At 46.8% G+C, this 72,089-nt stretch overlaps 1 protein-coding gene and 1 long non-coding RNA gene across 2 annotated transcripts; one reads left to right on the top strand and one right to left on the bottom strand.

The window, feature by feature from the left end:
* The first annotated feature begins 28,935 nt into the window (after nt 1-28,935).
* Nucleotides 28,936-64,868, top strand: LOC142584726 (uncharacterized). Its single transcript, XM_075694953.1, has 2 exons — nt 28,936-31,049; nt 55,914-64,868. Exons 1-2 carry the CDS (start codon nt 29,430-29,432, stop codon nt 56,235-56,237), a joined length of 1,944 nt encoding a protein of 647 aa, XP_075551068.1. The 5' UTR covers nt 28,936-29,429; the 3' UTR covers nt 56,238-64,868.
* Nucleotides 44,037-45,676, bottom strand: LOC142584727 (uncharacterized). Its single transcript, XR_012828909.1, has 3 exons — nt 45,142-45,676; nt 44,480-45,080; nt 44,037-44,170 (listed from the first exon to the last, which is right to left on the bottom strand). It is a non-coding gene; the product is annotated as an uncharacterized LOC142584727 (long non-coding RNA).
* Nucleotides 64,869-72,089: the final 7,221 nt, after the last annotated feature.

Raw genomic sequence — 72,089 nt, 5'->3', positions numbered from 1 at the left:
GTCTGGCGTGATGAAGGCGGTCTTTTCGCGATCTCTCTCGACAACTTCTATTTGTCATTAGCCAAACTTGAGATCCATCGACTAAATTTAGCGTTGTAGAGCCGATCCAATGCGTCATCTACCCGTGGGAGCGAGCATACGTCCTTCGCGATCTTGTTCAGTCAACGATAATCGACGGAGAAATGTAGGGCCCGGTCCCTTTTCTTTACTAAGACTACAGGAGATGCCCACGGGCTTTTCGAAGGCTGGATGATGTCGTCGCGCAGCATTTCGTCAAATTGTTGCCTCATAGCTTCACGTTCTCGCGTCGAAGCTCGTTAAGGGTGCTGGCGGAGTGGTCGAGTGCACTCCTTGGTTATTATGCGATGCTTTGTAACTGGTGTTTGTCTAATCCTCGATGACGTCGAAAAGAAGTCATTGTATTACCGGAGGAGACTTCTGAGCTGTTCCTGCTTACTCACGCGGAGACATGTATTTATGTCAAAGTCTGATTAGGGAACTAAGGTCGTCGAAATAGATGCCACAGAATCCTAAAGGACAAACGTATTGCCGGTTTCCAGAATTTCCTCTATGTATGCGATCGTAGTGCTCCTCAACTCCTGGCTGAAGTTTGGCAGCATCACTTTCGCTTTCCCTCCCTGCAGTCAAGTGATCCCTCTTGCGACGCAAATTTCACGATCGAGCTGTATTCGTTGGTAGCCCTCGATGACGCTTTCTACGTCTGCGGGTGTTTCGCTGCCGACGGAAATGAAAATGCTGGAGCGAGGCGGGATGCTGACTTGCTCCGCAAGTACACTCAAGGCAGGCTGACTAGAAGGCCTCTCCATCGGTATCGCTTAGTCTGTGGACAGCGATATCGACTTCGACCTCCGGTCGATAATGGCGCCGTGTTGGATTGGAAGTCCATGCCGAGAATGGCGTCTCGCGAGCACTGTTGGAGGGCAACGAGCGTTGTAGGGTAGGTCCGGTCATGAACTGTAATTCCTGCCGTGCATGTTCCCGCCAGCATTATGAGGTGTGCTCCAGCTCTCCGAATTTGAGGGCCTTCGAACGTTCAAACGTCCAATCATCGAAATCTGATCAGCGAGTCAAGCGCGTCGGCTTTTATACATCAGTCATCGAACGTTCCAGAGTAATTGCTGGTGCATACATGTCTTCCAGAACGTTCTAGACCATTCACGTCGCGCATACATGAAATGAAACCATGAAATCATACATAGGTACAGCGGGTAGATCCATCGATAACATTCGAGAAACTTCCGATACATGCAGGCGCGTCCTGCTCGGTGCGACAAGCTTTGTTAGGCGGTGAAAAGCAGTCACCTGAAAAAGATAAAGAAGTCCACGTGTAAATATGAACAGAGGTCGACAATATTGCCGGAATTCTGGGAAAGGTGAAACCGCTGAAAATTTCAGGACCAGCACTAACTTAAATATAAAATATCACTTAAAAATAAAAAAGTCACAACGTTGACAGGGTGCAGCGCTGGATTATGTTGGGGGTGAAGGGGGCTGCAGCCCAGGGCCTCACCTCGGAAAGTAGGAGAAGGGGGCCCATTTATTCTAACCTGCTTAGTATATGGAACTATGGGCAACAGAACTTCAAGCGGCATGTATGAAGCGAGAAAAATAGAACGAGCAGGTGGGGCCCCTCCGCCTAATGTAGCAGCATGCGTTTAGCCTGATCATTTGAGGAGAGCTTGTCGAGCTGTAAAATCAGGAATCTCCCCCCCCCCCCGGCGGGCCCCTCTTTCTTACGAAGTGAGGTACGTTTGGTTGGAAGCGTTTTCGTGGTTTCCTGTCAGTCCGTCTGTCCAGTGCTGTCTGGAGAGGAGGGGCAAGGGGGAAACACCTATAACATCAAATGTGGGATGAGGACCTAAATCTGCCTTGCGCCTCGTCACCACCACGCCACCCTCCACCTCTTAAATAGTTCCGCCACTGTCCTTCTCATAGAAAGGATGTGCTGCAGTGCCCAACAGTGCCTCCCATTCGACTTTTCTTTACCGTGATGGTAATTTGGGCGGGGGAGGATGAGTCCAATAGCAGGTGATGATGAGTCGGATGGCAGAGTCTAGGCAGGAAAGGAAATAATACGTCACGTGGTGCTTTTGTCCGCTTGCCGTGGGGCATGGAAAGTTCACCGTTCGGGGTAGGGTTTTGGAAGAGTGAAGGGGGAAGTTGGAGAGCTGGCCACAAAGGCCTGTCTCCAGGGCCCATTCCTGCCTAGTGGCTGCGCACCCTCGCGCGCGCTCGACGGAAAAAGTAGGGGAGACTGGCGGCCGAACTTTTCAGAAAGAATTAGAAAATGATGACTCAGAGGCGACGGAGGGCGCGTAACTTCGCCCGCGCTAGGAGTCGCCCTCTCCCCTTCATTCTCGCGCTCGGCGTCGACGGGGTGAGAAAGAAAATCGAGAACCTCCCGGAACGGACGATTGCTCCTAGCCAATAGGAAGACGAGACCGGAACGGGAGAAGGAGTAAGTTTGTACGGAGAAGGACGGAATTTGTACAATGAACTCTATGCGTATGTGAACGCCTGCTTTGGCTCTAGTAACAGAAAGACGCGGCGCGCCTCTATGAAAGGAAGTTGATCGCGGGCTGCGATTCAGCCCCGAGCCGCCGGTTAAGCTTGCATAAGCCCGCCCGCTCGCTGAGGTGCTCCCGGGGGTCGCACCACTCTCGGCCAGCCACGGACCATCCACGCAGCGTGCGCCAGTCATCGTGACGGCCACCGTTGGACACCTGCGGTCGCGTCGTACTGACGAAGTGCCCGGCGAACAATCGGTATTCATTCATGCGAAAATGCTCGGTCGGAAGCATCAAAGTGGTGCGTCTAAACGAAAGGCGAAGTTGGAAAGAGAAGAGCGTGAAAAGAAGCTACCAAAGATGACAAGGTACCTACTGCAGGCAGCTTCCGCGGAGCAGTATGATCGCTCTACCCGGAATCCGCGTCAAACTCCCAGTAGTACGGACTGTGCTTTTGTGGAGGACTTGCCAACTCCATCACCACGGTTTCCTGTCAAGAAGCAAGGTTTGACTCAGCTTGGTTGTCTGGATCCTGTGAAAACGATGCCAACCTCGGTCGTCCATATTTCTGAGCAACCGACGCTAACCGAGCCCTGTCCTGTTCCTGAGCCAGCAACGTCTATGCTACTCGGTCGGGCCACTGCCACAGAGCTCCAGGTGTCCGGTCCGCCACGCCCAATTTCTACTACTGCTGATCAACAGGTGCCAAACCTCCCCGATGAGCCTCCTTCTAGTGACGAGCGCCAGGAAACAACACTCCAAGAACCGACTCACTTGTTTCCGGTTAGTTTGGCTTCAAATAATCACGTTCTCGCCCACAAAGTGTACCTCGAGAGGACGAACGAGACGACTTCTCGTTGCGGCAACACAGCAGTACAGACACCCCCGCAGCAAGAGGTACGTTGCGAGATTCTCCGAAGTGACCCTGCTAAGTGGCCGGACATTATTACTGACAGCTTTCGGAGTGTATGCCTTGACAAAGGGCCATTGCATTTTCAAAATCAGGCTGAAAATTTTACGAGGAGATTTTTGGTTCACCGAGAAATGCCAGTTATATGGGAGTGCTTGAGTTCGTTGCCAAGGTTAATCCCTTTCTAGAGGAGCACATCAAACACTACGGGAAAAAAAAGAAAATGTCACCCATCGAATCCGTCAAAAACCATTTGTGATGAATTTATCGAGCATATGGCAAAGGCTGTCAAGGAACGTCTCGTTGACGAAGTGAATCGCGCAAAATACTCCTTTTTAATTGTTGATTCGACTCCAGACTTTACTCACGTTGATCAGCTGTTAGTTTTTTACGATACTCTTTAAATGGGAAAGTGTACGAACGCTTTCTTGGATTTGTTCCAATTGAATCGCATACCGGCTTGTATCTTTTCGATACCGGGATGTCCCTCTTGACCGATGGCATCTCAGTTGATGATTGTAGGGGCCAAGCTTTTGATAATCCGAGTAATATGTCAGGAAAATACAAAGGACTGCAAGCTGAAATTAAACACCTGAACGAATTTGCAGTCTACGTCCCGCGTGCTTGTCATTCACTGAACTTTGTTGGCGCGTGTAGCGTTGACAGTTGCCTTGAGGCAGTCAAATTTTTCACTGTACTTAAGAGACTGTGTGTGTTATTTGCTACCTCACCTAAGCGAGGGAAGTATCTTTTGAACAGCATGGGCAGAACTGGCCAGCAGCTTGGTTTGAAAAGTTTCCCTGAGACCAGCTGGTCAAGACACGCTCAATAATGTAAGGCCATTCTGAAAAATTTCAATGCAGTCTTGCGTTGCCTTGAAGCTATATCAAAGAACGAGGAAGAAAACGGTGACACTAGGAACGAAGCGCACTCTCTCTTGAAGAAAATGACAAAACTAGAGACTGCATTCATGGCGATTTTCTGGAGAGAAATCTTGGAGTGCTTTGACAAAATGAGCGTAGCACTTCAGGAACCAGGCCTAGACATTTCAACTACTGTAGACCTGCTGAGCTCTCTGGAAGGCTTCGTTAATTCTTTGCGACCTCTCCTTGATACCCTTGAAGATAGAGCACGCACGCTAAGTACCAATCAGTGTTATCAGGATGAGAGCAAGCGCGTGGTTTTAAGTAAGCACCCGGACGGAAAAAGCGATAGTGCGTTACAAGGTAGAAAAAAGCTTATCGTAGAGACCTACAATGTTGTAGTTGACAGTCTAGGCTCTGCTTTGCAAGCGCGAACGGCTGCATACGCTGAACTCTGCGAAAGGTTCGGATTCTTAAAATTGCTGACAGAAGTTGGGAGCGAGGCCTCTCTGGCACAGCAGGCTGAGAAGCTGGTGAAAACCTACAAAAAGGATTTGGAGCCAGCATTTTCCTCTGAAATCGCTCACTTTGCGAACTTTCTGCACAACTCTGTGTGCCAGGACGAGTCCCCTGGGAATACTGAAGTAGCTGCACGAGAGAAAGCTTATTGATGTGCTTCCGAGCCTTTCTATTGCTCTGCGAATGTACTTAAGCATACCCGTGGCAAACTGTGAGACCGAACAATCGTTTTCCAAGTTGTCGCTGATAAAAAATCGCCTTCGTTCGAGCCCCCTTGACGACAAGGCGAACTCGCTTGCTATCATGTCCATTGAAAGTGACCTCCTCCGCGATCTATCCTTCGAACAGACTATATCTGATTTCGCCAAAGCGAAGGCGCGAAAGATGCCATTTTAAAAGAGGACTGTTTGCGCTATACATGAATAGTTCCAATAAGTTCGTTGTGTCGCCTCCCAGCCTCCACGTTTCCAATGAAACACTGAGCAGTGTAATTCAATATATGCAAATCTTCCTTGTTCGTCTCTTGTTTGTTCTTCTTATGATATTTAGCGTGCTTATAAAGAACTGTATTTTTATTGTTTTTGATAGTGCCACGTTTATTTGGTGTCGTCCTTGCTTGGGGGTCTTACCTTTAACGAAAATATTTTCAAATAATGTTTTGTAATTACAGTTCGTAATTTTCATCTGTATTCTAGTGCATTTTTATGGTGTTTGTATTGCATTAAGTATTGTATATATCTATTACGTATCTGTAGAGCAGCATGCATAACGATTACTGCGTCTGATGCTTGAATTTTAATAAAGAATGTTTTGGATACAACCAGGCATCTCCTCACGGGATTAAACTTAGTGATGCAAACAAAGCCTAGCTTCAGAAGGATCGACATCTGAGCCGTGTTGTCTTTTCTACGCTCTTGTTCGTCTTGAGTGCACTAAACTTTTCCTTAAAGCCTAGCTTTTGCTGAAAACAGAATGCAGATTAATCACAAAGTGAACATATGTGTTGGTGTTTACAACAGCACGCGTTTCATGCAAGTTTTGTTGTTTTCCTTATAATAATAACAATGATAATAATCCCCTTGATCGCTCTTAGTTCTGTTTAATTTGGTGGAATTAAAATGAAACATGGCATATTTTCAGTAGCGTAGCAAGCGACGGGGGGGGGGGGGGGGTCAGTATAGGGAAAGGGGGCCTGCATGCGCATTAGCCCAGGGCCCCCATTTTTCTTAAACCGGCCCTGACAGGGTAGCTAAGTTCTGGAACGAAAAAAATTAGCTGTTAAAGGAGTTCAGCTGAAATCCGATTGCACGAAACAAGGCGAGAATGTATACGCTAGTGTTGCAGAAAGGTCAAGTAGGTCCTGTGCCCTACGCCCGGCGACTGTTAGGCGGCTGCACATATAAGCGAAATTCGTCCCTCGTCAGTCGTCACAGTGGGATTCGGGTCTGAAACTTGGAACGCGGACTCCATCACATTAAATACAATGTACTCTACGGTGTCATTCTTCGATGGCTGTTACCGATTCTCGAGCAATGAGCATGAGAACAATTGTCTCACGGGCCCTCTGTCACCTTCGTCGAATTACCAACATTGTTTAATGATGTCCTTGCCAGTCGCATAACTCCTGAGTACAAGTAACTGTCAGGAGTTGTGCGCGACGTCTTTGAGTACGAGGGCAGCGTTTCTTGGCGTTCGGTATCTGCCATTCTACATTGTGTCTATGCTACAAAGGCGGAATGGCAACCTAGTAGACAGTATGGAGAACAAATAAATCCTGCATGTATAACGGCAGGATAGAGCCTGCAAATACAGGCCTTTCTGCAAATAAAGGTCCCGTAGATAACCGGGACAAGACACTGCGAACTAACTGCAAGTGCTATATATATCATACCCATAGGTGTGCCTGGCCTAGCGGCCAGTAAATGTCACGTAATATTGCGAGAAGCTTCGGCCATAGCATGCTAACGTACGACGACACAGAGAGAGTTTGCACAGTTCCTGCGCCGTGCCTTTTTCTTCAAGATGCAAAACCAACTTATCCATGTATCCATCTTATACTTAAGAGGAAGCTTTAGCTAGAGGACTCCTACCTAAATACATAGGAAAGAAGAAATTGTTTTTCTCGGAATCCACTGCAACAAATTTGACGTAAAATCTACTGATTGTTGGTAGCAAATTTTCGGTTTAGGCCGGTAATGTTTTAACAAAAATTGCTAGAAATCGCAGATCTTGAGAAAACGAAATTATAATGATTACAACTATATAATTCAGCAATGGAAAACGATATAACAATTATGTAAATTGCATATAATAGTACATCTAAAGCTTCAAAAAATGATCTATTACACATGGCTTTCAGATTTATCACTAATATGTGAGTAGGACTTTTGCAAAACCCTTATAGAAAATGTAATAAATATACGTAAGACATTAATTATCATATCAAATTTGTCCGCTTTGAATGTTCTAATGAATACACTTTACAGAATTGGGATGTCTATTCTAGGTGCAGAGGTACAAATATGTAAACTTCGGGCATCCATTTCTTTGAAACTTACCCATTCTTGAAAATTCCTTTTGTAGCACTTGGGCCTTAAATCGACATTCGGCTTTTAACAATCACTATAATTTGTTTTTCTCTCGCAAATGCAATAAATTTATTTAAAATCGGCCCAGTGGTTATCTCAGAAAAGCGTTTCTGCATTTTGCATCTATTTGAATAGGTGGCATACTGGAGTTGGGGCCCGAGCTAAAGCTTCCTCTTAAGCCCATCTCGATTTGCAGCTGCTGCGGTAGCTTGTGAGTGCGGATAGCAAAATTGGTGGGAAATGATTGGGGGCACCTTAACGAAACCGATAGGTCACAATCAAAAGCCGCCCACGACGGCGTCTCTCGTAGACGCTGTGCGATGTTCGATTACTAAGAATGCCTGCCGATTGAAGAAAAACTACGGCAGAGTTCTTCCGACAATTATCCTAGCTCGTTTACTCCGCAGCTTTAATGAAAAGAAAAAAGAAAAGAAAACGTAGCTGCCTTTCGGGAAGCTATTCAGAAGCCCGGAATCAATCATCGCTCGTCGCGACTAAACGCTCTTAAAATGTTATGTCAGTTCCAGCCAACGAGCGGCTATGCTTTATCAAGAGCACTGATAACGCCGGCGGGACAAGCTTTGTAGTGAAGTTCATTGCGCAGGCATAGCTTTTAATTTTTTTTCTTTTGTTGACGTCATCACTGCGTCACCGCGGGAAGTTTGAAATATTTAAGCTCAATACGCCACTTGGTGGCACTAACACGAATTAAACCCTGATGTCCAGAAAAGCTGACTACGCTAAATACACACATAAATAAAAATATTTCGCTAAGAGTGGATTTTCAACGGGAGAGCTTTTCTCGTAGTGACATTGCTGATTTGAATCCACACAGAATGAGTAAGTGTTGCTTAAGGACCCCAGTTCAGGCTTCTCACTCACATTCCGCCCAACTGCACGTCCACGGAAGCCGTTCTACTTCCATCAGCGAGAACAGATGATTGTTTCACTCATTCATATCAACTGGTGCTCCGAGCGCTCAAACGCACTTGAAATATCGTCGAGTCGTACTTTCTAGCACCTGCAAACGACCGCATATTCACATAACAAATGCATGTGTATATCATGGAAATGTGAACGGCAACGCACGAGCCGTGACCATGACGGCATGTTGACTTCTTCCACCTTAATTTCTTACGGTTCAGATCACGATATATCCTTCAATCAGACAGATTGTTACTTTTTCAGTGTGATAGCGCTTAGGAGCTCGTTTCGCAGAAAATCTGGTGTCGGCGCTGTCGGCGTCTGATGACCGTGAGCGAAAATTCCCGATAACTGCAATAAATAAATAGACAATAAGCTTAAAATAAGATTTCGGCCCGCGGTTTAAACCCAAGGAACTATGGGTTGCGAGACCAGCACGTTAACTCATTCAGCCACTGTCGGTATCTTTCTTGCACGGGAAACAAAACTGAAGATATATTACAGAGTGGAAACGCCTCATCATCAACCTATTTTATGTTCACTGCAGGACGAAGGCATCTCCCTGAGATCCCTGCGATCTCCGATTATCCCTCTTCTGCGCCAACTGATTCCAAATAGCACTCGCGAATTTCCTAATTTCATCGCACCACCTGGTCTTCTGCCGTCCTCTACTGCGTTTTCCTTCTATTGGTACCTATTCTGTAACCCTAATGGTCCAACGGTTATCTAACCTGCTCATTACATGACCTGCCCAGCGCCATTTTTTTCTCTTAATGTCGATTAGAATATCGGCTATACCCGTTTGCTCTCTCATCCAAACCACTCTCTTTCTGTCTCTCAAGGTTACGCCTAGCATTATTCGTTCCATGGCTTTTTGTGTAGTCCTTAACTTGTTCTCAAGCTCCTTTGCAAGCCTCCAAGTCTCGGCCCCATATGTCAGCAGCCGTAAAATGTACTGATCATTCACCTTCCTTTTCAATGATAATGGTAAGCTTCCAGCAAGGAGCTGACAATGTCTGCCGTATGCGAGCCAACCCATTTTTATTCTTCTATGGATTTCCTTGTTATAATCGGGGTTCCCTGTGATTAATTGACCTAGGTAAAAGTACTCCTTCACAGACTCTATAGGTTGACTGGTGATTCTGAACTTAATTCCCTTGCCCGGTTATTCATCATTATCTGTGTATTCTGCATGTTATCTTCAACTCGACCCTTACACTATCTCTGCTAAGGTCCTCAATCATTTGTTGTAACTCGTCTGCCGTGTTGCTGAATAGAACAATGACATCGGCAAACAGGTTTCTGAGGTGTTCGCCGTCGATCGTTACTCTTAAACCTTCCCAGTTTAATAGCTTGAATATTTGTTCCAAGCACGCAGTGCATAGCATTGGAGAGGTTGTGACTTCTTGTCTGACCCCTTTCTTTATAGCTATCTTCCTACTTTTCTTGTGGAGAATTACGGTAGCTGTGGAATCTCTGTAGATATTTTCCAAGTTATTTACGTAAGCGGTCTGTACTCTTTGATTACATAATTCCTCTATGATTGCTAGTATCCCTAGTGAATCAAATGCCTTTTCGCATGCTATGAAAGCCATATATAGAAGCTGATTCTGTCCTGCGGTTTTCTCGATTACCCGATTCTATAGGAGATTATCTTGGTGCATATTTTATATAATACTGGGAGTAAGCTAATGGGCCTATGATTTTTTAATTCTCTAACGTCTCCCTTTTTGTGTATTAGTATAATGTTTGCATTCTTTAAGTTTTCTGGGAACATTGCAGTCGATGGACACTTCGTATAGAGAGCCACCAGTTTTCCAAGCATTATGTCTCCTCCATCTTTGATTAAATCGACTGTTATTCCATCTTCTCCTGCCGCTCTTCCCCTTTTTATGCCTTGCAAGGCCCTTCTGACCTCACCGCTAGTTATAGGAGGAGTTTTTGTATCCTGTTCCTTACTCTTTCGAATGGAGTTATCCTGAGGGCTCTGGGTACTGTACAGGTCAGTATAAAATTATTCCGCGGCATTTACTGTACCTTCGACATTGCTGATGTTATTACCCTACTTATATTTTAGTGCATACATCTTGGTTTGTCCTGTGCCAAGTTTACTTCTCACTTATTTCAGGCTGTGTCCATTTCTTACGGCTTCTTCAGTCTTTCCACGTTATAAGTTCGAATATCACTTATTTTCGCCCCGTTGATCAGTTTTGACAGCTCCGCGAATTCTATCTTATCTCTTGAGTTGGACACTTTCATTCTTTGCCATTTCTTCATTGGGTCATTTGCTACTTGAGAGAGTTTGCCCACTGGTTACCTTGGTGCCTTGCCTCCTACTTCAATTGCTGCCTCTGAAGCCAGCCTAGTGGCGGTTTCACTCATTAACTCTATGTCATCTTCATCTCTCGTTTCTAAGGCTGCATATTTTGTTTGCAAGCACCCGCCTGAATTTATATGCTTTTACCCTTACTGCCTCTAGGTTGACCTGTTTCTTCTTGACCAATTTTACTCTTTCTCTCTTCCAATCGAGGTGAATCATAGCCCTCACTAATATATGATCACTGCACTTTACCCTACCTATCACTTCTACATTCTGCACTATGCTGAGATCGGCAGAAAGTATGAAATCAATTTCATTTCTTGTTTCATCATTAGGGCTTTTCCAGGTCCACTTTCTGTTGCTACGCCTCCTGAAAAAGGTGTTCGTCATTGTCAGCTTCTTCCTTTCTGCGAATTCTACCAGCAGCTCTCCTCTAGCGTTCCTAGAATCAACGCCCTAGTTGCCAATTGATTCTTCACCAGCCTGCTTTTTTCCCATTTTCCATTGAAGTCGCCCATTGCTACAGTATACTGAGTTTGCACTTTTCTCATCGCTAATTCAACATCATCATAAAACTGATCTACTTTATCATCATCGTGAGTGGATGTTGTAGCGTAGGCTTGTAGGCTCTATACTGCCTTTAATCTATACCTCTTATTAATTTTGACTACGACTACTGCTACCCTCTCATTAATGCTATACAATTCGTCAATGTTGTCCGCTATGTACTTATGGATTAGGAATCCTATCCAGTATTGCTTCTTATCTGGGAGACCTCTGTCGCAGTGGACATGGCCGTCAATTAGCACTGTATAAGCCTCACCAGTTCTTCTACACACCTACACACTCAAAACTCTGGCAAACACACACGCGTCCAACAAGTGCATCCAGTCAGGCGGAGGTTCCTGCACAGCGTACACACTTCTCGCATAAGCTGCACCCTCTCGAAAGAAAGGTCTCGTAGATGACGGGCTCTCGGCATGGCAGTCACACAGTCTAGAGCTCTATAGGCTGTTTAAACCAAGTGCTATGAACATGTCACAGGGGGGGCCGCCAGTGACCTTACACGGTAGAAACCGAATTGAGTATAGAGTATGTCCTTTTTAAGCGTCCGTTTGAGTATGTTCCAAAAAATACGGCATCCCTGCAATCTGTGAAAGAGCGACCTATGGTCTCGGCATGTGGACAGAGTCGACAGTTCGTCGATCACGACAAAAAGCAGCCCCTCAAATTTAACCAAATTTTAACAAGGAGTGTTTCCGAATACAGTGTAAATAAAAATGTTTTTGCTCCAGGAGGTATACTCAGTTTACGGACCCGTCTAAGTACATCCTCATAAGGTCTACTTAAATAATATGCACAATACAAAGTATCTGGGAAAATCGAGTCCACCAAAGCCGCAGAAATTGCTTTTCTACTCGCAGTGAACATGTACTCCAGGCTGAATCTAACTTTCAAGAAAAGAAATTAGTCAGCGACCTCCTTGAGAAAGCCCCAAGGAGCCTGTGGGACATCTCCGGCATATGATGACACTACTATAATAGGAAGATAATGAACTAATCGGAGTTCCAACATTTCCCGCAAAAACGGATGGTCACTGTCCCGAAAAAAAAACTGGCCAGAAACAACTTGCCTGACGAACAGGTGGACTAATCCTAGACCACCAGGTTCGAGGGGAAGAACGGATTGTCGCGTCTCATTGATTCACAACTCGAGCTCCGAATAAATGTTGCAAATACGCGATGCAGTGCCTAAATGCGGAGTCTGGAGCAGTGCAGTACTTGCAGCGTATACATAAGACGGGAAACTATGAACACGTTGCACACTTCAGCATGACTGAACTTCGACAAATTCCGCACTCGCCATGAATTCTCTTTAAGTTGAATTTCTCCAACTTCTCCCGACAAATGCGTTCTGCTATTTTTATACTGTGAGAGAGGTACACCTAAATAGCGCAGACCTTTTTTTATTGAATGCCTGCGTAATGTGATGGCATTATGACCCATAGTCCAAACCAAAAACCTGTACTTTCTTCAAAATTAACACTAGCGCCAGAAGGCGCACAAAAATCTTCTGTAATTGCAGGAGCAGCCTTTACACTCTTTTTATCAGTACAAAAAAATTCCACGTCGTCTTCAGCCTAGCATCGGCATTTCAGTTTATTTCACTTCACTTCAGTTTCTTTCCAACACAAAGTTGGGGGTCCTCCAGGCAAAAAAAAGTTGTCATAGACGCCTTGAGGGGACCTGGGGACCATACAGACAGCAGGCAAAGTCATACATTCATGAAACGAAATTTTGAAAGGCTTTATATCGCTCGCTATTTTGAAATAGTGAAAATAATATACAATGCTGGATAAAAACAAATACATTTACGGCAACTACGAACATCTTTTCATGTACATTGAAAATGTAGAAACTTCAAAAATAAAGATGCACTTGTGTTATAAGGGTTCTTCACTCATACAACAACAAAATCTTACTTGCGACTCGAATTTACAAAGTTCCATGTTGAAATTTATTTGTGAAGTCACACGCTTTATCAGTGCGTGTAAATGATAGGCGAGGACAGCCCTTCCATAATTTGTACATGTTCGTGGTGTTGTTATCCGTTCGTCACTCAGCGCATAACGAGCTGACGTTGTGTGTGCTGAATGTAGCAGGTTATGTTCTTGCGTACGTACATGCGTCAGCCGCTTTGTTCCACTCAAAACCAAGCAACGTTGACCTGCCAGAGAGATCATTTACCTTTCTCGCCGCCTTGCTAGACTTAGGCGACAAAGACGCACCGGTGGTACTTTTATAACCGCACTGTTTCAGACTATTAAAGACGAGCTTCGACTAAAGACTAAAGCAGCCAGAGATTTCTCTAAGCCATCAGATTACCTAGTTTGCTAAAATCAAATGCTTAAAGATGTAGGGGTGTGATATCGGCTGGTAAGACAACTTCGTAATACTTCATAATAAACGATGTTTCCACTAATGGTCCTCATATTATTGCAGCTGCTTTCAACTCGTATTTTTAGTCAGTCTTATCTGCAGACAACCTTGAAATCCCTGCTTTCAGTTCAGAAACACGGGTTAATAATAATATTTGGGGTTTTACGTGCCAAAACCACTTTCAGATTATGAGGCACGCCGTAGTGGAGGACTCCGGAAATTTTGACCACCTGGGGTTCTTTAACGTGCACCTAAATCTAAGCACACGGGTGTTTTCGCATTTCGCCCCCATCGAAATGCGGCCGCCGTGGCCGGGATTTGAAACACGGATTGCTATTAATAACTTAAGTGTGTCTATGTCGGGTGTCTTAAACTTAGTTTTAGACATTTAGATACTAAAAAGTGTTGTGCTTTTGATAACATTCACAATACCTTTCTCGTACGGTATGCTCTCTGGTCCAGCAGGTTTCTTGAAGTAATATTTAATAAATACTTGCAAACAAGTACCGTTCCATCATCCTGGAAAGTTCTAACTTTCCAAAAGTCTGGAAGTAAACAAGACCTATCCAACTGCGGACCAATTCCTTTAGCCTCTAGTTTCAGTAACCTTTTAGATCATGTCGTCTACAAACATATTATTGAGTTTCTTGAGGTCAACAATATTTTAACAGCCTTCCAGCATTGATTTCGCAGTGGCCTCAGCATCATTACGCGAACATTCTAATTTGCTCATGACATCTGCCACGCACTTGACCTAGGCCTTCAAATTGATGCCATATTCGTAGGCTTTTCCAAAGCCTTTAATACACGTTGTACATTCCAAACTTGCGCATAAACTAAATACTATTTTAAATAACCCTAGCCTGGTTACGTGGATTTCTAGTTTGCTGTCAGATAGATCGCAATACGTTTGTTTCGACTCTGCAAAATCGCCTACGCTGGCCGTTACCTCTGGTGTTCCGCAGGGTTCAGTTTTAGGCCCGCTTCTCTTCCTCCTGTATACAAACGACCTACCAAAGCATGTGCTAACAACTAAAATTCGTTTGAAAAAATAAACCAGTTGTTAGTCTGCACTCATATTGTGTAAAGCTTCCGCTCGTCTTTCGTCCGGGTGCGCTGCCCACCCATAAGAACATCCGCCTCTGCGCCGATGACTGCGTTATCCATCGCACAATTACCAACGATGAAGATCCCGCCATTCTGAATAATGCATTTTCCAACTTTTGTACCTGGTGTAAGAGTGTCAGATGAAGATCGATTTTCGCAAAACTGTTTCTATGTCCTTCTCGGCACGTACTACGCAATTACGTTTTCCTTAGTGCTTCAATGGTATTCCTCTAGAAAACGTTTCTCAATATAAGTATCTTGGCAGTCTATTCACACACGATTTATCCTGGACCCGCCGTGGTTGCTTAGTGGCTATGGTGTTGGGCTGCTAAGCAAGAAGTCGCTGGATCGAATCCCGGCAACGGCGGCCGCATTTCGATGGGGGCGGAATGCGAAAACACCCGTGTACTTAGATTTATGTGCGCGTTAAAGAACCCCAGGTGGTCAAAAATTTCCGGAGTCCCCCACTACGGCGTGCCTCATAATCAGAAAGTGGTTTTGGCACGTAAATCACGATAATTTAATTTATCCTGGTCCAAACATACTGAAGCGACCTCTTCTAAAGCTCTAGCACGTCTAGGTTACCTAAAGCGTTCTCTGCGCTCAACCACTAAAAAAACAAAATTCTCGCTTCTAAAACCCTAGCGCGGCCCATGCTGGATTACGGGTGTGCCACTGGGAATCCATACCTGAAATCCGACATTAAAAAAACTCGAATCCGTCCAAAAAAGAAAAAAACTATCCGATTTATATGTCGGCGTTACGACAAGGACTTCTCCCCCTCTTCTAACCTTCCCTCCTTGAACCTCTCTTCGCTGGTAGAGCGGCGTAATACCGGAAGTCTTGAACTGCGTTATACCACGGTTAACTCTGAACGTTGCTCATCCTTTGAATACATTAAGTTTGATAAAGCGTCTAACACACGGAAATTCCACCCTCTAAGTATAACAACCCTGTACGCCCGCATTGACAAATTCAAATATAGTCTTTTTTTCTCCCGATCCATTGAATTGTGGAACCAATAACTTCCCCCTAACATACGAAAATTGACATTTGATACTTTTCTTAAGGCAATTGCTGGTTTATGCCCGTGATTCCTAATATCATGTATTATTCAATATGTTTATATGCATATATGTATGTAGTGAGACCCTTTTTTTAACATATTCCTTATACTAGTGCTTTGCTACCTTTGATTTGTGTACCCCATTTTGCTGTGTGTGTGGCACCCTTGATTTTGTAGCCCACTCCCGCGATAACCCTCTTAGATTTGCAGTATGTATAATTAAATAAATCAATATGCAAGGACCCGAATCTCATTAGAGGAAAATTTAAACTCTTGGAAATTTTGTTCTTTCACAATGCTCATTCCTTGCTGGCTCTAAGTAGAAGCAGAACAGAAACGGTGTCAAAGGGCGTCCTGGTCTTGCTGATGATAAAAGCTAATCGGATCGGAGAGAGAACCATTCACCATCAGTCTCGTTGAACCTTTAGCATAACATATTTTGACACAATAGGGCTCAGTGAGGTTAGGAGGACAAAAGAAGCATATACAGTGCTAAAAAGCGGGCATGTACTGTGTTACCGGGGCTTAGCAGAGAGACGAGAACTAGGAGTCGGATTCCTGATTAATAAGGAAATAGCTGGTAACATACAGGAATTCTATAGCATTAACGAGAGGGTGGCAGGTCTTGTTGTGAAACTTAATAAGAGGTACAAATTGAAGGTGGTACAAGTCTATGCCCCTACATGCAGCCATGATGACCAGGAAGTCGAAAGCTTTTATGAAGACGTGGAATCGGCGATGGGTAAAGTCAAAACAAAATACACTATACTGATGGGCGACTTCAATGCCAGGGTAGGCAAGAAGCAGGTTGGAGACAAGTCAGTGGGGGAATATGGCATAGGCTCTAGGAATAGCAGAGGAGAATTATTAGTAGAGTTTGCAGAACAGAATAATATGCGGATAATGAACACCTTTTTCCGCAAGCGGGTTAGTCGAAAGTGGACGTGGAGGAGCCCGAATGGTGAGACTAGAAATGAAATCGACTTCATACTCTGCGCGAACCCTGGCATCATACAAGATGTAGACGTACTCAGCAAGGTACGCTGCAGTGACCATAGGATGGTAAGAACTCGAATTAGCCTAGACTTGAGGAGGGAACGGAATAAACTGGTACACAAGAAGCCAATCAATGAGTTAGCGGTAAGAGGGAAACTAGAGCAATTCCGGATCAAGCTACAGAACAGGTACTCGGCTTTAACTCAGGAAGAGGACCTTAGTGTTGCAGCAATGAACGACAATCTCATGGGCATCATTAAGGAGTGCGCAATAGAAGTCGGTGGTAACGCCGTTAGACAGGAAACCAGTAAGCTATCGCAGGAGACGAAAGATCTGATCAAGAAACGCCAATGTATGAAAGCCTCTAACCCTACAGCTAGAATAGAACTGGCAGAACTTTCTAAGTTAATCAACAAGCGTAAGACAGCGGACATCAGAAACTATAATATGGATAGAATTGAACAGGCTCTCAGGAACGTAGGAAGCCTAAAAACAGTGAAGAAGAAACTAGGAATAGGCAAGAATCAGATGTGTGCGTTAAGAGACAAAGCCGGCAATATCGTTACTAATATGGATGAGATAGTTCAAGCGGCTGAGGAGTTCTATAGAGATTTATACGGTACCAGTGGCACCCACGACGATAGTGGAAGAGAGAATAGCCTAGAGGAATTCGAAATCCCACAGGTAACGCCAGAAGAAGTAAAGAAAGCCTTAGGAGCTATGCAAAGGGGGAAGGCAGCTGGGGAGGATCAGGTAACAGCAGATTTGTTGAAGGATGGTGGTCAGATTGTTCTAGAGAAACTGGCCACCCTGTATACGCAATGCCTCATAACCTCGAGCGTACCGGAATCTTGGAAGAACGCTAACATAATCCTAATCCATAAGAAAGGGGACGCCAAAGACTTGAAAAATTATAGACCGATCAGCTTACTGTCCGTTGCCTACAAAGTATTTACTAAGGTAATCGCAAATAGAATCAGGAACACCTTAGACTTCTGTCAACCAAAGGACCAGGCAGGATTCCGTAAAGGCTACTCAACAATAGACCATATTCACACTGTCAATCAAGTGATAGAGAAATGTGCAGAATATAACCAACCCTTATATATAGCTTTCATTGATTACGAGAAAGCGTTTGATTCAGTCGAAACCTCAGCAGTCATGGAGGCATTACGGAATCAGGGTGTAGATGAGCCATATTTAAAAATACTGGAAGATATCTATAGCGGCTCCACAGCCACCGTAGTCCTCCACAAAGAAAGCAACAAAATCCCAATAAAGAAGGGCGTCAGACAGGGAGATACGATATCTCCAATGCTATTCACAGCATGTTTACAGGAGGTATTCAGCGGCCTGGAGTGGGAAGAATTGGGGATAAAAGTTGATGGAGAATACCTTAGCAACTTGCGATTCGCTGATGATATTGCCTTGCTTAGTAACTCAGGAGACCAATTGCAATGCATGCTCACTGACCTGGAGAGGCAAAGCAGAAGGGTGGGTCTGAAAATTAATCTGCAGAAAACTAAAGTATTGTTTAACAGTCTCGGAAGAGAACAGCAGTTTACGATAGGTAGCGAAGCACTGGAAGTGGTAAGGGAATACATCTACTTAGGGCAGGTAGTGACCACGGATCCGGATCATGAGACTGAAATAACCAGAAGAATAAGAATGGGCTGGGGTGCGTTTGGCAGGCATTCTCAAATCATGAACAGCAGGTTGCCGCTATACCTCAAAAGGAAAGTGTATAACAGCTGTGTGTTACCAGTACTCACATATGGGGCAGAAACCTGGAGGCTTACGAAAAGGGTTCTGCTGAAATTGAGGACGACGCAACGAGCTATGGAAAGAAGAATGATGGGTGTAACGTTAAGGGATAAGAAAAGAGCAGATTGGGTGAGGCAACAAACGCGGGTAAACGACATCTTAGTTGAAATCAAGAAAAATAAATGGGCATGGGCAGGACATGTAATGAGGAGGGAAGATAACCGATGGTCATTAAGGGTTACGGACTGGATTCCAAGGGAAGGGAAGCGTAGCAGGGGGCGGCAGAAAGTTAGGTGGGCGGATGAAATTAAGACGTTTGCAGGGACAACATGGCCACAATTAGTACATGACCGGGGTAGTTGGAGAAGTATGGGAGAGGCCTTTGCCCTGCAGTGGGCGTAACTAGGCTGATGATGATGATGATGATTCTGACACCTCTAACGAGCAGGGATCTGACATTTATATGCTCTAGTACAGTGAACAGGAACGAGTGATTCACCCTGTCGAATGCCTTAGCCAGACCTAGCTGTACCATTGCTACTTGCCCAATCACCTCAGCTACACACTCTAGCACCGATTTCGCTACATGAATGTTGGTCTGAATGAACCGGCTTTGGATGCCACATTTTTAATCACCACCGACCACAGATCTTATCACGAGTTGCAGACGGTTCGCTAATACCTTTGTAAAAATCTCATAACCCACACTGCATAAGGAAATAGGCCGATAACAATCCACTTTTTTGCAATTTAGTCTCATAATTGCTTTTGACTGTAAGGACAGTGTGCCCTTCGTACATTGTGGCAGTTAGGTACCCTACTTCCAACGCCTCACGGTACATCTGAAGTAATAATGATGATAAGAGGGAACGAAAACACTGATGAAATTCGGCAGTAAGGCAATCCGCGCTGGGCACTGTAGTGTCCATGTATAGCACTCTTTGGTATGAAGGAAGGCAACCCGGGGGTTCAAGGGGGCTTCCAAGATGGCTGCAGTTTCGTTGAAATAAATGTGTGCGCGTTCCCAACAGAATCGGCCGTAATCAGTCTCTCAATGCTCGAACTACCATACGTTACAATGGCGGCGAAGATGCGTCTGAACTTCGGGAAGGCTGCCAAGCAACGATTTTAAGCAGAACGAAGATACCAACACACATTGTCGAAACTTCTACTTTGCGGTATGGCGCACAACATGCTTCCATCGTTCCCTTTCTTCGACGCGCGTGCCACTGACGCCAACAATGTCGGCACCGAGTGGTTGAAGTGGGTGAAACGCTTCGAAAACTTCGTCGTCGCCTGCGGTATCACAGCCGATGCCCGCAAGACGGCCGTACTACTACACTACGTGGGGGACGAAGTGTATGACATATACTGTGCACTACCCGATCCTCCCGCAGCCGCAGCTGCGTCTACCGTTTCAAGCACCGTGGCTCCAGTAACGCAACCCCTCTCTACACCGCAGCACGTAGGAAGCTCGATGACTATTTCGCACCCTGAGAGGTTTACCGCTTCCGTCAAGAGAAGCAAATGGAAAACGAGTCGCTCGACGCATTTTACGCCAGGCTACGGCAGCTTGTTAGGCACTGTGCTTTCGCCGATGACGACACCGAAATCAAGAATCAAATATTGCTGTCTACAACGTCGACACGTCTACGCCTGTATTGCATGCAGCATGACCTCGACTTGCAAGGAATTCTCAAACAAGGCAGGTTATTTGAAGAGGTCGAGCACGACATCTCCGTGATCGAGCAAGAAAGCCGGCAGTGTAAGGAAAACTCGGCGTCAGCGTCTACACTTGCAGTAAACTCCGAGCGCACCTCGCGACCTCATCAGCCGAAGCACCATGGGAAAGAGCCGTCACGGACTCGTGAGCCTCCGCGCCATCAACGGGCAAACGCGACATGCTACAACTGCGGAAAACCATGGCCTCACAGTAAGGGACGCTCTAGTTGCCCCGCTCTCGGCAAACGGTGTACTGCGTGTCACAAAACTGGACACTTTGCTAGTGTGTGTCGTTCAGTGCACAAAGCCGTACACGCAGTCGTGCGGGACAGCAGCCCTGACAGTTATGAACACGTTTTCATGACCTCTCACTGTCACGCAGTCACGGGATCTCCACAGGTGGACGTCCAACTTGATGGCGAGGACGTCCGTTTTACAATTGATACTGGCGCTACCGTGTCTGTCGTCGGTTCGAACAGCTTAAAAATCGTTTAAGCAAGGAAACGCTGTCCAAGACATCTAAGAAAGTATTTGCTTATGGGGCAAATTCTTCTTTACCGCTACTTGGAAAGCTTGATGTTGTCATGACCTACAAGGAGAGCAGCAGCCATGAAACTCTCTACGTTGTGTCTGGAGACTGTGCACCACTGCTCAGTTTCTCTGCAGCTTCCCGTCTAGGACTAGTCCAGATCACGTATAGTGTGGGAGAGGTTACCAACAGACTGGATTTGAGGATGGCCTGACCAGACCTTTTCAAGGGAGTGGGCTGTCTAAAGGACTTCCAGGTGCACCTCCATGTTGACCCCAGTGTTCAACCAGTAGCCCAACCTCACAGACGCATTCCCTTCTCTATGCGAAAGCCACTGGAAAAAGAGCTCGAAAGGCTACAGTCCCTTGGCATAATCGAAAAGACTGAAGGTCCAACCCCCTGGTTATCACCAATTGTGGCAGTACCGAAGCCACATGACCCCGAGCACATTCGAATGTGTGTTGACATGCGCTGTGCCAACCAAGCTATCCAGCGTGAGAGACACGTCACACCCACAGTGGACGACATCTTTGTTGCTTTGAACGGCTCCATCTTATTCTCTAAACTAGATCTGAAAAATGGGTACCATCAACTAGAACTTGACGCATCATCCCGTGCGACCACCACTTTCTCCACACATGCTGGGCTCTTCCGATACAAGAGACTCAACTTCGGAATCAACTCAGCAGCCGAAGTATTTCAGGACACCGTCCGTCAGGCTCTAGCATCCCCAACGTGCTCAACGTAAGCGATGACATATTGGTGTCTGGAAAGACTGAGAAAGAGCATGATAAGGCTTTGAAGGCCACACTGGAATGCCTACTTGCAAGTGGTCTCACACTGAACGTCAAGAAATGCAAGTTCTACCAACGGGAACTTACATTTTTCGGGCATGTGTTCTCCAGCAATGGTGTGAACCGGACCCCACTAAGGTGTCTACGATCTTGGGTGCATCACCACCTTCCAGCGCCACTGAAGTGAAGAGTCTCCTCGGGCTCGTTAACTACTGTGGTCGGTTCATACCCAACTTGGCCCACTTCACCCAACCACTCAGGAAACTCACGGCCAAAGGAGAGGACTGGTGTTGGACAGACAAACAGCAAGACGCCCTAGACGAACTGAAGATAAAGCTTTCCGAGGCCGCAACTCTCGCCTACTTCGATCCAGGAAAGAACATCACACTCACTGTAGATGCTGCTCCTCATGGCCTTGGTGCCATTCTCATGCAGACATCCGGAAGCGAAACCAGAGTAGTAGCATATGGGAGTCGTGCTCTTTCTCCTGTGGAGGCACGCTACTCTCAAAGTGAACAGGAAATGTTGGCCGTGGTGTGGGGAATTGAGCATTTTCACATCTACTTGTATGGGACAGCATTCTGCCTACTGACAGACCACAAGCCATTGGTCAGCATTCTCAGCAACCCTCGCTCCCTGCCTTCAGCGCGGCTGGAGCGTTTGGCACTTCGAATTCAACAATACACCTATGAAGTGCAACACACTAGTGGTCCAAGTAACCCATCTTACTACTTGTCCCGACACCCAGTAAACTCCACGTCACCATTTCGGTGCATGGAGTCTGTCGCCGAACAGTATGTGAACTTCATTGTGTCTCATAGCCTGCCTCGTGCCATGACCAGAGAGGAGGTAACCGAAGCAACGCTCGCTGACCCGGTGATGAACTCGCTCAAGAAAGCCCTAAAGCAACCCCAGCAAGGCAAAGATTGGAAGACCACAACTCTGATGCCCTTCTCTCGCGTTGCGACAGAACTGTCAGTTTCCAAAGAAGGCCTTGTGTTGAGAGGCACGCGGATAGTACTGCCAGCACAACTTCACACTAAGGCGGTGCATCTTGCACATCGAGGACACCAAGGCATTGTCAAGACAAAATAGCTGTTGCTTGAGAAAGTGTGGTTTCGAGGGATAGACTCTTTAGTGGACCAGACAGTTGAGTTGCCTGGCATGCCAAGCGAACACACCAGTACACCATCGAGATCCCTTGCCAATCCAGGAGCTGCCTCGAGGCCCTTGGACTGAACTGTCGTTAGATTTTGCTGGCCCTTTCCCTGATGGCAAGTATGCCATGGCAGTGGTGGATGAGTTCTCCAAGTACCCAGTTGTTAGCATCCTACACACTCTCGCAGCACCTACAGTCATCAAGCAACTGCGCACTGTTTTCGCTCAGTTTGGCTGTCCAGAAGTTGTAAAGTCAGACAATGGCTCACCATTTCAGAGTGAGAGTTTTGCAGAGTTCGCCAGCGAGCTAGGGTTCAAGCATCACCGCATCACTCCACGGTGGCCAGAGGCTGATGGGGAAGCCGAAAGATTCATGCGCACCCTCAAGAAGTCTATACTCGCAAGTCGTGTCAGCCACTTGGATTGGACTAATGAGCTTCAGTCGTTCCTGCTGGCTTATAGGTCCACACCCCATAGTTCCACAGGAAAATCTCCGTTTGAACTTCTGTTTGGGAGACCCATGAAGAATCTTCTACCGACACTTGTCGCTGGTACTCACAACTCGGCTCACTATGAGGCCAGACAGAATGACACTAAAAGAAAAAGCATACAAGTGGTACGTCGACACTCGGAGGCATACTAGTAAGAACCAGCTGTGTGTGGGACAAGTCCTCTGTAAACAGGACAGGTCAAACAAGTTTTCGCCTTACTATGACCCACACCCATACACAATCACCAAAGTCAATGGCTTCAGAATCACAGCGTCCAGAGATGGAGTGTCGATTTGTCGCAACTCAAGTTTCTTCAAAGATGCAAGCACAGTTCAAGTGGAACGACATCAGGACCCGACCAACATGCCATATCTGGATGATGAAGCTGTGCCGAGTAACAGTGACCTTCCAACCCCCAGCATAGCTACTCCTAGCCAAGCCATATCAGCAGCTTCCAAGACCGTCTCACAGCGGTACCCCCAACGATCCAGGCAATGACCTAGGCACCTGAAAGACTCCGTGTTTAAGCAACACTGATTTTTCCTTCCCTGAGGGGATGATGTAGTGTCCATGTGTAGCACTCTTTGGAATGAAGGAAGGCAACCCGGGGGTTCAAGGGGGCTTCCAAGATGGCTGCAGTTTCGTTGAGATAAATGTGTGTGCGTTCCCAACAGAATCGGCCGTAATCAGTCTCCAATGCTCGAACTACCATACGTTACAGGCACCTCGCCTTTCGCTAACGAATCTATGCGTGCAGATCATTATTATGAACGTTTTCATTTGTGTAATCATAATCATACGGACCTAACTGGAGCAGCAACGATACAAATTCGCTGGCAGACGCATCTGTATCCAATCGCTTGGGGCCTCAAAGTAATTGTTGATAATGTTCGAAAAACGCTTCAGTTATTAGGGTCAGCTCATTAACAATGATACCACCTTACTATATATCTAGTATTTGTATAGACAGCGCGTGTCGCCGCTCATCACCCAGGGACCTACTGCAATGCTGTTCTTCCAGAAAACACTGTTCTCGCGCCGGCACCTAGCGCACCTCTGTATTTTTCTGTGTACAAAGCTTGTAACTGCGTCTTGGTACTATGAATATCATCAGTATATTGACCTGGATGTAGCTATTCAAGCTCATGCAGTTCACTTAGTAATCTACACAATGCTTTGTAATTATTTTTTTTCGAAGGCCAATCTTGATGATTCTTCGATAGCTGTCATTTTAACTTCCGGTTTGAATAATTTCCGCACAGCAGAGAGGCAAGCCCTTGTAGTCACTGTCCACTGTCGGTCGATGGTGGTCACGCTCTTACTTACGTTTTATATAAAGAAGTTTTCGGACGCGGCTCGTGCGCGTGCCCTCGATCCTGCGTCCACATCCTCTTCAATGAAGTCCGGCCAGCAGCCTGCCATGATTTCTGATGCGAACGCAGCACGTTTGCCCTATCGCGTTCCACTCCTAAAGGAAACCTTAAACGTCCTAAATTTTTGTGCCAGCTGGGATATAGTCACCCACGTTCACTCGCGTCTACTCGCACTCAGTCACTCACCTTCGTACTTGCGTCTACTAATGCTCACAAGCACTCACGCATTCATACCACCATTTACACTCACCGACACACACTCGTATTCAGACTCAGCTCAACTCACAAGCACTCACTCATATTCACACTCACAAGCATCACCACGTTCGCACTCACTCGCACTCACACTCACTGGCACTCGCTTCCACTCACACACAAGCACTCACCAGGTTCGCACTCACCTCCGCTCACACTCGCACCAACTTCACTCACGCTCACTGGCACTCGCACTCGCCTCAACTCACACTCACTTCCACTCGTAAGCACTCACCCCGTTCACACTCACTGACACTCACTCGCACTCACGCCTTTGAAATGAGTGCAAGTGAGTGCACTGATGAGTGAGTGTGCCGACCTATGCCATGTTGTGCCATTACCACCAGCCCGGATTCCGAATCTACAAGATGCAGAATTTATCCTGCGAACGCCCTTCGGACAAACCCGGGGCTGCGCCGAAAGGCACAGCGCCCTAATTCTCCCTTGACAAGTCAAGATGCTGAGCCGTCAGGCAGCGGCGTACCCGGAGAAGCATCGGCAAGCGACATGTCCAAACGTGCAACAAAGTGCTAGACAGCCCGGCGCCGTATTTCCTTTTCCTTGGAGGTTACCGCGCACGGCAACTTGGAAGCGAGTGGCCAGCGCGGTCGCTGGTTTGACCTCTCGGACGACCGTCGAGTGCTGGCTTTGTATTGGGCCGTTTGAGTAACAATCGTTTCTCGGGGCTTTATCAGTCCCGACGCCGCCGCCTGGAAAACCGGATCCACCGACCCACCGGGAGCCCAGTGCCGCTCTCGAGTGGAGTGAGATGTGTCACGCGTTGGAGTCTCAACGGACGTCGCCGAGCGGGAACAGTCGCGTTTGCTGTGAGCTCTCGACCTCCGTGCCGATCCGATCTTGTCCTGTATAATGACCTGTATATAGTGTATAAAATCCCTTTCGTTATTCTTACCGACGCCTGACTCGGAGTCTTCGCTACCAACGCTCTGTCACGAAACGGGTGACGAGCGCTACGGGACCACCTCAAAGTCGTAATAGTGATGGCAGCGGTGCAAAGTCGTAACAGCCACCACTCGACATAGTTGTTTTTACGCCGTTTGTTGCGCGCGTTATCTCCACGGGGTTGAGGGCGCCTTCGTGCGCGTCGTCACGTCCCTTTCCGTTATTTTCTCGCCAGTGCGCGCTATATGTTTGTGGATTCCCGTGTGAGCGTGCGACTTACGCATACTGTCGTTCACACACGCTGCAACGCCGTGATTGAAGCGACTGAAGAGCCCTAACAGAGTTCGCGCCAGGCCGAACTTTTTCGAAAGAGTTTCCCAATCTGAAGCACTCTGCCACTCCGTCGGAAACACGCTGAAGACGACAACGGAAACGACCACTCTCATAAACCATTTGAACCGGAACAAACTTTTCATGCTGAATTTCAAGCTCCGAAGGTGGTTGCCAGCAACCAAGCGTGGCCGATAGGTTGAAAAGAAAAGCGCCGTTGCCTGATTCTAAACAGGAGCTTCTGGACCTGAAGACTGCTAGAATAGAATTGCTCAACTTGCAGCCGTACGCGATTGTCGAAGATCGTGGTTTTGTGGACCTTTCGAATGAGGCAATCTCTGGTTATTGGCCACCATCAAGAACGACCATGTCTCGTACGCTGGTGTCAAATTTCTACGATAACACCAGAGAGCGGGTTCGTCTGGAACTACACAGTGCGTTCAGTGATGGCAGCATTGTTTTTATCTCCGTCCTCACCACACTATCAGCCTGGCCTTTTCCATCGTGTTTGTTCATTGGTCCGATAAAAAAACGAAAAAATGCCTGCGCTGCGTGAAATACTGCTTCCGGTCCTATATTGCATTCGCACCTAGTGGCCGCTTTTTCGTCGAATAAAGATTTTTTTTAAACGATACACCCCTTTTGTCACTGAACGTCTATCGCAGTCACCGACAGCCTGTTCAATCGATCTCTGTGCGAGGAGCAGCCTCTGCTAATACGAAGGCATTGTATAAACTTACATCACAGAACACCTATACTGACATTTGAGGGCACTAAAAGCGCGGCGTGTTAGTTGGCACTCGTGTTAGCTGGCGTTGTATATATATATTTTTAATTTCGCGCACTTTAAAAGAAGGCTGAAAAAAAATTAAGCAGGGCAGTTATCTTAGCATAGATGAAATAATCTGATGTTTCTGGACAAACGCTACAACTTTTGTATAGATTTTTCGCTAAACATACTATTTAAAAAGTTAATTAGGCAATCTTTGTTAATTTCTGAGCTTGGTGGATCGGAAAAGATATGGCGTGCTCGATCCATATGGCTGAGAACAATACTGCGCCAGTTCGACATGCGTAGCAGCCCTATGGTTGTTTTTTTTAATACTTGGACCAAGTTAGCTGAAACACCCTGTGTGTGCCACAGTCATGCTAACAATAAGGATCGAGCGCTCATGAAACCACAGGATACAACAAGGTTACTTCTAATGCTTGTGCACGAGTACGCGCGGTCAGATGACTTCCTATAAAAGGCGCTCGCTGTCTTGAACAACACAAAGCGAGAATGGGAAAACAAACATATCGGTGGGCTCGATGATGGGAGCCAAATTAAACGGTTTGCCGTGAACTGTCCTCGCACAAGTTTTCCCTTGCGAGCGATAGATACAGTGCACCCACAATCGTGGAAGGCCCCGTTGTTTTCGTGAGCACCGGTCCCAGACAACCGGCGCGTGTGCTTTGGAGCGAGATAACATTCTCCCTTGTCGTAGACGGCGCTGTGACAGCTGGACAAACACTCGGCATTGCACTCGGCCACTGCACGCGTCTCTATCGCGCGCGCTGCGCGAGCACACACAGCAAAGCTATATCCACGCAGTGCACTGCCGGTGGACCGTTGATGCTCACTTTTGTATCCTTCCTTTCTTTTTCGCGAAAAAGCTTGCCGACAACAACAGCGGACCTAACGTCAACTTCAAATGGAGCATCGCTTGCATTTTTAAATGTCTTTTGCACGCTCTGCTAATTAACGTACGTTACCCAGTGTCTTAGGTCATATACATAGCCCGAGCTTCAGAATAGCAGATTTATTGTTCCGACACTGAAAGAAGTTGGCCTTCTCGGAAAGCGTTAGAGAACGTTCGCTACACCATATATCGAAAAGCCTAAACCCGCCCGATCGTCTCACCTATGCATATCGTTATCAGCTTCAATCGCGCATTTATTGTTTATTTTCATTATCCTACTTTCCTACTGTCCCCTTAATTCCACCTCGATCCCTATCAAGTACGTACCATATCAGCTATAGTAAACATGCCAGCAAAAAACTCTGCCTTCTAATAAAGAGCTTCTTTCTATCTCCCTCTCTCTCAAAGGTCTTTGGTGTTTCAGAGCCTGCCACATACAAAGCTTTTTTTTCTGACTTGATTGAATAATCTCGTTATGCCAAAACTCCACGTGCTCTACATAAGTTTCAAGGTGAATATGTTTTGGTGCACTATTTTATAATGCTGTCAACGTCCTATGTCGGACACGTGAATCTAATAAAGGACGTTAATTTTTACATGCGCCCAAAACGCACGAGACATATCGTCACAAATATCTTTCAGGGCCAAACTTCTGTAAGGGTCGAGTATTTTGCAATTGGCTCTTCCATCACTTCGAATTACTTCCTACAGACCGAGTTCGGGTTTCTTCCGTTTACTCTCCCATGCAGAGCGCGCCCCGCTGGCCTCAAGACGAGCGCCGACATTCCGCTCTACCAACGACGCGCTGCTTGCTTCAACAACGGATGCTACCAATCTCGGAGGCCATGTAAAAGTGACGCACATGCAGTGTGTTAATATGCTGAGCGCTACGTAAAATATATTGCTTGGATATTAGTTTTCGGGCGTTTTTTCTTGCCGTGACTAATCCATGGCGCTGACGCACAGTCTTTCTTAGATATATTTTTTTTTCTCAATTGTATGTTACAAATCGCAGCGTTCCATTCTGAAGAATCCAACCCTAGAGGAGTACATGGGAGTACAGTGTGTAGTGGATTATACTCACAAGAAAAGCAAGCTTTTTTTTTTTTCGAGTGTGAACTGCGCCATGCGCACTGCCATAACACAACTCACGTGCGAAGCGTGAAGTGGGCGTGAACGCGTGTGGTTTCGTTTGCATAAACCTTTCTGTGGGCCTAGTTGGTGCATGCTTGACAAATTTTTTTAAGGCGCAAAAAAGACACGGCACACAAGGAAGGTCAAACACAGGAAAGGTGCTATCCTGTGTTTGACCTTTCTTTTGTGCAGTGTCTACTGTTCGCCTTTAAAAATCGTTTCATGCCCATCTAGCTACCGCAGTTTTCAGGTTTAGTAGTACGCTAGCCGAGTCAATCCAAGCTAGGGTGCTTGAAAGGTCACGTGGGTTTTGTTTTTTTTCCTTCCCCATATGGTCGCCCACGGTTGAGACTGAGATTCAGACGTACGTCAATGCGGCAAAGTGGAACATTAAGACAAGCAATTTCTGCCAGTGACGGAGTCTTGTACGCCGGTTACGCAGGAAGTCATGATGCACCCGACGACGCTCGCTTGAGGAGAGCACCGCTGCATTAATCAACACCGCGCGGAAAGCGACAGCACAAGTAACGTAAGATGGATGCCATGCAGCAGGACTGCAACTTGGATCATCTGCTGCCGCCTGAGGTATGGATGCGAATACTGAGGTTCGTAGACCCGGAAGACATCCTGGCTATCGCGGACGTGTCGCCCCTTTTGGCGAGTTTTACGAGCGACCGCTCGGTTGTGGGCACGGTCCGTTTCTCGGCGGAAACGCTTTCGGACGACACGCTGAGCCGCTTCCTGCGGGCACCTCGCGCCGCGGCCATTTCCAACCTGGATCTCACCAACTGTGTCCTGCCACAGTCGACCACAATCGAACATGGGCTGGCACGCTGCGTCAACCTCACCACGCTTCGCTGCGTCAACTGTCGCCTGAGCAGTCGTGCGTTGTTCCAGCTCGTGCTGACCAGGCTGGACAAATTGGAGCTTCTCCACTGGTCGTTGCTGGGCTGCCGCGAGGGCCGCGACGAGATGGGGCCCGCCCTGATGGTGCTTGACGCCAAGAACAGCCGGGCCACGTCGGGCATCCGTTCAATGTACGTAGAGCTGGTCGAGAGCGCTGTCCATGTGCACACGCTGTGCCGGCTGCTGCCGCGGTGTCCGCGCCTGCGGGACCTGCACGTGCACGTTCTGGGAGCCAGCAGCTGCGAGGGCTGTTCGCCCGGCGCCCCGACGACGTACGGTGGCCGCCCTCTATCCGAGCTCGAGCGTTTCACGTACACGACAGACGCGGCGAGAGGCCGCTGCCCTTACGCGTCGCGCTCGGCGTTCATCGAGTCCCGCGAACTGTGGCACCTGCTGCTGGGCGACGACGAACCGCTTGTGCAGGCGTTCCGAGGCTACGCGACGCTGTGCAACAACGTCGCGCTGCGTCTTCGTCCGCGCAAGTCGCGCAGCTGCGTCCACCTCTCCGAGCTGCTGCTGCCCGCGGGCGACGAGACCACCGCCGACGCGATGCCCCAGATGAGCGTCACCGTCGACGAGCCGGGCCAGCTGTCGGCGGCGGCTCGGGGCGGCCGCTGGTCGTCGCTGGACGCCCTGACGCTCCTCTCGCCGCTGCCGCTGAACCGACCCACGTTCCCGCCCGGCGTGGGGGCCCTGTACGAGGCGCCGCTCAGGTCTCTGCTGGGCGCCTGCTCGGCGCTGGGCGAGCTCAACCTCAGCCGCTTTCACTTCACGCCTGACCTGTCGTGCTGCGCCCTTCTGGCCTCGGCGTGCCTGCGTCACCTGAGGGCGCTGTCGCTGCCGGCGTGCGCTCTGGCCGAGCCCAACTCGCTCGAGGACCTGGCCCGCGCTCCGTTCGCCCTGCACGAGCTGGACATCCGCGGCAGCGCGACGACCGCGCACAGCGTGTGCGCCGTGTGCAGCGACCCGCGCACGTGCGGCGACTCGTCGCTGGCGCCGCTGGCGCTGCTGGCACCTCTGCGGCGGCTGACGCTGTGCGGCCTCAGCAACGTGCACAGCGTGCAGTTCCTGGCAGGCTGCCGGGTGCGCGAGCTGCGGCTGTCCCACCTGGGACGCAGGGGTCTGTGCTGCTACGCCCAGGGGCTGGGCACCGTGCTGACAGCCCAGGCGGGCGGCCTCCGCGTCCTCAAGATGGAGCACGCCGCACTCACGCTCAGCTCGCACCTGCTGCTCGACCAGATCACCAAGGTGAGGGCCACCGTCAGTTTCAGTTGCAACACCACAGCATGTATGTGGTCGCGCCAACACAGAACGTGGATCAAGTGGAGAGTTCTGGCTTTCCAGAATTATTGCTCAAGCTCGCTCCACTGCTTCCATCTCTCTTCAGAAGCACTGCGACCATCTGCCAAAACTGTAAGGTAATGACATTCCAGAAAGCTTGGCTTCTTGAAGGCAGAGCACCTTGCTTTCTCAAGCTGCAGCTCACTTTGCAGAAACTTTTTGTGGCATGTTATTCTGGGGAATGAACACACGGAATTGACAGATGAACTTGGCACAAGGGTGCGCACTAGTAAGCTCCAGAAAACATAGGCACCTTTTCAATGGCAGTATCTTCTTTACCATATCTGAAATGGCCATTGTCGATTCATTGTACTGCATACCGATTGTGACAGCAGGTTCATCCAACAGTCGGGAGGCAACTCTTGTTTGCATCAGTCTAGCAGCAAAGACATGTAGCCAAGAACACAGTAAGGTGGTAAGTCCACGGAAGTGGAACATTTTTGGCAAGATCTGCTCAGCTGGCACTGCACCTTTGGGCAACTTATCGATGGTGCACAGAGTAGTAAACTTACTGACTAGTTCATCATAATCAAATTGTGGTTTTGGCACGTAAAGCACCAGAATTCAATTAAACCTAATGACTCATTCTACGGGAGCTCTGGCCGGTCTCATTCATGCCCTGGCAGTGTTCACAGGATTAAGGTACCTATGCTACCACTCTCACAATTCGTGCACAACTTCTGGCAGCACCAGCGCTCTTATTTACGCAACTGAGTGTTGCTTAAATAAGAGCGTTACGTATATATGACTGTTCCAGCGAGATTACTGGCGAAGTTACACTCAAATTTCGACAGGTGGCATTTTACTCTGCATGCCATATAATGCTCAAATTGGGTGCATTACTTGCCTTTTAATCCACAATCATTTTCAAGTGTAAATCATCTGCAACGAAGCCAGACAAGCTAATTCACTACAAAGAAACGGTGACACCACCCGCCTCTTATGACGAGACACTAGAGTAATCTATACCTGGTACTTCTACTTCGACATGAGCTGGTATAGCGTAAAACTATTCCAATCTGTTGTTATTCCAAATCAGCCATCAGCCCTCCGTGATAGGTCAAAATGGCTCGGGCTGTGCCCACATGGGCTGGACCCAAACCATTCTGACCTGTCAGGGAGGGCTAATGGCCGGTTTTTAAAAACAACTGATAGTTTAATGTTATAGGGCCCATGCCGGGATGTAGGTTTGCTGGTACTGGGGGGCTATTCTGCAAGAGTCCACCTAGTGGACTGTCCACTTCGGCCGCCGCTGATTGGCTGTAGGTCTACAAATGACGATGACGACCGGCGCTCCTAGCTTCCGGTTCCTTTCTGAAACGTCAGACTGACGTCAGTGGTGTTGCACTTACTCTTCACGTTTTGTGTGATAACTGAACATGCTTCGGCGCGTTCACGTGATTCAAACAGTCACCGCGCACCAACGTATCTTTCTGCGATTCCTTTGTTTGGAGTAGACCGCAGCACTACGATGGATGCGAGCCTGCTTTTTTTGCTTTTTGATAACGGAGGAGAGAGGCGACTTCGAGAACAACGGGACCCGTTCGCCATGTCCGACGAGTCTTTTCGGAGGCACTTTCGCCTTTCGAAAACGACGGCGATGTGGCTGTGCGAGCAGTTATCGGACGACCTGGCGCGCGAGAGAGAAGGGCTCACCGTTCAAGATCAGGTGATTTGCGCCCTTCGGTTTTATGCTACCGGTGGTTTCCAAACGGCTGTCGGTAGCGAAGCCACCGTATCGCTGTCCCAACCGTCTGTCAGCCGCTGCGTTCGCGCGGTATCGGAAGCAATCGTCCGTGTCGGCACCGAACAGCGCTGGGTGTCGTTTCCGCGTACGAGATCGGAGATAGCGCTCGTCAAGCAAGGTTTCTTGCGGAGCGGCAACATCTCTGACGTCGTAGGATGCGTGGACGGCACCTACATCGCTATAGCCGGCCCGGACCTGCCCCCAGCCGAGAAGCAGACGTACTGGTGTCGGAAGGGATACTACGCGCTGAACACCATGGTGGTAAGCACGCTCTACCTAATATACTCATGATATATACAAAATCCCAACTCGCGACAGCAACTTAATTTACTGATATACTGCAATTCACAGGTGTGCGACTCGAACATGCGAGTGCTGGCCATCGACCCTCGCTTCGCCGGCTCGTGTCACGACGCATACGTATGGCGTGGCTCAGCCCTTCGGAGCATTTTCGCCGACACCCAAATCGTCCACAGAGGAGAGTTTCTCCTTGGTGAGTACAGAAATGCATATAAACGCGCTTGTGAACCACAGCCAATGTCTATTATGAATTCGGCGCAATTCCTGCGCTACATTTATTCTGCAGGCGACAGTGCATACCCACTGGAGCCATGGCTCATCACGCCGGTTCCGGGACATCCCGCGCTATCGTCTCCGGAGGGCCGTTTTAATCAAGCTCACGCGTCGATGAGGTCTGTGGTGGAGCGCTGCATAGGCCTTATGAAGAGTCGGTTCCGCTGCTTGCAGCGTTATCGTGCGCTGCAGTACTGCCCTGCTGTAGCGGAAAAGATTGTCGCGGCTTGTGCAGCGCTGCATAACTTATGTCTCGACGCCAGCGAGCCGCTTCTTGACGACGACAGCAACATTGCCGGTGAGGATGACGACGACGACCAGGAAGACGTCTTGCCAAGCGATGACGGCGGTCCGACCCGTGGCGGCAGAACGCTGTACGCAAGGGGAAAGGCCACACGGGACAGGCAAATTGCACTGTATGGCATCAGCCGCAATGCACATTTGCTGCACATTCAGCGAGCTCGCCGTCGAGCGCAACGTCACGCACTGGACAGCTAGAAAGTTATGCACAATGAGCTTACTTCCGGCACGGCGCCACATGTGCGTCACTGTGCTCCGTGTGGTGGGACTACAGTTACTCCCAATTTTTCTCCTTCACTGTGTTTGGGTTGCAGCAAGCAGTTTACTGCCTCTGAGACGCAACACCTGTGTGTCGTGCAGTGTGGGTACACGTACTCGCAGTTTTGCTTGTGTGCTGTGTTTTGCCTGCAGCTAGCAGTTTACTGCCTCTGAGACGCAACACCTGTGTGTCGTGCAGTGTGGGTACACGTACTCGCAGTTTTGCTTGTGTGCTGTGTTTTGCCTGCAGCTAGCAGTTTACTGCCTCTGAGACGCAACACCTGTGTGTCGTGCAGTGTGGGTACACGTACTCGCAGTTTTGCTTGTGTGCTGCGTTTTGCCTGCAGCTAGCAGTTTACTGCCTCTGAGACGCAACACCTGTGTGGCTGTGTGTCGTGCAGTGTGGGTACACGTACTCGCAGTTTTGCTTGTGTGCTGTGTTTTGCCTGCAGCTAGCAGTTTACTGCCTCTGAGACGCAACACCTGTGTGTCGTGCAGTGTGGGTACACGTACTCGCAGTTTTGCTTGTGTGCTGCGTTTTGGCTGAAGCTAGCAGTTTACTGCCTCTGAGACGCAACACCTGTGTGGCTGTGTGTCGTGCAGTGTGGGTACACGTACTCGCAGTTTTGCTTGTGTGCTGTGTTTTGCCTGCAGCTAGCAGTTTACTGCCTCTGAGACGCAACACCTGTGTGTCATGCAGTGTGGGTACACGTACTCGCAGTTTTGCTTGTGTGCTGCGTTTTGGCTGAAGCTAGCAGTTTACTGCCTCTGAGACGCAACACCTGTGTGGCTGTGTGTCGTGCAGTGTGGGTACACGTACTCGCAGTTTTGCTTGTGTGCTGTGTTTTGCCTGCAGCTAGCAGTTTACTGCCTCTGAGACGCAACACCTGTGTGGCTGTGTGTCGTGCAGTGTGGGTATGTGTAGCTGTGGTGTTCTCGCTTTCTGTTGGCAGTACATGAATGTAATGCACCGTGCATCTTGCATGAACAGTGAGAAAAGAAGAGCAGTAAGAATGGTTGCACATCATTACAACATTCCAGCATCATAGCGTAATGGCATTATAGCATGCAGTTGCGATGTTGCCATTACTTCATCCCCCTAATGCTGTTGCGATTTCTTTCTTGTCACTTCATCGTATTTGTGTCATTTTCAGTATCACTCTCACCGCCTTTCCATTGCATATCGTGCTGCTGCCTATGCCATTGTCGTCGTACCGTGAAATCAGCTGTCAATATTTCATGAGACAGAGAGAGAGAAAGGGAAGAAGGAAAGGCAGGGAATTTAACCAGACTTAGTCCACTTTGCTACCCTACATCAGTCATGCCGTTGCATTCATTGTGCCCGCATCTCTGAATCAGAATTGCACAATACCATCTCCATCATTGGCTTTGATCTCATGATGACATCATTGTCATCCTGTTTTTGTCAGCATACCAGGTTCATGAATTCCATCATCATGTCATATCGCTGTGTGTGTTAGGCCATTGTCATCATATTTCCTGCACAGCTTCAACATTTCATGGTTGACGTGCAGTGGTCGTAATGCTGTCATCACCGCACCATCGTGTGCATCATGTGGTTTCTTTGTTGTCAATAATTCTTCATCCAGAACTGTTGTTCAATGGTTGCTGTACTGTCGGCCTTCTGAAATTCCGTTAGTATCATAGCAGTGACGTGGTAGTGGGTCCAGTCTCGCATTTCCCTTGACAGAATCTTCTCAACTTGGTATCAACTCTGTTGCACCACTGTAGAGCAAGGAGGTCTATTGCAAGTGTTCGTATGAGCCATGTAGTGTGCAATTGCTAATTTTTGAGGAGCAATAGCTTTCTTCAAAAACATAGACGAAAGGTTTGCGTGAAGCAATTGTAATGCATGGAGACTGCAAGAACAGCTTACGTAGCATTGCTGCACATTAAGTACGCTTTATGATGTACAATATTAAATTGGCAGCATATTTGCAACACCTTTGCGAACTCGAACTATGCGGTTCATGTTAAAAAGTGCAACTTGCGCAATTGTTCCTCGTTTGAGTGGCTGACAAAATTTAAATTTTATTCCCTTCTTTTGTGTTGCACAACTTTGAAAATAAATTTACAACGGAAACTAAGCATTGTGTTCAAAGCAGTGTGGGGCTGATCATACGAAGTTTTTTGTTTTTAGGTGCGTTTCAAAATTCGCTGGTCACCTCATTTGGTTAAATGATATGTTACGATCTATGTTGCATTATCATGTGTATCTCAATGTGTCACCTGTATTGCTGTGACTGAGAAAGTCCGATTTTTGTTTCATGGCTGACAAAGACAAGCTTCTTATTACCGTGTATTTCCATGTGCTCCTACGAGGTCATGTTCACTCATGACCGAAACCAAAAATGCATGCAGTTCATATGCCAAGCCATAGTTTCCACCTCCTTTATGTCCATGTGAATTATTTAACATACAGCTTAGGTTTCGATAGCATAAGCTGTAAAGGAAAGCACTCAAACTTTTGTGGCAACAGTTTGTTGTTCTGTATGCACTGGAAGACATGCTATGTGGGCTGTGCTGTTACTGTGCTTGCTCAAATGGTGTCGTGCGACAATTCTTTTCATAGAATTGACCTCTTTGAATGATTGGCCATATTCATCATGTTCCCTTTAGTTTGTTGTTGAATACTTCCATAGTGTTTCCTACGTGTGTTACATTGTGACACACATCGAGATTTATTTATGCTGGAAGTCGTTAACATGACGAGCTTTTTCCTCTGTCTGAGGCGGACACACATTTGTGTCCCTCAATGTGGAGAGGATTGTGCCATGAACAGGGAGCGAATTCTATGTAAAAAAAGGGGGGAACAGCTGTTCACGTGCTGCACACCTAGCCAACGCGCCTCCCACATGAATTTTTGCGCTCACAACAACGGACTTTTCAGCGCTTCCTGCTAGTGGCCGGCGCATGTACGGACACTTGGGAGGTAGTAATTAGAATGTACTTCATTAACTGTTGAGTTCGTCAAATGGCATCGTCGACCTATCCTCACACGCTTTCACTCGCACATACTTTACAGCATACAGTACACGGCGACGTCGTTATCGCCCCTGGAATTAATCTGGAACATCACGGCTACAGCGATGGCAGAAATGCGCCTACAGTGTCCATATAATTGCTATTGCGGTAAAAACAGATTGGAATAGCTAGAAGTTTCACCAGCCCAGAGTTGGTCACGGCTCTCTGCGTCTGCAGTGACATATCGTGAACTAGAAGCTGTGTAACCGCGTTGATTGCGCCACATGATTTAATAACATTGCAGTTATCAGCTTTGGCACGGGAATGTGCAGTTAGGTCATAGTGGCGCCAATGCTCTTGCCTTTATGCAGAAAAACATGCACAATGCTGCCTCTTTAGATACTGTAATGTTGTTTTCGTGTTGGTCTTTAATGTACCTATGTGCTTTCGAAGTGCCCTGTAAATTCCATTATTCCACCAAAATTGACATTGGCCTGCCCCAAATTGCATCAAAATACAATTATGTCTGCTCCAGACTGCTCTAACACTCAATGTTACTTGCTCCAAGAATTGCTGAAAAATAATCTGGGGCAGTTTCACCTGTGATATTGCCACACTACATTACTAGTAAACCTTGAAACATATGCTGGTATTTTTATAAACTTTTAATACAAACACATTAGTTAAAAATAAACACTAAATTTGTGGCGTATAATTTGAAATAAATGAGGCCATGGCTGTGGCCAACTCAGAAATTGGCCTCAGTTGGCGTTCCAGGGTGTCCGCCTGCCGCTCCATGGCGTCGGCCAGCCTGCTGACCTGCTCGTTGAGCACCTGCAGCTCAGCAGTTTGCTGCAATAAAAATCTTTCATCAGCAATGCTTCTACACATGTTACTGTGAAAGGCAGAGTTTTGCTGAACATGTAGTCGTCTTCGACGGCAAAACACATGGCCATGCAATGCCACTAGCACCGACACATTCATCCAAACTTGGGCTCTTTCGTACACATCCGCCTAACAAACGTGCTGCCACGTTCTGACCTGCTGTCATTAAATCTTGCGAAAATGTAACGGACAGAACGAGGCTACTACTTTCACTCTACCAGCATGCAGCAGCACTGGATGCAATTGCACTGGGAACACAAGAGTATGGTTGGGTCAAAGCCAGGCATGCAAAACGTGTAGACAATCTAATGAACCATTAGTGGGGTTGTCACTTGAACCATGTATTGTAAGTGAACATGGCTAGCCTTCACCGGCACAAAACTGTGCTTTTTGCACAGGCGGCAATTCGCATGTGATTAATTTGTCTATTACGGCCCAGCCTGGACAGGCTAATGCAGCGTTTGCATAGCGTCTCGGCGACTGATCATCTGGCGTGGTGCAGGTGTGACTTGACAGGCATGCAAGTCTGGCCTGTGCCTCTGGGTCAGCAGAATGACAGCTGGTTTCACATACTGCAGAAATCGAATGCATGCCTAGTGGTAGGTTGGGCGCAACTTTGCTCTTGTATAGATTTCATCCAGTGCTGTTTCGCCATGGTGACGTTGCCGAATGCATCCGTATTTGGGTGAAGTGTTGCAATGGCAGCACATCACGTCAACTTGCTAGTGCGTGCTTAATGTGACTCCTACTTGCATGTGTGCACTCTCAATCTCGGTACTGCTTGCATCACTGCAACGACGTACCAACGTATTGTTTTCTGAGGGGGAACTGTTGGGTAGGCACTGCAACATGTCTGATTGTTAAATACATAGACAAGTGAACAATGCATTCTGTGTAATGTCAACCTCACGACGCAGGACATATGCAAGCCTGTTCTGTGAAACAAAGCTTTCGTAGCTTCGTTTGGCTGCTCTGTACTATTCACCTTTTACCTGTAGGTTTTGGTGCAACTATTTCTGCTACTGCACTATAGCTCTCGATCCACAATTAAAATGGAATGCATGTTCCTGTGCTAGCCAAGTTCTCTGCGAAACCTGCAAGCATGTATTGCATTGATAGTTAGATGTCGTGTAATTTCCTCCCATTTCTACAGGTAACAGTGATGAGTCGTAATGGACTTGTTCATTAACAGTGTGCGGTTTGTAATTATTCACATATGTTACTAATTGTCCCGTCACTGCTTTGTAACTGACATGTTTATTTGTATTGATATTGTTGGTGCTATTCATTTGCCTTACTAGCAACGCGCTCGGGTGTCTCGTTTCATAAAAACTACAGCTGTACCTCGCATTGTCATGCGCTGGTCGTCCGTGTCTCTTGTTATGTAGCATTGCCGGTTTTTTTTCAGTTCTTGTCAACGCCATGTTTGTAAAACTTTCTGATGCAATCATATGTCGCTCCATGCTGATTTCTGTCATCATAATTGGCATAAATCTTTTACATGTGCTGTGTGCTGCTACGGACACATGTGACGTCACAAATTACATAATAAAAAGATGAAGTGCTACAAAGCAATCGACAATGGCTGCTTGACCTTATGGACTCTCACATGAGATTCAGATATTGCTAGATATGTGGTTACAGCACAGTTATAGCGGCCGTTATAGATGAATGAAAAGCATGCTTGGGTACAGATGTTCAGCGATATGCATAGCATCTTGATGCATTTGCGAGCAGAGCAAAATTTTTTGAGAACATTTGAAACGAGACACAGTCTCAGGGGCCACTGACAACAGAATGCTTGACCCGGGAAAAGTTCACAGAGTGCATATACAAGCAGAACTGCATGGTCAGAGTGCAAGACCCAGGAAAACGCTGCAAGCAGGCAAACATCAATGAAATGTCACATGTACAATACATGTTAGGTCACCACCACAGAATGACAAATGTACAGTGTAAAACAATGCAATGTTACCTCACTTAAGAGTGTGCCTATCTTGTGACGATAGGTAAGCAACAAATGCACTCAATTTCAAAGCAACATTGTGATATGCAGGGTTGCTTATGCACACATTGGTATGCAACTAACAGCTAGTTAAAACAGTTTTGTATTGTTCCACTTGCACATCTGGCATTTTCTGTCAAATGTATGTATGTTTTCTAAATGAATGTGCCAGTAATAACGCTTCAACGTTTGGAAGCACAACCACTAGAAATACTGCTGTTGTCACAGGCATGATGTGGCCCCTGACACCAGGAGAAAGTAACTCGCATTTTGGTCGTTGCAAGTGCAACATTGCTATTCATAACGAAAGGTTCTCAGCCATGCCAAAGGGGGTCAGGGGAGGGGGTGTGAAAATTATGAGGTGTCTCAAATTCACACAAACATCGCCCTGTTTCGATACGCTACACTTATCCATATGTCTGGCAAATGTCATGTAGCTGCATCACAGTGCTTTTCAACTGATTACAGAAGTGTGTATAAAACTCGTACTGGAGGCCGTGAGGTCCTGATAAGCTATCACCTGAACCCTTTCAGTGCCGTCGACGTACTGATGTGTTTCTGCGTTTCTTTGAGATTGCTTTTGTGTGACAGTGATTTGAGTACCACAGAAAGGGAGCACTTGCCATTGTAGGTGGCATCATATTTTTTTCTTTCTGCACAAACAAAAAGAAACTGGCATTTCGTTTGCAATATCTGAGAAAGAAAAACCGCTGGGGGTGTTTCATGCCCGAAAGGAAAACAACAATGAAAGGGTTCATCACTTTGTATTGCAGAAATCAGTACATTTTATGCTAGCTATGCGTACATGAATAACAATGTATTGAACAGCACTACATGTGACAAGAGGTATTGCGGCTGCCTAAGCACTACAAGCTGCTTGATACAAGACTTCAATCCACTTTTCTGGGCATAAACTTGCATGTGATGCGCAACTTTGTTTTGCACATTAAGTTATGTTCATACCGTCTAGAAAAGCACAACACGTTCCAGAATCCCCTAGACAATAGTCAATACTTCTCATGTCAAATGTTACGTACATAATGAAGATTCATGCATTCGTAACATACATTCCTTGTGTCTCTGCATTTGAGTTACTAGTTTGCTTAACATGCTAAATTGTAGGAACTTTTTCCCTGTTTTCATTTCTATTCACCAACTACACATCTGCACTCGGCTACGGCAAAAATTCATTCGCTCGGGTTCAATTACACGTACACACTCTATCAGCACTGCCATCTCACCTTGCGGGACTCCTCCAATAATTTTTCGGCTAGCTCATTGCGCGCTTCTGCGAGGGTGACTCTTCTCGCGGTGTCCCCCACAGCTTGCTGCAGCAAGCGGCCTCTTGATGTAGCTCTTGGAGGCCCTGCATAATTTCGGACACACACTAGCTTCTAAGCTGCGCGACTAAAAAAATGTAACTATGCTGCTTAAGGAAGAGCAGTGCAATTATGGCAGCATTAGCAAAACGTAATACAAGTATTCATCTGCACCAGGTTTCATGTTGTACTTGACTGTGCATACATTTCATACCTGAAACGGGAATACTTCAAGGTCTCACATGAGGAGCATAAACCTTGGAATCGTTATAGAAGCGTGTTAAAATGGAAATTACAGTTCCTTTTACAGCCACACAACTAATGCAGCTCATCGTTTCTTTTATGTGGAGTGCAGTGTTTGCATTGTGCATTTAACCTTTCTTGTAATATATCGACTACCCACAAAATCCTATTCCCCAGCAGTCGATAATAGCATGCACAGTTCAGGTACATAGGAAGTTTGTCGTTCTTTTTTAATCTTTCTTTTCCGTACCCATCGTATAGAGAAACAGCCATTCAAGAGTGCTCAGCCAGCAACCACATTACATGATGTCGTGCAAGTATTCATTTGGCTGGACTGTATGTATGTGTTGTGTGACATGGCATTTGCATAATTACATTTGTTGCATTTCAGTCTTGACAATTTCACTTCAGATTTGTGCAAGTTGTCCAAAACTAGTTTTCCATATGAAGCCCTGCCACTTAACAGAAGTCACATTGGCCCCCTAGAATACACTCCTAGCTTCATGCATAGGTGAGCTTTGTTAGCAAGCCACTAGGTAATCGCACATGCATGACTGAAAGTGTGCAATATTTTTTCAAACATTCAATGAATACAAGCATGCAGGTGTACATTCACAGTGTGCTGTAGTTGTTGCCTTCATTCAATTTTTGTTACCTTCTTGCGGGCATCTCCCATGCGTTAGGTTTGTCTGCCCACCAATAATACTACATACATCGGAAGCGGTTTTTCACAGTGGCCTTTGTTCCGCTCACAGTTAAAAACCTTTCTGGACAAATTTTTTATTCATGTATTGCCTCATTACTAAATATCCAAACTATCTGAACCATACAACATCCATTTGCACTTATTATGTACAACATACGTAGCGTTAACATTCAATAACAGAGTATCCATAAAGTATGCGTTCAGTTTGTTCGACTCTTCACCACTCAAATTAAAGCTGAAAGCTAAACAATCTGCTGCACAGCTGAGAGTAGGTGAAACATGAGGTTGCCTTCAAGCACACGCATAGCATATAACATACCCACTAATGGCCAAGACTCTTACATGCATTACTCAGACGCCTCACCCGATTGTATTTTACATCCACTTGGGCTCCTCGCACCGCATGTTCACATATGAGCAGGCTTGTTTTGTTCAAATGTTATTGCCCTTTATGTAATATTCCTACTCTGCGGTCTGTAAGGAAATTACATGAAATGAAAAAAGCACGTGTGGCTCCAGGTGAAATTTCCAAACATAACAGCCTTGTCAATGCGAATGCTTCGATCTTTACCAAGCATCTAGCTGTCAACGAGTTTACAGTGGTGCGTTACTACATGTCCTGTTCCATAAAGTTGATCCCCCAAAAAGCAAAAAGAATGGGTTATTAAATCACTGCCATGGTGTTAAATTCTGATATTGCAGCATAACGACGTACCACATATGCATCGTTACAAGTAGGTGCACATCTTACTGCTTCAGGAAAGCAATAGCAAATATACGTGCAGAAAATGTATGGCATGCCTTGCTGACACACCTTTTCCTCAGTGCTGTTTCGGTGTCTGTGTGTATAGCGTTCATGAGCAGTTCCACTAGGTTACAGTGCTGTCCGAACAAGTGCTCCTTGTATGCCTCCAGTTCTCCTATTAACCAATACGCCACGTGGAAAAATAAACTTTACGTGCCTTTCACATTTAAACACTTGCTATGAAGCGTGTATAATTGGCCATATCGGTAAGTAATGTATGATAACACCGTGGGAGACGGGGACAAGCAACATTATACACATGTGAAAAGTGTGTCTTCCTTTCTCATTTTTGTAACGATTGCATCTTTTATTTCAGGGCATTGCATTCAATCTATCGTGTCCCGAATTTTAAAAAAAACATAGGTTTTGCGTAGTCTCTTCATCACAACACCGCTATGAAGGTTACTGCAATTTTTTGACATACCACTAACCAGTACACATATACTGTGCACACACAGTGCACATAGAACCTTTGCATAATTTAATTGTGTCATGAGGTATAGGTTCCTAGCTAGAAAAATAAATGTCAACATGTGCACGGAACAAGCAAATGCCACGTTAACTTATTTGGTGATCTACAGGGTTTTCGTTTACAAAGACGGCGCTGAATAAAACAACACACGAAGAAGGGTGACACGAGACAGCACGTCCCCCTTCTTCGTGTGTTGTTTTATTCGGCGCCGTCTTTGTAATCATGCTTAACGAACTAGCCCACCAACACATGCTCAGGGTTTTTGTGCTTACTTTCTTTTTTGCCTTGCTGTGCCTCTGTGTGTACACTGGTAATGACCAAGCAGCAATAAAATCAGTTGGTTGTAGTACCTCTCTTGAGTATACCTTCTCTGTGTGGTTTCCTTTCTTCACTTGACATGTTTGTCTCACATGCATAAAGTACTGCAAGGTGCCTTTCATCTGCAGTGACCAGTGCAAGCAACTTCTATATCACTATTACAGCTATGTTGACATTCAATGCACACATTTTTGGCGTGAGGTCGCAATTACATACATACACCACACACTTTCATACACGTTCATACACGTTCTTACACCACACACTTACGGCTGGCAGTACACCTTCTTCCCGTGACGCCGGTGCTCGCAGATGGTGGTTGCTGCTGAGGTTCTGAGGCTGCAGAGACTGAGGTGTCGCCTGTCTGTGACACCTCAGTCACAGCTGAGGTGTTTGGTTGCTGGGAGTCGCTCTGCATTTAAGAAAAACAAATTGTTAAGCTTAAGAGATGCAGACACTGGTCACAATAGTTGCAAAAGGTGAAGCATATTGTGCAATGCAGTAGGCTTTGCTCTATTTAGGTACAGCTTGCCTCCAAGGCCTTCATTTGTAATGGAAACTTGTGCTCCAGCATTGTTTATTGCCTACTAGTTTTATTTACAAAATCTCATTATGCCCTGCCTTACTGCTTAGTTAAACAAGGCAACAGGACAGGTTAAGGTTTCTAACTGCCAATCCTGGCCTTTCTAAGGGAATACAAATATACAAGGGAGATTCTCACTTCGCTGTGGCTCCTCACGAAGGGCGCTGGCCGCGCCGGTACTGTGCTTGCAGGGCCGAGTAGGGCGAGCACTCGGCCCTTGGCGCCCCCAAGGAGTCCACCGCCGGTACACCTGCAATGTGGTTTGCGTAAACACTCGAAACAGATGTTACCGTAACGCATGCACGCCTGGTTTACTTACTTCATCTCGGCGGAGAGGTTTCCTGCGTCCGCCCTGGCCCGACTTACAAATCTGTTCCACCAGCAACGCCACTGCACCACGGGCTTTGTGGGAGGGCCGGCATCGTTTAGTAAATTGGCGAGCTCCTCCCACATTTCCTTTTTTCTTTGAGCTGTGAATTTTGGGTCCAGATCTCCTGATGATTTAACTAAGCGGGGATTTCGTTCCATAAAGTTGATTATAATTTCCTGTTGCCGATGGTTTATGTGAGGGCCAATGTCCCGTGGTGCCATGGCGCTGTGATGGACAAACACTGTCGTCTGGAAGCTTGACTGCAGAGGGGTAGAAAATATTCAGGAAAACGTACAGACCGCCACTGGACTCTTTTATTCAGCATCATGAATAAACGCTTTGCAGTACACTCTTCTTGAACTTGTGGGCCTGCATAAAGATTATTATGCGCAGTCAACATCACTGCCGTCTGTTCAATGCCGCGACTTACCGTTGAATGTCATATTTCGTCGACGCAGCAGACGATACAGTTGTCGGTGTGGTACTAGAGGCGATTCGAGTTGCAAGTTCTCTCGAAGCATCGCAGTCGTGACGACCAGGCATACACCGTCTGGTGCGCGTCCATTGACAACGATTTCAGCAGTACTATGGGAGAACTCTCCGAGACAGCAACCATCAACACGACATACTGCCACCTCTACTTTACAGGGATTACCCACGCTCAGTGGCCGACGATCGTGCGTCAACTATTCACTGCAAGCGTAGACGCTGTCATTTTGCGCTTCAGTTCCAACACTAGTGTCAGCGAATGCACCAAGACAGCAACTACCAACAAGACATACTGTGCTGCCGTCAGTTTACGGGGATGCTCGGTAAGCGACGGTTTGTGGTCAGCTGTTTCATTCATTTCAAACAGCTGCCATCTTGAGTTTCGGTTCGATACGTGGCCCTCTGGTGGCAAACTAGCAATTGCAGTTTACAATGCCAGAAAAAAGTGAAACGCTGCTATACCGTACAAAAATATGATGAAAATAAAATTTTCAGACACATTATGTTGTTACCAGTCACGCGGCCAAGCTCGTCTCGTATCTTCACTCGGCAAACCACAACCGAAACTAATAGCAAACGGCTAAACGGCATTTCATTCGATTTACGTTGTCACGGGTGAGTTCCAGGGCGCCCCGGGCACTACGCTCTTCGGGTACGCGGTCTTCCACTGTATTTTAGTGCAAGTTCGGATTCCCTTTTGATGACGTCAGCACTCGCCGAAGTTCAGAACAACAGAACGCGCATCTGATGACGTCAGGCCGAAGTGGACAGTCCACTAGGTGGACTCTTGCAGAATAGCCCCCCTGGAATAAGAAACTGTGCCTGCTGTCATTTTCACTTGAAACGTCCACAATCATATACCGGCTATATATCGGCTATATACCATTCACAATCACTCGTGCCTCACGCCTTTTCTTGTTCACATGGGATCTGGTGGCCGGAAAACGTATACAGTTGCAGTCTGCAGTAGAGAACGGTGGCGCATTTCAATTATCGCCTGTTATAAGCGTGCGCTATGCTTCCAACGGCACCATGCACTGTGAACAGATAGGCGAAGATGTTTATCGCTATAGGATTGGCAATGATAGCTGTGAATCCCGCATACGACGACCCCGGAGAAGATTCACTGGCACCAAAATGAGAAGCTGAGTGCAAAATGAGAAGCTGAGTGCGCACTGGTGTTTTCACATGAGTCAGGCGGGTAAGTGAATTGCGGTGAAGATGTCGCGGCAGGCAGCCATATATTGTTCTCGACTGCGCATTCCTCGTGCATTTTCTTGTTTGCATGGAGCCTAGCAGCCGGAAAATGTATCATACGATCGTCATTTGGTGACGTACTGAACATTGGGGCCGAAAAATTGTGTTTTCCAGGAATGCATGAACCAATAAAAAATGAGCGCAAGTCTGTTGGGTCATTTTTTGTGTTCTCAATTGCAAACCTTGGCATCGGAAAAAAATTTATGTAACGGGAACATATCAACAAGGTTCTACGAATTTAGTGAGCTGACATGCCAACTTCGTCTCCACCCCCATACTGGTGATGGCTGCTGCTCATGTTGTTCACTTTATATTCTTCTATGGTCTACTTAAGATGCGGCAATATTCATTGAAAGGCATAGCCTCCTCCCAATGTGTCTGGTTTTGAAGAAAATGGTACACGCTCTCTTTGAGCTTCAAACTTGCATGTCGCAGCACTCTGTTCCTTTATCTGGCTGCCTCAGCTTGTTTCTTTCTTTGTGTGATGTTGTTAGGATCGTCACGTTGCAAAGCGTGTGACGCGAGGAAGATGGAGGAGACGGTGCATGATTAGCAAACACACGACAATTATATTAGACGGCACATAATCACGAAGAATACCTTCAACTAGAACCACGCATGTCAGGCTGTTCGTAAGCAAGACAAATATAGTCTCACGAGGTTGCGGTTGAAGGCCGGAGTGTGGTGAGACGATGAGTCCTTGCGGTGGAGCACTCGCTGGTATAAGGAGGACCGGCGTGGTAGAGCAGACGCAGCAGCACGGGCAGGAAAAGGTGGACGGCCCACAGCTCCGTAGACGAGAACAGGCCACTCGGTCGCCCGGTCACTCGAACCTCGCACGTAGAAGCGGGTTCCAAGATGCCGGCAGGCCGACCTGGGGCCTCGTGCAAGGCAACGACCCGAGGCGCTCCTCGTCTCGACGACGGACGCTCGCTCTCCCGAACCTCGCGCGTAGATGCGGGTTTGAGGCTGCAGCAGGCCGTTCCGGGGTCTCGTGCCGTGCAACGACCCGAGGCGTTCCCTGTCCCGAAGACGGACGCTCGGTCAGGTGAACCTCACCGGTAGATGTGGGTTCCGTAGGCCCGGTGGCCCTAGTCGCGCCGGCGTTCCAACGATCTCCGTTGCGCGAGACCCTTTTCACGCGCTCCACGAGCCTCCCTCGTCTTTCTTTTTCTCTTGTTGAGGACGGCCGCAATGTCGTCTGCTCTTGCGCTCGGTAGTTTGTGCGCACTTCTTCACAATCACCCCCTACTTAAGAAAGTTCTTTCGTTCAAAGAACTTGAGGGTACTCGATATCTGCTAGTTCACTGTAGCACACACGTACCACAAAGCATTACTACTGCACCACAGATCCGAGCACCGCACACTCGATACGTTTGAGTACACATAAAAAATACCACAGTGCTACAGTTCCGAGCACCGCACACTCGGCATGTAAGAATACACACAAAGATTACTACAACACTAGAGTTTCGAGCACCGCACACTCGGCATAATGACAACCTTAACAAGACACAACACCACGATAGAGGGTGAAAAAAAAAATCCACAAAACTAACATGCCAGGAAATGTTGTTCAATATTAAAGTTGCACCGGTTTGAAGTGCTTGCTATTACAACACCATGTTTAAAACACCCTGAGAGAGCGATTCCGACAGACTCGCGTCGGCCGCCGCTTCTTTTCCTTGAAACGGTACGCATGTCGATCGTCATTTTCGGTGTCATCAGTCTGACAAGCAGCTGACGCTTTCGGCAACGGCGGTGATGTAGGTACCCGTTCCTCATACTTCTTCAGTAGATTTATATGGAACAGTGTCGTCCTGGTCCCGAGGTCAATAACGTAATCGACGTCATTTCTCCTCTCAAGTACGGTAAAGGGCCCTTTCCACGTAAGAATCAATTTGTTGTTGTCCGAAGGCAGCAGTAGCAAAACCTTGTCTCCAGCAGCTAAATGACGTGGTCTGGCCTTCCGGTCGTAGTGTTTCTTCTGTAAAAGTTTTGCTTTTTGAAGCTCCTCCTTGGCCAAACGACAAGTGTCTTCAAGACGCTTCCGTAGCTCAACTACATACCCGTATGAGGTTTTTGCGTCATCATCAATATGATGACCTGTCCATAATTCTTTCAATATCGCCATGGGTCCTCTGACATAACGGCCATACAACAAGTCGAAGGGTGAAAAACCCAGGCTTGACTGAGGGACTTCGCGATAAGCAAAAAGCAAGGGTGCCAAGTAACGGTCCCATTTTTTCGGGCTCTCTTGACACATTCGTCTTATCATATGTTTAAGGGTGCCATTGAACCTCTCCACAAGGCCATTTGCCATCGGATGATATGGAGTTGTTGGCAACTGCGTAAAAGAGAGAAGACGGCTTAGCTCCTTCATCAGGCGTGACGAGAATGATGTGCCTCTGTCACTGATTATCTCCTGTGGGACTCCCACACGAGAGAACATCTCTAGAAGTGCCTCAGCTATTTTTTCTGTTTCAATGCTTGGCAGTGCCATAGCGTCAGGATACCGCGTTGCCATATCGACCATTGTCAGAACGTACTTATTCCCTTTCTCTGACATGGGAGTTAATGGTCCCACAATGTCAATGGCAACTCTCTTAAACGGGGTATCAATGACGGGAGTACTTCCCAATGGTACTCGACCTATTAGATGTTTAGGAAAAGTCCTCTGGCACGTATCGCACGATTTAACAAATCGCGTGATGTCTGATTGGAATCCAGGCCAGTAGAACTCTTCGCTCACACGGTCTGTGGTTCGCTTTATTCCTTGATGTCTGGCAAGGATCCCTTCGTGAGCCATTTTCATCACAAAATGACGAAGGCTTCTGGGTACGACAAGCTGTTCCATTTGTTTCTTTGACCGCAGTGTGTATCTTCGGTAAAGAATTCCCTCCTTTATAAAGAATTGGACGTCGGCGAACCTAGTCTTCATCTCTTTGTCCCCTGCTTCAAAGCATTTACGTAGACTGCTGTCCTCCCTTTGCCTGCTTTTCAAGTCGATTGGGCTGATGTCTAGGGGGTTTATAGCTGGTACTGGTAATGAAGGCGGACTTGATTTTGGCTGTCTGGTTGTCGCCGCCACGTCCGACTTGTCCCTGGTTTCACTAGCACCCGATGATAAAATGTCAGCAGAGATGGATTCATTAGTAAAACCGTTTCCACCTTCTGATCTAAAGCAATCATCCGCAGCGCTCGGTGTATAAAGATGTCTTTTCCATTCATTGTCAGGATTGGAGGCATTCCGTACGCCTTTCACATTTCCCAGGACAACATCATATAAGGGATTGTCCATGCATAAAACTCTAGTCTTGCCTGTGAAGAACGGTGACGCGATCTCCACGGTTGCTTCAGGTAGCTTCAACAATCTTCTATCCAGGAGACACACCGAGGAAATTTTTCCTGTCAGCTTACTGTCTGGTACAAGGGACCTCTTCACAATAATAGAGTCACATCCCGTATCTCGCAAGACAGTAGCGGGATGTCCTTCAAGCACACCTTCGGCAGTAGGCATAGACTCTTCGTCTTGTTTACGCGTCTGTGTTCTCCCGCGTTCCAAACTTCCGGGAACTCGACGCAAGGTCTGTGTCTCTTCGGTTACTGCCTTGGACATGTCTACTTGTTGCATCGAGCACGAAGCCTTCTCAGTACTGTTGGGTTTTCTGGGGCAGTCACCTGTCTTGTGCCCAGTGCGGCGGCACTTTCCACAGAAAGATGTATTTGTATTTGGACCCTTCGTATTGGTCCAGCAATCAGCAGCTCTGTGACCGCGTTTACCACAAAGAAAGCAGCGTGGTCTTTCCTTTTCTTCTTGTCGCTCAGGAGTTCGAGCTTGACCTGGTGGCTTGCTAGTATCCCTCTCGTTTTTACCTTTGCCAAGGTTAACTAACCCTTGCGCCTCCAGGTAATGATCAGTAGCTTCCGCTAGCTTGTCAAGTCCCTGACAGTTCCTCTCTCTCAAAAAGACTGCCAGTTTCTCATGGCAAGTCATCAGAAACTGTTCTGAGACAATCTTGTCCCGCAGAGCATCGTATGTCCGGTCTGTATTGGCCATTTCTTGCCAGTGATCGAAGTATCCCAATAGACGACCGGCAAACTGTCTACCAGTTTCGGAATTATCGGGTTTCGCCGACCGAAACTTCCTTCGGTAGCCTTCCTCCGTGAATCTGAAGCGTTGCAAAAGCGTCTGTTTTAATGTCGCATAGTCCATGGCATGATCCGGTGCCATTCTACCGACAACACTTAGAGCTACGCCTGTCAAACAGAGGCTCAGCGATAGGGCCCATTTGTCGTGTGGCCAGCCCTGGCTCATTGCGACGCGCTCAAATTGTTGAATGTATGCATCCAACTCATCACGTTCTTCGTTAAATGGTGGGATTAGCTTGTGCGGACTTTGGTAGCTCTCGGAAGCACCTGCGTGCACACTCTCTGTAAGCTGCCCAGTACTAATGCTACCCGCTGTCGCGTCTAACTCCCTCAACTTTAACTTGAGCTCGAGCACTTCCCTTTCAGCCTTTAATCTAGCTAGCGCTTCAGCATCGGCTTCTTTTGCTGCATTGCGTTCAGCCAGACGTGCTTCACGCGCTTCCCTTTCGCGTGCGCGCTCTTCGTCTACCCATTGTTTCAGTGCCGGGCCAGTCAACCCCAGTTCTTTTCCAATTGCCGTAAGCTTGTCTGTCTCCATCCTCACCCGTCAGACACGCATATGCAATGTGCTGCTCTTCTCGATAGCGTAAGAGCAGTCCTGTTCGCGGACGCCAGATATGTGATGTTGTTAGGATCGTCACGTTGCAAAGCGTGTGACGCGAGGAAGATGGAGGAGACGGTGCATGATTAGCAAACACACGACAATTATATTAGACGGCACATAATCACGAAGAATACCTTCAACTAGAACCACGCATGTCAGGCTGTTCGTAAGCAAGACAAATATAGTCTCACGAGGTTACGGTTGAAGGCCGGAGTGTGGTGAGACGATGAGTCCTTGCGGTGGAGCACTCGCTGGTATGAGGAGGACCGGCGTGGTAGAGCAGACGCAGCAGCACGGGCAGGAAAAGGTGGACGGCCCACAGCTCCGTAGACGAGAACAGGCCACTCGGTCGCCCGGTCACTCGAACCTCGCGCGTAGAAGCGGGTTCCAAGATGCCGGCAGGCCGACCTGGGGCCTCGTGCAAGGCAACGACCCGAGGCGCTCCTCGTCTCGACGACGGACGCTCGCTCTCCTGAACCTCGCGCGTAGATGCGGGTTCGAGGCTGCAGCAGGCCGTTCCGGGGTCTCGTGCCGTGCAACGACCTGAGGCGTTCCCTGTCCCGAAGACGGACGCTCGGTCAGGTGAACCTCACCGGTAGATGTGGGTTCCGTAGGCCCGGTGGCCCTAGTCGCACCGGCGTTCCAACGATCTCCGTTGCGCGAGACCCTTTTCACGCGCTCCACGAGCCTCCCTCGTCTTTCTTTTTCTCTTGTTGAGGACGGCCGCAATGTCGTCTGCTCTTGCGCTCGGTAGTTTGTGCGCACTTCTTCACACTTTGTATGTTGTGCTGTACCAGCTTTAGATTGATCTATAGTGCCTCCTTGGGAGGTTGCTCTTGTGCTCCAAGGGGACACAGGGAGGTAAGAAAGGGTACTTAGCTGTGTGTTTCAAGCAGTTAACATCCGTCTTTCTTTAAAACCATGACAGGAGTGCATTGCCTTATGCAATGTGTTAGTCAGCTCTACCATTCAGCTTATAAATACCAGTTCAGGTCCTCAATAACTTGTATCTTACATGCAATCTGGGCGTATTCTTTTAATGCAATTTTGATACAGAAAAGAATCAGTGGGAAACGCCTGCAATTTATGGACTACGTAACTGACCTATTTGGCAAGTTGAGGTATAATTATGAATAATTCAGGACGTCACCGTTTGGCGTACCGGAGGCAGTAACGGGCGGGTGGAGGCTGCATTGGAGGCAGCTATCGAGATCACGGAAGAATGTCTCAAGTTGATCAGTCTTTGGTGTTCACTGTGGAGATCAGAACTTCTCCTTTAGAGACCCAGACGAAGGGGCCTTAAACAGAAGCGTTGGAAGCCGGTACAGGACGTCAACATCACTCTACGGACAAGTGAAGGTGGTGTCATCCCCAGGGCAGGCTCCCTCCGGGTCCTGGGTATGACGGTCGAATCGAAAGGCTCCAATAATCTGATGGTGTCTAAACTAGCCAAGAAAATGGATAATGCCATCAGACTCATACGGAGAGTTGCCAACTGGCAGTGGAGTCTTGGAGAGGACAATCTGCTGAGACTGGTGCACACCTTTATGTGTCATTTTACCTACGTGGCGGCCATGCACAATTGGCAAAGATCGGAGAGGGACAAGCTCAACATGTTGATCAGGAAGACTATCAAGAGGGCCCTGGGCTCCCCATGTACACAAGTTCAGAGAGACTGATGCGTCTCGGCATGCACAACATGCTGGAAGAGATTGCGAAAGTGCAGGGAGAGCCCAATACGCTAGGCCGTCCACCACCCAAACGGGTAGAAGCATCCTGTAGCTGCTGGGGGTTCCTCCAGCGGAAATCGAGTCTCGCTTTTTCGGTCTGCCTCGGGAACAGCGGAAACGCATTGTCGTCTCTGCAATTCCACGCAACGTTCATCCTGAACATAAGATGGGTCGGAGACGAGCTAGGGCCAAGGCTCACAAACAGGGTCGGTATTGCTGTTTTGTCAATGCTTCCCGGTACCCAGATGGGATGGCATTTGTAGCGGTGGGCATCGATCATGATGGAAGTATCACAAACTCTACGACGAGGTGGTGGAGCAGGTAGCGATAGCCCTAACCCTGCTGGACGACAGAAAGACCACGATCGACAGCGACTCGAGAACGGCTGTCCGAGTGTTCGCCAAGGGCACAATTTCGCAGCAGGTCCTGCTGATTCAGCAGGACAAGGACATCAAGCCACACACGATTATCTGGTTCCCCGCACACATGGGGCATATTGAGGGCGCCCCGCCAAACCTCAACGAGTCAGCCCATAAAGCTGCACAAGGAGTCGTCGACTGCGTAGCTACCTGGTGGCACGGCACTGAGATTATGGACAATCGGGACCTTCCCTCCTCGTATAACGAACTTTCCAACCATTTTTACATGGGCCGGAGACAATATCCTCTGCCACATCAGAAATTAGGCAGACCACAGGCTTTAACACTCGGGTTACTCCAGCTCAGGGCATGCCCTAACCCCACACTGTTAAACAGAATCTATAGAGAGATACAAACGACCAATATTTGCGAGCTATGCTCAGACATAGCATAGCTTAAAATATATGCACTGGCGGTGCCCCGCGTTACGAGACGGTGTCACGGCGTCCAAATGGGAGGCTGCCCTAAGCAGCCCTAAACTATGGGCTGTCCATCAGGCCCGCGACGCAGCAGAGAGGCTCGGTCTTTCTGTACCGACATGGAAACAGCCCGCTACGTGTTGACGTGCATTCCAAAGAACCAGAATGAAGTTTTACTGTACCATACCATACAGGACCTCCATACAAGGTGTCATGGTAGGCATAAAGATTGATATGAAGAAAAGTAGTGTTGATTGATTACGTTTGGTTGCAGTAAATGGGGAGCTTTGTGAAGTATTTCAAATTTTCTTGTTCGTGGATTTGCAGCAGGCTTAGACTGGTAAATCAGATACAGCTGGGATGCACACAGTCATCAAAAATAATATATTGATGTTGTTCTGGAAAAAGATATGCCAAATTATTTATGACTGTATTTACCTGTGGGCTTAATCTAAAAGGGGCTGTGCAACTCCTGATATCATCAACAGCCTATTTTTATGTCTACTGAAAGACAAAGGCCTCTCCCTGCAAATTTCCCAATTTCATCACTCTTCCTCATTCTTTGCTGTCTTCGACTGCACTTCGCTTCCCTTGGCACCCATTCTGTAACTCTGTTGGTCCACCATCAGCCCTATGCATTACGTGGACTGTCCAGTTTCATTTTTTCCTCATAATGTCAACTTGACTATCAGCTACCCCCATTTGCTCTGTAATCTGCACTACTGTCTTCCCGCCTCTTAAGGTTACCCGCAACATTTTTCATTCCATCGCGCTTTGCACAGTCCTTAACTTGTTCTCAAGCTTCTTTGTTATCCTCCAAGTTTCTGCCCCGTATGTTACTGGTGGTGGTCTGGATTAGAGGTAGAACATTGTGTTTCTATGCTCAAGGTCCTAAATTCAAACACTCATCTTGGCCACTACATTCTCAAGCTTGGAGTGATACCTGAAACCGGTAAAAAAATTCCTAATTTGGTTGCTCCTGAACTATTATTGTCCCACTGGCTCTTGGCAAGAAATATTGCCATGAGCTATGGGGCTTTACTAGTTCAGGAGCAACCAGATTAAGAAGGCCCACTGGGCTTCAGCAAGCCTTCCTCACCAAAATAGGAATTGGCCTCCCTGGTGCCGTATTCCACCACTACCTTCCTCATTATACCTTCTATCAAAAGGCATCAACTCGCAAATCTTTTGCAACAAGAAGTTTTTTTGCGTGCTTTGAATGAGTCGAGCCATTGCCAATCAAGCGATCACATTGTTACACCTTATTTGCTTTCCTCTTGTTTTTGCAAGTCTTGTGCCAACATTGAGCAATGTCCAGTTGCTTTGCTCATCATTGCACTGAGCTCTGGTATTAATGTGATGTCCAGGATGAGTCTGTGGTGTCAACTGACGATGGAGACCATTTTTTCGGCACAGCTGATTTGTCAAGAGTCATTGATTTTTTACTTCTGGCCCTGCAGGAAATACTGCTTTGCTTGTGACATCATGAGAAATTCAGCTGGTAGCTTTCGTATGTGTATTGGCACAACACGGCAAGCACAAATGGTGGTGACGATTGCAAGATATTCAAGGAAGGTGCAGGCAGGTTACTGAAATTTATACTTGTTGCAGCATATTCTGGGACATTAGTTGGCTGTTGGTTGTTGGAGAGCCTTGTTTTGTTACTTAGCAGATTTATTTTTGTGTAATCTATGCCGCTTACAAAAAAGTGGCCTAGATGCTCTAAAGGCTGCCCTAGAATAAAGTGGGGAGTCAAAGCAACTTGAAGCGAAACACTTTCTGAACAAAGTAAATAAACCTGCTTACTCATCTTGTGCATTTGAGCCTAATATTACTTTAGAATTTGCAGATCGTTCTTTTGCCACTTGATGATTATGCATATTTGTGGGGCACATTCTAAATCAACAAACAAAAGGAAGCAAAATTTACGCTTGGTCATTTGTTTCTTAGGTTGCCTTTCAGAATACATTGTAGCACATTTTGTTTTATAGTACATCCCCAGGTGCCCTTTTATTCCATTTTGTTTTGTTGCTGCTTCTCTAGAAACCAGTGACCTGTCTTTGTTCACTGCTTGTTCATATCACTACTGCCTTGCCTGCTAACCTATGCTAGTTTTGCCTTCGTTTATGCAGGCCTCATCCCTGGAGCTACTGTGCCTGACTTCAAACGCTCCGTTGCGGCCTGCGGAACAGCAGCATTTGCTTGACATGCTTGTGCCACGGCTCCCGCAGCTGCGTGCACTGCATGTGCATGCCCCAGGGGTGCGGCCTCTTCCACGCCGTATGCCGGGCCAGCCACGAATCCACTTTGACGGCAGCAATGGTGACAATGCCAATCCCACCATCGTCTTCACAAATGAGCTCAGCATCCTCTGCCGTGCATCGAATTTCATTGGCCTCACCAAGCCATACAACAGGGACCCCCAGCCCGTGCTGATGGAAGCCGTCAAGGGCTGAAAGGTTTGACGTAGGGCGGCTACACCCTTCACCAGAGGGGAAAGGCATGTTGGGCTTGTTTTGTTGCCAGGTGGTCTCGAATGAGACTACGGCAACAACATCAAGTATGGGCATGTTTTTGCTGGTCTGCTACACAGGGATGTTGCATTTTATTGCAAAAGGCAAGTGCAGTGATGGTGAAAAGCTGTTCTTTTGTTGCTGCCTTATGGGGTTTTGGTGAGAGAAGCACCGTGTGTAACATTAATCACTCATATTGTTTACCGTAGCATGGTTTCTCTTGGAGTCTGTAAGTGCTACCATGTGGCCACATGGTAGCATAGGCAGTGAAGGATTTGATGCTAAAAGACTGGGAAATGGGCTCTCTTGGATACCTTTGTGTGTGTGTGTGTGTGCGTGTGTGTGTGTGCGTGTGTGTGCACACGCGTGTGTGCTTACAATCAAGAAAAAGGGGGAGAGAGATAGAAATATTGATTTGGCCATGTTTCAACGTGTCGTTGGATATAAAATGCCAGCCACTTTATCTTGCCTCTCCTTGTAGCACGTCTCATGGCTCAACGTGTGCAAAGTGAATTGCTAGTCCCGCTGCTGTGACCTCGCAGTTTTAGTGTTGTGAATAGAAATAAGAAGGTGGTGGATAATATAGCCCTTCTTTTCATGCTGCGATCACGGCAAGCGCAAACTGCCACGAAGGCTCCTCACAATATTTTTCAGAGTCCTAGCAGAACAGGTCCTTGCCTGCTAGCTTTTATTGTTTTCCACATTTGCCTAGTTCTATGGGCTGAGGAAAAGACGAGTATACAGTGCAGATCCAGTTTCTCTGCAGTGATTTCACATGATCGCTTGGAAAAGAAAGAAATACTGCACAGTCGCAGTCATCTGTTCACGACAAGGTGAGCTTCACAGAAAGATGGAGGCTTGAAGTAGTGAGCAGAGTTTGAACAAAAGGTGTGTCAGGCGGGAGCCGAAGTTTCGACAAGGGGACTTGTCTACCCTAGCCCCCGGGATCGGTAGCAGGCACTCCGAATGTTCATCTTAACCGAAGAGCGCATGTGTGGCGGTTTGTCTTAAGCGGATCTTTTTTTTTTATTGAGTCTATGGAAAACTAAACAAATGTTCCCATGTTGTTTGTTATATCCAAGAATTCGGCTAAACCGAGTTCGTCTTAATGGGAAATTACTGTAGTACAGTAGAACCCCGCTGATAAGTTGTTTCAAGGGACCGTAATAAAGAACCTAAGAGCCAGGAAAATAACACGATAAAAATATGTTTCCGGTGGTGAACTGTACACAACTTTATTGCTTGCTTAGCACGAAAAAATATAGTGGAGCAATGCCTGCCACATCTTGTCCCGATCGACGAGCGCAAGACGTTTTTCTAGCATTAGCAAAGCCGTGTGGATTTCTGGATCGTCACTTGAACGCACTTAGCTTCTGATTAAGTCCAACGCCCCTACTGCTGGCATAAAGGTTGGCTCCACTAGCTGCTCCTCTTCCTCCTCCTCCTTGTCAACTTCGTTGTCAGTTGTGGAAGACTCTGCACACTTAGACACGATCTGGTCGATGGCAAGAACCTCAGAGGTACAACAGCGTTGTCTACAGAAGCATAATCACTGTAAGCGATCCCATTGGCACCAACGGCTTCCGTGTCCGTGGCTAAAAACATCCTCCCCTACTGCTTCATTGGTGCAAGTGGCGTTGCCAAGACATTTAGCGAAAGCAATTTGCCACTGTAGCTGCAGTGACGGTGCTCCAGGTCGCGACCAAATAATGCATGGCATCTAAGATTGTGATGCCTGTTGGCTGCTTCCCATGCGCCACACTTGCCAGCGACCGCTTGACAATGCACTTCCGATAAAAGTGCTTCATGCTTTTAATTATGCCAGCATCCAAGGGCTGCAGGTGGCTAGTCGTGTTGGCCGGAAGGTACACGACCTTGACATTCCATAGCGCCAAGGTATCTTTTGGGTGCACAGAGCAGTTGTGCAACAAAGGAATGACTTTTCTGTCCATGCAAGTCGGGAACTTCTCAAAGGGCAAGCTGGTCATCCATGCCTTAGCATTTTTCTTGTAATGGCAGGGCAGGTAGCAAGTGTTTTGAAATTTTCCTATGACCCAGGGCTTCATCATCTCCGAGCCATCTGAGTTGCAGCGCAGGCAGACGTTCTTTGCTGCATTTCCTGCCATGACAGGCCTCGCCCTTAAGGCTCAACGTCTTGTCTGGCTGCAGCTTGAAGAACAGGCTTGCTTCGTCTGCATTGAAGATGTTTCTGGGTTCATAATCCTTAACTATGGACACCACACTCTCTCGATCTGTCGACGGTTGCCATGTCGACACTGGCAGCCTCTCCGCTGACTGATTTGTAGCAGATCCTATGTCTCCTTTTGAAACGGTCAATCCACCCGTTCAACTCAGAAAAATTGTCCATCCCGAGTTCGTCAGCAACCTCCATCGCTTTCTCTTGCAATATTGTTCCGTTAACATCGGCCGCGCTGATATGCTTGAACCACTTGAAAACGGCCTCATCAAGGTGCATCTGCAATGCACCCCAGCCTTGCTTGCAGTTTATGTCGAAGGGCCGGGCGTTTTCTTCAATTTCGCCTCTTTTAGTGATAATGGAGTTAAGGGTAGACAGCGTTAGCCCTAACTCCTTTTGCTACGCAAACCTTCTTTCCCGTCAGGTTTTAATCCACTTTGCGCAGAATGGTCAACTTTTCTTCCATTGAAAGTGCTTTTCGCTTCCTTGACGCCATAGAAAAAAACAAGCGGACGCTTCCTCAGCAGACTAGTTTCCGCCTAGGCCCGTGCACTGGAGAGAAGCCACTGACAGCAGCCCACACACGACTACGATGAGGCACATATCACAAGTCCACAGCATAAAGGAGCCAAGGCAGCGAAAGGTGGCAAAGGACAGCAAGCGTAAGTGGGGAAAGCGCATCCACGCAACTGATGCAACCACTGACATAAACAATGATTCAATTTCAATCCACTTCAGTCTTTATTTTGTCTTGGACAGAAGGAGACAGGACTAAAAGCTTGCAAGCTTGACAGAGTTCCTGCCGCCTGATGGTAGTGCAGCCTGCGCAGGTGCCCCTTGCAGTTTTTTTCCTGTCGCAGCAGCACGGCACAGCGTCATGCGGCTGATTTTGTAGTCAAGTCAGGCCAATCCATGCGAAAAGCGAACATGGTCGTCGCTGCTCATCGCTTGGGCCTGATTGGGGCGCCAGTTCTCAATGTAGCACACGGGAGCGTTCCTGCGATTACGATGTAACAGCGGGATTTCTAATGCATGGGGTCCTATGGGGGCGATGCCGGGACCGACCAACAAAGACTTGGCAGCCAGGAAAATGCTGCAGCTGGGAACGTAAGAGCGGGGATCGACTGTAATGAGCTAGTGAAAAGAGAGGAGGGAAATATTTTCCCTCGAAGGTTTCTTACATGTATCACCTTCGACTGGGCTCTGCTAACAGGTGTAGTGGCACGATGCACCAGCAGCAGCCAGGCTGTGTAGTGTCGGCTGACTTATTCTTGCGGCACTTACTAGAAGCAGTGTGGAAAGATATATGCAGACCAAAATTTGAGTACAGGTGTCTGAACAGGTTGCTGCCTTCTGCTGGCATTCCAGCAAAAAAGAAAAAAAAAACTAAATATTTTTTGTAGGGTACCATTAACACTGTTACTGAATAAGGCGTCTTAAGTTGTTTTTTCAGTAGTGCATCTTCATGTTGCAACTAAGCGTTCTTAGCAGGCACTAACCTTAACAATCCCCTTGTCACTCTGATATCCTCAGATTCTATTTTTTATTGTTGTTTGTTTTGTTTTGTGTTGAAGCAAGTGTCTTGTGCTTAAATTAAAGGCTTGCTTTATTGAAATTGTGTTGCGTCAGTTTTGGCTGAGGCAGAATAAAGAGACAGCAGGCACAACATATCTTAAGGACAGAATTTGGTCAGACTTTCAGATACTTCTCCCTCAAAGCCCCTATGTTATTTAAGGACATGCTGCTAGCTAGTACTTGGTTGTATACATTCTTTTATGGCATGAGTAGACAGATCGGAGTCAGCAGTCACGTACACATACCGTATTTACACGATTGTAATTCAACTCAAATGTAAGTCGACCCCCCTCCCCCCATATCACGACCTGTTGCCCGAGCATGGGTTGGAGTCCAGGAAAAAAGAATTGTGCTAAGATGGAGAGAAAAGGATAGCGCTTGTCTCATCAGTTTCTACTGTTTTTGTGCTTGTTTTCCTCTGAGATAGAATGCACAGTTGTCTGACTTTCTTTCTTCATTCAGTTGGGTCGATGTTTTCTCTCGGTATGTTGTGTTGTTCTGACTCGTAGCTAATACATGAAGGGTCTGTGCCACTGAGCATCATTTAGACATTTTTTTTCTTCATGGGATGTTAGGAATCTAAGGGTGGAGGGACTTTCTTGTGCATTGAAAGCACAAAGTGGTGACAATATCTATTTGGCAGTCTTGTTTAACAAGGAATGGCACGAGATGAGACTTTCTTTTAACCAATAAGAGTGAAAGGTCAGGCTGTTTGGTTTTGACGGAGCCTAAACTTTGCTCTAGCCTTGAAGGGCCCCACACGCGCTCCCTGTGCCTTGAGCAAGTGACGTTTCTTCCCTGCTTTCTGCCACACCCAGAGACAAGGGACTGCGTCTTGTTCGTGCATCGAGCCCTACCTCTTTTCTTTTTCTTTCTTCCTTTTTTTTGCTGCATGGTGCATTCAAAATGACATCATTGTGCACTGGATGATTAGCCAAAATCACGTGCCATGGTGAGTGATGTAGCTAGCACTGCATTTTATGTTGGCACATTTGTGTGTGTGACCTCGACTCTAACCGAGGGTGGAGGTTCCTTGGAAGGGAGGGTGTGCGGCATTTTGTTTGAAATTTCAGCTGTTTTCGTGGCCTGCAATGCTGCAATACTTTGCAGACACGATTGGCAGGGCATGATGTGTATGGTACACCTGTCTGTTTAAAATTGCCAAGCCTGGTGAGGGGTCCCTTGAAAGACATGGAAAGACACATGAGACCTGGTTTCAGCAGGTTTCTAAAGCTTCATTTGAAAGTGTAGCATTCGTCCTGTCATCCACTGTCTGCTCATCTGCTAGTGCAGTATCTGCAGACCACTGGCAGGAGATGCAAGTTCCTTGTGAATAAACCTGTTCCTTCTGTCATCATTGAGAAGGATTGTAGCTTGGCATTCAAAAGGAAGAAAAATGAGTACGAACTTGAACTGTGAAAGCCCCGATAATACTTTTCATTGTTACAAAGTGAGGGATGTCGTACACCTCAAGCTTGTGCACAACATTTGGCCGCAGGCAAAATGGAAAGATATTCATTCAGGATTAAACTGCATCGCTGCATCTTTCTTTTCCAGGTAGAGTAAAAGTTGAAAGTACACAAGCATAAGCTAAACATAAAAAGCATTGGCTTTCCTCTGTGCCCTCAGTGGAAGATCATAATTGAACCACTTCTGCATTTTTTCCTTACTTCTTGAAAGCATCCTAGAATGGAATCGCAGCCACTCGAAATAATTACAGGCACTCGAACCAAAGAGCCTTATTAAAGTGAAAGTTATTTTCTCGCACATGTTAGAATGGAATATGCGAAAATATGTGAAAAAAACAAAACAAATGTATCATTGCTCCAGTAGGCTTGAAAACGTAAGCTAGGACAACAGGGGCGGTGCTTTAGTTCAAGCTTTTGAACACGGAGAGAATCAGTCGGCCTTGCTTATGGAGCACTGCACTTTAGAAACATTCCACTGTGTAAGGTGTCTCATTTTGACTTGTGTGCCTTTCAAAGTGTGATCAAACCAAGTGTCGTCTATTTGCTCCTCTCTATGTGGCATTTGGCTCATGCTCAACCTTCTCCAATACTTCTGTGAAATTAAGTGCTTTGCAGTGGCCCATCCTGCCAGATTCCTCGTTTTCCTCATAGAAGGATCACAGTTACATCATCAAATTTGTGCTGTATTAGAACGCAAACATAAAGCATTAATCCTGATATCAGTGACTAATGAGTGTCGGCGGTGTTGAAATGAGGGTGGAAATGTGCACCGCTGCCTACAAATATTGTTGATGCTTCAAAATTACAATGTGGATCACTCGCATACAATTCTCTACAAATTGGGTTTGGATTCACACTGTTCGTACACAAAAGTAATCTGTTGGAATGGGCACCGGCCAGTCGCAATATCCAATGAAAGCAGAAGCAAAGCCATGGACTAATGATAAACAATTCCCACAGGCAAACCATTTTGTGAATTCAGCCCCTGATAAAATATGGCAAATAAACAATGTGTCTTCACTATATAGTACTCTGATTAAATTACTTCATTTTTGTGCTGTGGTGTTGTTTCATAACTTGTACTTGGGCGAGCCACTTTGTACTAAAGGAATAACCGCAGCATTCACATGACAGACAAAGGAATGGTAACCTCATGACCTCATTGGATGTATCATTCGTCCTGTCGGCTTTCTTGTGTTTATCTTGTGAATGCTACAGTTCTTTCAATAACGTGGCTTTTAACTTGCTCGATCCAATACATGTTTCTTTCCCTCGGTCCTTCCCTCGGGTACATGTGGCCATAGTAGTCACCCACATCCATGGTTGTGCTTTTCAAGATGTCACCTCTGTGTGAATAGCTCGCTATTGTCAAATCTTAATGGTTGTTTGGAATTGCCACTATTTTTACACTTGCACATGCTTTCTTTTTTCCTGATTACAGCTCTCATTAATTCATATTGTACAAGGTAACAGCAATTTACACATTTCTTTTATCTCTTTTTTGCCTAAGTTGTCGTAGTAGTAACACTTTGGTGCCGCTTATTCTGTGATACATGCTTGTTGGCCTTGTGCTTCCATTATATTTTTCTGAATACTATTAATTTTCTGCTAATTACTCTGATGCCTACTGTTCCTGAACACTATTGTGCCCCTATGTTCTGTGCCCTGCTGTATTCTTCTTGTGCAAACCTATGGTGGCTCTCTTTCTTCACTGTTTAGTATATACCGCATATCTGTTTTCCATGTTGATGTCATGGCAGTTGAAGCTGCACCCATGGAAAATGTTACTGTTGCACCTTTTGGCGTATACATCTGCCCCGAGTGATACCTTATAATCATCCTAATTCTAGCATACCCTTATGTTCTTCAGCGTTTTCTCTTCATTGCTTAGGTACACATTGTGCTACACACTCATGTTGTGTCGTGCATTACTTCCATAACGCTGTGCGTGCCTAGATCCCCCTTCCCAAGTATCAGAAAGGAGCTCAACGTTTGTTGCACGTTAGCACGAGGAAGCGCACTGTCAGATGATAATTAGTGCTCTGATTTAAAAGCATTTGACGTCTTCACAATTGTGGAAAACATTACAGCTTTCAGATTGCACTTATCAGACTTCTTGCCTCTGCTTTACACTTCCAGCCTTGCCCTCCCTGTGCTCGTCTGTTTTACGATTGGTTGGTTGCTGTATGTTGCAGAAAGTGCACTTTGCACTCCTGCAGCGCATTCCTGTAAGTAGACAGCAGCCTTAAAAGGCACTCCCTCAGCGCCCTGTTGTTGCATTGACAGAATAATCGATTGGACTCTGACTGCTCTACTCCTGATGCCTCTGCACCTATTTGACCACAGAAATGTGCCATTGGAAAATTCACCCGTTCTGGGGTGCATTTTTGTTGCACAACAGTAACGGTAATCATTAGCATTCCCATGCATTAATAGCAAGCTACCAATGCTTTCCCCTCAGGTTTTGCCTTCTGCATAAGATGCTCGGCACATCTAAACATTCCTGATGAGTGCTGGGCTCATGCGACATTAAAAGAACCATTGTTACCACAGGAAATATATATTTATTGTTGTGGTTGTGTGCCAGAAGTACACACCAAAACTGGTAAAAGATGGTGGCTCTCATATTGAGGCCGAACACTCGAACAGGTTTAACAAACTGCTCTGTACTGTATTTACTCGCATAATGATCGCACTGTCTTGTAAACAAAAAATTGACGGAAATTCAGGGGTGCGATCATTATGCGAGTTGAATTTTCCACGAAAAGAAAAAAAAAAACATTTTTCATCCCGCATGTGCTGCGGATGACAACAGGTCAACAAACAGACAGCTGCCACTGTAATAGCGCGCAACGCAAAAGCAAAAATGGCAGCCAGCGGAGCAAGCCGAACACGCCGAACTCAATTTCTTTTCTTCTTGCGATTACATTGTGTGCATTGAAACAGTTCCTTCTGTATCAGTAATGAATAATATTGTTAATATCGGCAAGTTTGCAGCAATAACATAGCCATGTCCACTTTGAGGGGACAGAAACAGAGATGGGCGCACTTAGCTGCCAGTGACACAGAAACGCATGGCGGGCATGCTGCGAAAACTGTGGCATTTGTCTTCACTACTATCCTAATAAGGCGCGCTTTCGCTAAGGGTGGGTGACTATCTTAGCTGTGTTACAAGCGACGGCGTCTGAATAGGATACACTTCTAACGTGACTATCGTTGCCACTTGCTATTTGTTGCGTGCCCACGAGTGCAGGCGCCTTTCTGTTGTTGTTGTTGTTGTTGTTGGCCGCAACCATTATAAAGCCTATAAATAATAAAGCCAAGGCAAGTTTGTTTGTAGCTTTTTATTTTCATGGAAGTGCGGAAAATGATGAAATGGGGCATCTGCTTTAGAAAGTTTGGAGTGTGCGGACCACTTGGTATGTCTTGAAGAGTCGATCACGTAGCATTCGGCAGCATTTGACAGATGGCAAGCGCGATCATCATTAGCTAGACTTGAAAGTTCGGAAGTTTATTTAACGTAATTAATGTACAATTGCAAAGTACACACTTTTGGGACCCAACACATTTGTTAAAGGGTCCCTACCGATTGTTATTAGAAAAAGCACTTCTATGGCAGCTGTCTTTTTAATACTGTAAAATCGCATAAAACTGAAATAGCTGAAATAAGTAAAACAAGAAAATACAGTAGTAGGAAAAATTTCACAAATGAGATATATTTTTCTAACAATTTCTTTTACATCGTCAAAAACTTTAGCACAGGAAAAGAAAAAAAAATTGAGGACGTGTACAAGCATGCACAGTGTTACACATTGTCATTCGGGGTGCGATCATTGTACAGGAAAGAAAAAAATTGCATTTTGACGACAAAATGCAGGGGTTCGATCATTACACGAGTAAATATAGTAAGTTTATTGGTGCCCCAGATGGTGCCACACCACCACTGAGGTCAAGTGTCTGGGGCTCGAGTGTCCCTGCGCCACCTGAGAGAGACTCATTCCAACTGTGGAAGCCTGCACATGGTCGATCGTGATTCTGTGCCTGTACGTGAATAAATAGTTGTATCGCAGTATAAAATATAGAACTGGCGACGAGAAGGGGATTGTGGATGCAGAATCAGCCTGGGGAAGACATCAACCCCAGATGCAAGCAGGCAAGTGATTCTGCTTCCACAGAACAATAACCGAACTACACAACCTTATTGCGCAAACGTACAAATATGGCGATGTTTGGCAAGATGGAGGAATACAGCAAGGAGTCCTGGCTTTTGTACACAGAATGGCTTGATGCATTCTTTAGTGCAAACGACATCCAAGAAGACGAAAAATAAACTATGGAGGACATGACCGCAAACGGCCAGATTGCAAGCACATCAACACCAAGTGCTACAAGTGTGGCAAGGTGGGACATTTGGCGAGCTGCCGTCTTTCCAACACTGACAAGGCAAGAAGCCAGTCAGGTCGAGCAAACAGTTTCGAACCAGGTAACAATTCAACCGAGTACTTTCTGCATTCACTGGCAACAAATTCGGCTGTAAACCCCATCACAGTAACCTTCAAGGTGAATGGAGCCTTACTAGAGATGGAGTTAGACTTTGGGTCACCAGTATCCGTCATCTCGGAAGACACATACAAACCCAGCCAGCGTTCACTACCCCGGCTAATGGCAACAGACGTCAAGCTAAAATGCATCTGTGGGGCCATCCTTGTGCTTGGTTCCCTATGTGTAGATGTATGCCTAGGCGAGACTACGAGTCAAAGGTCACTCTTGGTAGTTGGTTGGAAGAGTCCAAACTTGTATAGCCAGAACTGGTTGTCAACATTCAACCTTCTACCAGGGCTCCTGAACATGACACAACTGGTAGAAACTGCAACGGAGCTTGTGGTGCAAAACATGTTGTAAGAGTTTGAAGATAGGTTTAAGCCAGGTTGTGCAGTACTCGAGGGACCTCCAGTTCGTGTAGAGCTTCTACCCGACACTCAACCGCAGTACTACCAAGCCCACTCTGTACCTTATGCAGTGCAACAGAGAGTGGAGCATGAACTTAAAAGATCGGAAAACGAAGGAATCATCACTTCGGGGATCTTGACCACTCAGTATAGGCATCTGCCATAGTACCAGTGCTGAAAGCAGGAGGAAAAAGCATCGGGACTTGCGGAGACTACAAGTTGGGCGTGAATCTTGCAGCGATTACAACCTAGTACCCACTTCCAAAGGTTGAAGACATTTTCACTTCCTTGTGAGGTGGAGTCAAGTTGACGAAGAGAGACTTAAGGGAGCCACAATCAGATAGATACATGTGAATGAGGAGACAAGCAAACTCCTGGTCATTAATACACACAGAAGTCTGTTCACATACAACCGCTTAGCCTTTGGTCTGTCATCAGCTTTGGCGCGCTTCCAAAGAAGAATAGAACAAACTAACCACTGTCTACCTAATGATGCCCTCGTGACTGGCAAGACTGATGCAGAGCATCTGCAGAATCTCTGAAAAGTCCTGCAAAGGATCAAAGAATCAGGTCTGAAGCTGAGACAGGAAAAGTGCGAGTTCTTTAAACCATCACTTGGTGTACTTGAGTCATGAGATTAGTGTAGCTGGACTTCGGCCTGCAAAGAAGAGCACTGAAACCGTCATTGAAGCACCAGAACCCAAATATGGGGGGAACTAAGGTCCTATATTGGACTCCTTTTGTGCTACGAAAAGTTCCTGCTTAACATGTCGACACTACTAGCACCTTCGTAGGCACTGTTACAGAGGGAAACCCATTGGAGAATGAGATGCTTTTACCAAGAACAAACGAGCCATTATGGAAGCAAAGATTTGGGCCCACTAATATCTATCAAAGGAGCTTGTGCTAGCTTGTGATGCCTCACTCTATGGGGTATGTGCAGTACTGTCACATCAGCAAGGTGGGGTGGAGTCGCCACTGGCATTTGCATCTCGCACCCTTACACCAGCAGAACCAAACTATTCACAGCTAGAAAGGGAAGCTCTTGTCATAACTTTTGGTGTCGCACGCTTCAGAGACTATCTTCCGTGCCGTTGTTTTGTGCTAATGACTTATCACAAGCCATTGGTGGGTATCTTTCAAGTATACAAGGAAACTCCAGCCATAACTGCATCAAGAATTCAACACTGGGCTGTTACCCTTGGAGCTTACAACTACAGCATCGAGTACCATTCGGGACACCTCAATGGGAATGCAGATGCCATGAGCAGGCTGCTGAAGACGTTGCACCAACATCCAACAGAAACACCAAAGCTGCTAAAATCAATCTACAACCTCGGAAAGCTGACAATAACAGTTAAGCAACTGCAAGACCTCATGAACAGTGACCAGAGCCGAAGTCAGGTTCTAGAATGGGTAAAGGACAGTTTGCCACAAAGCATGCCAGACAAGTCGCTACAACCATTCTAGAACAGATGGGATGAACTGCGTGTGCATCAGAATCTTCTATAACCGGGGAAATCGCATGATTGTGCCACCTCCTGCCCTCCAGCTTGTCCTTAAGCTGCTCCATGAAGCTCGCCAGGGTATGGTCGTAATGAAAGGCATGGCAAGGTCTCTTCTCTGGTGGCATGGCATGCCTGCCAGTACTCTATGCATCTGAGCACCACGGCTCAGATTCATAGAGTACTGCTCTTGACGGTGTCCAGAGCGCCTTCAGCATTCTCCAATGCCACCTAAAGCATAACCAGTGTCCTGGCCAGAACCGCAGGGATGCTGGGTGCATTTGCACTTGGACTATGCTGGACCTTTCGAGGGGAAAATGCTTCTTGTAGTAATTGATGCAAAGTCAAAGTGGCTCGAAGTGGTCAGTGTGTCAAATGCCAATTAATATCAAACGACGAACCACCTGCATGAATTTTTTTGCAAAGTTTGGATTACCAAGGTGTATTGTGACAGATGGGGGGGGGGGGGGAGATGGAATGCCCTTTACTGGTCAGCCCTTGCAGCAATTTGTTCAAGAAAATGGAACCAAGCATTTCCGAACTGCTCCTTTCCATCCGGTATCAAATGACTTGGCAGAACGAGCAGTTCACACAGTGAAGGACGGCCTCAAAAAGATTGAGGGAAGGGACCTCAAGCTCAGGATCGCTTGATGGCTGCTCATGTACCACAGAGTGCCTCGTCCGAATAGAACATCCCCATCAAACCAGATGCTCAGTTATCCTGTCAAGGCAAGGCTCGACCTTTTTATTCCCAAGAAGGCTGATGAGGAGGCTATTACACACTCTGAGCAGTGGCCTAGTTCTCAGAAACACAAACCATGCTACAAGAAGGGCGACAAGGTCGTTCGCAACTTTGGCAGTGGACCAAAAATGGACTCTTGGTGACATTGATGACACCAGTGGATCAACTTTGGTAACAGTGTCAACTCCACAAGGATACGTATGCTGCCACTACGACCAAATCAAGTGGCAGTCGACAGGGACTCCAAACCAAGTTAAACCCTGCAGTCACAACAAGCTGTGGCTGCGCACCCAGTGACATGCCCACAGTGGAGACTGGAGTGCAAATTGCAAGACTCGAACTGCCCAAAAGCCTTCGAGATATACGTAATTTGCTTTCATTAAGAAAGGAGGAATGCTGTGTATGTTTATCAGCGCCCCTGTAAGATGGCGCTCCCACTGAGCTCAAGTGTCTGCGCCGTTTGGATGTCAGCACGACGTGTCAGAGAGACGCATTCCAACCAAGGAGACCAGCGCACGGCTCATCGTGATTCTCTACCTATACGTGAATAAATAGCTGCATCCCATTTAAGATGTACGACATAAACGTTACTGTGCACACTTTCGTGAAAATTTTTAACCCCAAAGTGTGCTGTTTATGCCCTAAACACGCAGCACTTTATTGCACAAACCTTCTTTTGCATACTTCACAGCAGCAATCGTCCTTTTAGAGTACACTTCCTCCAAATGTCATGCAACCCAGGTTGCCTTTTCATTGCAATATTGAAATGCAAGCCCTGTTTATAGCAAACCACCAAACGCTGTGCTAAAATAGAGTATGCACACCAAAATGACATCATTATCATGTGGCAAAAGTGTACTTTCAACCATTCCTGAAAGTGCTCGCTGTAAGCAACGAAATTTGAGCTCGTGGCATTCAGGCTCGTGTTCTTGATTTTGCCAAGATAACTTCTTCTGTATATTATGCTTCAAAATATGCAAAACAAAGGCAGCCATTGGGCTACTGCTCTAATTAAGTAACATACACTGAACCAGAAAATTTTACAGACCACAGGACCCGACAAAAAGTAGAATTTCCGAGCAGTGACTAGTGAAACCATATAGTGCTATGCATTGTTTCATGATTAGCATGCAACATTGGGAAAACTACCAAAGTAGTACAGTAATGCAAGTCTCACTCCGCACATCTTGTAGTTCAGTTGTTGATATGCAGTGCTTTCTACGAACACAACTACTTCACATATTGGAAATACAACTTGCGAGCATAACATTTATTTATTGTTACGTCGAATCTCAAGTAGCTTGTGCACATTTGTGCTTTGAGTATGTGACATACTGTTTTGGTCGTGAGGGCAAGGGATGCACTGTAGGTACTCATCACAGAAACATGTCATTCCCATCGTTTGGGAGTAAATAGATTCAGATTTGTGACATTCATGTACTAATTAGATCATACTTTAGACATCAGAAGTATAAGACCTAATGTTGAGTAAAATTATGTGATGTGTGCTTATATGTTTCATTCATATGTGACGCAGTACTTTTTGTTTGTAAATGAGTGAGACAAGTCCCTTTAAGAGACGGAATATATATGTTGTAATGATGTTAAGGAATGCAGGTTAACAAAACAACAATATTTATTAAGGGCAAACCTGTACCCACAACTAAAAGTCACTGCAGTCCTAAAGAAATCCCCAGCAGTCGCGTTCTAAAACTGGCTTCGAACCATCTTCCTGTTTCTTCTCGCGTGATACCTCGTGCGCGTGGCGCATTCGAGCCGGGTCCGACCGGCTACCCGTGCCACAAAGATCACTGCCTGCTGTTGCTGAACAACACCACGGTACGGTGTGCACAGTGTCCAATACGAAGGGCGCAGAACTTGAACATGACGAAGTTGTCGGGGCATTATCCCCCTCCTTACCACATCAGCCCAATGCGCGAGAGGAAGTAGGGGTCCCTGCGGGGCTCACTTTTTTTTTTTTTTTTTTTTCCATGACGTCTCGTGGTAGGGTTTCATGCGGATAACATGCACAACTTCCGTGGAGTTGCACCAGCTTGGACTCTCGTGTCCAGCGGATTTCACTTCATAACACTTCATAAGTGACGTCGCTTATACGACGAAGTATTTCATAAGGGCCGAAGTATCGGCAGAGAAGCTTCTCAGACAGTCCACAGCGTTGCACTGGGGTCCATACCCACACCTTGTCACCGAGCTGATAACGAGCTTCACTATGTCGCTGGTTGTACCGGCTGGAGTTGATGCGTTGCTGGCGGCTTATTCGGTACCTTGCCATCTGTCGTGCCTCCTTGGCTCTTTGCAAGAAATCATCTAGGTCAGATGAGTTATTGTTTTCTTCATCTAACGGCAACATAGCATCTGAAGTTGTGGTTACCGCTCGGCCGAATACAAGCTCAAACGGGGCAACTCGTGTTGTTTCTTGAACGGCCGTATTATATGTATAGGTGATGTACGGAAAAATTTTGTCCCACAGCCTATGTTCAACGTCGACATACAGAGAAAGCATGTCAGCCAGTGTTCTGTTGAGGCGTTCAGTTAAACTGTTTGTCTGAGGGTGGTAGGCCGTAATTCTCCTATGATCGGTATGTGTCATTTGCAAAACAAGCATTTCATTAGGCCCGCAGTCAAGGCTGTTCCATGATCGGTAATAACAACTGTGGGATTGCCATGCGTGAGCATGATATTGTTGACAAAGAATTTTGCAACTTTGACAGCCGTTGCACTGTACAGGGAATCAGTTTCTGCGTAACGGGTCAGATAGTCTGTGGCCACAACTATCCACTTTTTGCCTAAAGATGATGTTGGGAAGGATCCAAGGAGATCCATACCAACTTTTTGGAATGGGGCTTTTGGTGGCTCTATTGGCTGGAGGAGGCCTGCCGGTTTTATCGATGAAGTCTTGCGCCTTTGACACTCACGACAAGTCTTGACATAGTGCTGCACTGATGCTAATAGCTTGGGCCAGTAGTATTTCAGAAGAATTCTGGCGACTGTACGGCTCACGCCCATGTGTCTAGACGTCGGTTCATTGTGACATGCATGCAAAATTTCTTCTCGTATAGATGCGGGTACGACAAGTAAAAACTTTATCTCTCTGTTGTCGAAGTTTCTCTTGTAGAGGACACTTCCTCGCAGACAGAACGAGGTAGCCATCTAGAGAAAATACGCGGGAGTTGAACATCGAGCCCCTCCAGGCGCTATATAAGTAGAATCAATTCCGAGTCATCTCGTTGTTGTCCGATTTGTGACGCGTCAACAATGCCAAGGAACAAGAAATCCTCTTCTTCTGACACAGTTGTCTCGACTGGCGCGCATGACAAGCAGTCGGCATCGCTGTGTT

This window comes from Dermacentor variabilis, chromosome 6 (assembly GCF_050947875.1).
Source record: "Dermacentor variabilis isolate Ectoservices chromosome 6, ASM5094787v1, whole genome shotgun sequence".
Classification (NCBI taxonomy): Eukaryota; Metazoa; Arthropoda; class Arachnida; order Ixodida; family Ixodidae; genus Dermacentor; species Dermacentor variabilis.
Note: the sequence above shows the minus strand (reverse complement) of the source record. Positions and strands in the feature narration are given on the sequence as shown.

Excerpts from the sequence above, each read along its gene's own strand:
- LOC142584726 (XM_075694953.1), top strand. The coding sequence starts at position 29,430 with ATGGATGCCATGCAGCAGGACTGCAACTTGGATCATCTGCTGCCGCCT. Across the intron at positions 31,050-55,913 it reads TGCTCGACCAGATCACCAAG|GCCTCATCCCTGGAGCTACT; the intron begins GTGAGGGCCACC and ends TCGTTTATGCAG.